This window comes from Mytilus californianus, unplaced genomic scaffold (assembly GCF_021869535.1).
Source record: "Mytilus californianus isolate M0D057914Y unplaced genomic scaffold, xbMytCali1.0.p SCAF_4, whole genome shotgun sequence".
NCBI lineage: Eukaryota > Metazoa > Mollusca > Bivalvia > Mytilida > Mytilidae > Mytilus > Mytilus californianus.
Genome location: NW_026262690.1, coordinates 6,087,862 through 6,159,950, shown reverse-complemented (window position 1 = coordinate 6,159,950; position 72,089 = coordinate 6,087,862). Strand labels below are relative to the sequence as shown.

The window sequence follows — 72,089 nt, the reverse complement described above, 5'->3', positions numbered from 1 at the left end:
AGTATGCGCTTTGATTGTCCCCTTGGTATCTTGTGTTTTGCTATGGCGTTGTCAGTGTCTCTGCCACTTATTAGTATGCGCTTTGATTGTCCCCTTGGTATCTTGTGTTTTGCTAAGGCGTTGTCAGTGTCTCTGCCACTTATTAGTATGCCCTTTGATTGTCCCCTTGGTATCTTGTGTTTTTTGTCAGTGTCTCTTCCACTTATTAGTATGCGCTTTGATTGTCCCCTTGGTATCTTGTGTTTTGCTATGGCGTTGTCAGTGTCTCTTCCACTTATTAGTATGCGCTTTGAATGTCCCCTTGGTATCTTGTGTTTTGCTATGGCGTTGTCAGTGTCTCTTCCACTTATTAGTATGCGCTTTGAATGTCCCCTTGGTATCTTGTGTTTTGCTATGGCGTTGTCAGTGTCTCTTCCACTATTAGTATGCGCTATGATTGTCCCCTTGGTATCTTGTGTTTTGCTATGGCGTTGTCAGTGTATCTTCCACTTATTAGTATGCGCTTTGATTGTCCCTAGGTATCTTGTGTTTTGCTATGGCGTTGTCAGTGTCTCTTCCACTTATTAGTATGCGCTTTGAATGTCCCCTTGGTATCTTGTGTTCTGCTATGGCGTTGTCAGTGTCTCTTCCACTTATTAGTATGCGCTTTGATTGTCCCCTTGGTGTCTTGTGTTTTGCTATGGCGTTGTCAGTGTCTCATCCACTTATTAGTATGCGCTTTGATTGTCCCCTTGGTATCTTGTGTTTTGCTATGGCGTTGTCAGTGTCTCATCCACTTATTAGTATGCGCTTTGATTGTCCCCTTGGTATCTTGTGTTTTGCTATGGCGTTGTCAGTGTCTCTTCCATTTATTAGTATGCACTTTGATTGTCTTCTTGGTATCTTGTGTTTTGCTATGGCGTTGTCAGTGTCTCTGCCACTTATTAGTATGCGCTTTGATTGTCCTCTTGGTATCTTGTGTTTTGCTATGGCGTTGTCAGTGTCTCTTCCACTTATTAGTATGCGCTTTGATTGTCCCCTTGGTGTCTTGTGTTCTGCTATGGCGTTGTCAGTGTCTCTGCCACTTATTAGTATGCGCTTTGAATGTCCCCTTGGTATCTTGTGTTTTGCTATGGCGTTGTCAGTGTCTCTTCCACTTATTAGTATGCGCTTTGATTGTCCCCTTGGTATCTTGTGTTTTGCTATGGCGTTGTCAGTGTCTCTGCCACTTATTAGTATGCGCTTTGATTGTCCCCTTGGTATCTTGTGTTTTGCTAAGGCGTTGTCAGTGTCTCTGCCACTTATTAGTATGCCCTTTGATTGTCCCCTTGGTATCTTGTGTTTTTTGTCAGTGTCTCTTCCACTTATTAGTATGCGCTTTGATTGTCCCCTTGGTATCTTGTGTTTTGCTATGGCGTTGTCAGTGTCTCTTCCACTTATTAGTATGCGCTTTGAATGTCCCCTTGGTATCTTGTGTTTTGCTATGGCGTTGTCAGTGTCTCTTCCACTTATTAGTATGCGCTTTGAATGTCCCCTTGGTATCTTGTGTTTTGCTATGGCGTTGTCAGTGTCTCTTCCACTATTAGTATGCGCTATGATTGTCCCCTTGGTATCTTGTGTTTTGCTATGGCGTTGTCAGTGTATCTTCCACTTATTAGTATGCGCTTTGATTGTCCCTAGGTATCTTGTGTTTTGCTATGGCGTTGTCAGTGTCTCTTCCACTTATTAGTATGCGCTTTGAATGTCCCCTTGGTATCTTGTGTTCTGCTATGGCGTTGTCAGTGTCTCTTCCACTTATTAGTATGCGCTTTGATTGTCCCCTTGGTATCTTGTGTTTTGCTATGGCGTTGTTAGTGTCTCTTCCACTTATTAGTATGCGCTTTGATTGTCCCCTTGGTATCTTGTGTTTTGCTATAGCGTTGTCAGTGTCTCTTCCACTTATTAGTATGCGCTTTGATTGTCCCTTTGGTGTCTTGTGTTTTGCTATGGCGTTGTCAGTGTCTCTTCCACTTATTAGTATGCGCTTTGATTGTCCCCTTGGTGTCTTGTGTTTTGCTATGGCGTTGTCAGTGTCTCTTCCACTTATTAGTATGCGCTTTGATTGTCCCCTTGGTATCTTGTGTTTTGCTATGGCGTTGTCAGTGTCTCTTCCACTTATTAGTATGCGCTTTGATTGTCCCCTTGGTGTCTTGTGTTTTGCTATGGCGTTGTCAGTGTCTCTTCCACTTATTAGTATGCGCTTTGATTGTCCCCTTGGTATCTTGTGTTTTGCTATGGCGTTGTTAGTGTCTCTTCCACTTATTAGTATGCGCTTTGATTGTCCCCTTGGTATCTTGTGTTTTGCTATGGCGTTGTCTCTTCCACTTATTAGTATGCGCTATGAATGTCCCCTTGGTATCTTGTGTTTTGCTATGGCGTTGTCTCTTCCACTTATTAGTATGCGCTTTGATTGTTTCCTTGGTATCTTGTGTTTTGCTATGGCATTGTCAGTGTCTCTTCCACTTATTAGTATGCTCTTTGATTGTCCCCTTGGTATCTTGTGTTTTGCTATGGCGTTGTCAGTGTCTCTTCCACTTATTAGTATGCGCTTTGATTGTCCCCTTGGTGTCTTGTGTTTTGCTATGGCGTTGTCAGTGTCTCTTCCACTTATTAGTATGTGCTTTGATTGTCCCCTTGGTGTCTTGTGTTTTGCTATGGCGTTGTCAGTGTCTCTTCCACTTATTAGTATGCGCTTTGATTGTCCCCTTGGTATCTTGTGTTTTGCTATGGCGTTGTCAGTGTCTCTTCCACTTATTAGTATGCTCTTTGATTGTCCCCTTGGTATCTTGTGTTTTGCTATGGCGTTGTCAGTGTCTCTTCCACTTATTAGTATGCGCTTTGATTGTCCCCTTGGTATCTTGTGTTTTGCTATAGCATTGTCAGTGTCTCTGCCACTTATTAGTATGCGCTTTGATTGTCCTCTTGGTATCTTGTGTTTTGCTATGGCGTTGTCAGTGTCTCTTCCACTTATTAGTATGCGCTTTGATTGTCCCCTTGGTGTCTTGTGTTCTGCTATGGCGTTGTCAGTGTCTCTGCCACTTATTAGTATGCGCTTTGAATGTCCCCTTGGTATCTTGTGTTTTGCTATGGCGTTGTCAGTGTCTCTTCCACTTATTAGTATGCGCTTTGATTGTCCCCTTGGTATCTTGTGTTTTGCTATGGCGTTGTCAGTGTCTCTGCCACTTATTAGTATGCGCTTTGATTGTCCCCTTGGTATCTTGTGTTTTGCTAAGGCGTTGTCAGTGTCTCTGCCACTTATTAGTATGCCCTTTGATTGTCCCCTTGGTATCTTGTGTTTTTTGTCAGTGTCTCTTCCACTTATTAGTATGCGCTTTGATTGTCCCCTTGGTATCTTGTGTTTTGCTATGGCGTTGTCAGTGTCTCTTCCACTTATTAGTATGCGCTTTGAATGTCCCCTTGGTATCTTGTGTTTTGCTATGGCGTTGTCAGTGTCTCTTCCACTTATTAGTATGCGCTTTGAATGTCCCCTTGGTATCTTGTGTTTTGCTATGGCGTTGTCAGTGTCTCTTCCACTATTAGTATGCGCTATGATTGTCCCCTTGGTATCTTGTGTTTTGCTATGGCGTTGTCAGTGTATCTTCCACTTATTAGTATGCGCTTTGATTGTCCCTAGGTATCTTGTGTTTTGCTATGGCGTTGTCAGTGTCTCTTCCACTTATTAGTATGCGCTTTGAATGTCCCCTTGGTATCTTGTGTTCTGCTATGGCGTTGTCAGTGTCTCTTCCACTTATTAGTATGCGCTTTGATTGTCCCCTTGGTGTCTTGTGTTTTGCTATGGCGTTGTCAGTGTCTCATCCACTTATTAGTATGCGCTTTGATTGTCCCCTTGGTATCTTGTGTTTTGCTATGGCGTTGTCAGTGTCTCATCCACTTATTAGTATGCGCTTTGATTGTCCCCTTGGTATCTTGTGTTTTGCTATGGCGTTGTCAGTGTCTCTTCCATTTATTAGTATGCACTTTGATTGTCTTCTTGGTATCTTGTGTTTTGCTATGGCGTTGTCAGTGTCTCTGCCACTTATTAGTATGCGCTTTGATTGTCCTCTTGGTATCTTGTGTTTTGCTATGGCGTTGTCAGTGTCTCTTCCACTTATTAGTATGCGCTTTGATTGTCCCCTTGGTGTCTTGTGTTCTGCTATGGCGTTGTCAGTGTCTCTGCCACTTATTAGTATGCGCTTTGAATGTCCCCTTGGTATCTTGTGTTTTGCTATGGCGTTGTCAGTGTCTCTTCCACTTATTAGTATGCGCTTTGATTGTCCCCTTGGTATCTTGTGTTTTGCTATGGCGTTGTCAGTGTCTCTGCCACTTATTAGTATGCGCTTTGATTGTCCCCTTGGTATCTTGTGTTTTGCTAAGGCGTTGTCAGTGTCTCTGCCACTTATTAGTATGCCCTTTGATTGTCCCCTTGGTATCTTGTGTTTTTTGTCAGTGTCTCTTCCACTTATTAGTATGCGCTTTGATTGTCCCCTTGGTATCTTGTGTTTTGCTATGGCGTTGTCAGTGTCTCTTCCACTTATTAGTATGCGCTTTGAATGTCCCCTTGGTATCTTGTGTTTTGCTATGGCGTTGTCAGTGTCTCTTCCACTTATTAGTATGCGCTTTGAATGTCCCCTTGGTATCTTGTGTTTTGCTATGGCGTTGTCAGTGTCTCTTCCACTATTAGTATGCGCTATGATTGTCCCCTTGGTATCTAGTGTTTTGCTATGGCGTTGTCAGTGTATCTTCCACTTATTAGTATGCGCTTTGATTGTCCCTAGGTATCTTGTTTTTTGCTATGGCGTTGTCAGTGTCTCTTCCACTTATTAGTATGCGCTTTGAATGTCCCCTTGGTATCTTGTGTTCTGCTATGGCGTTGTCAGTGTCTCTTCCACTTATTAGTATGCGCTTTGATTGTCCCCTTGGTATCTTGTGTTTTGCTATGGCGTTGTTAGTGTCTCTTCCACTTATTAGTATGCGCTTTGATTGTCCCCTTGGTATCTTGTGTTTTGCTATAGCGTTGTCAGTGTCTCTTCCACTTATTAGTATGCGCTTTGATTGTCCCTTTGGTGTCTTGTGTTTTGCTATGGCGTTGTCAGTGTCTCTTCCACTTATTAGTATGCGCTTTGATTGTCCCCTTGGTGTCTTGTGTTTTGCTATGGCGTTGTCAGTGTCTCTTCCACTTATTAGTATGCGCTTTGATTGTCCCCTTGGTATCTTGTGTTTTGCTATGGCGTTGTCAGTGTCTCTTCCACTTATTAGTATGCGCTTTGATTGTCCCCTTGGTGTCTTGTGTTTTGCTATGGCGTTGTCAGTGTCTCTTCCACTTATTAGTATGCGCTTTGATTGTCCCCTTGGTATCTTGTGTTTTGCTATGGCGTTGTTAGTGTCTCTTCCACTTATTAGTATGCGCTTTGATTGTCCCCTTGGTATCTTGTGTTTTGCTATGGCGTTGTCTCTTCCACTTATTAGTATGCGCTATGAATGTCCCCTTGGTATCTTGTGTTTTGCTATGGCGTTGTCTCTTCCACTTATTAGTATGCGCTTTGATTGTTTCCTTGGTATCTTGTGTTTTGCTATGGCATTGTCAGTGTCTCTTCCACTTATTAGTATGCTCTTTGATTGTCCCCTTGGTATCTTGTGTTTTGCTATGGCGTTGTCAGTGTCTCTTCCACTTATTAGTATGCGCTTTGATTGTCCCCTTGGTGTCTTGTGTTTTGCTATGGCGTTGTCAGTGTCTCTTCCACTTATTAGTATGTGCTTTGATTGTCCCCTTGGTGTCTTGTGTTTTGCTATGGCGTTGTCAGTGTCTCTTCCACTTATTAGTATGCGCTTTGATTGTCCCCTTGGTATCTTGTGTTTTGCTATGGCGTTGTCAGTGTCTCTTCCACTTATTAGTATGCTCTTTGATTGTCCCCTTGGTATCTTGTGTTTTGCTATGGCGTTGTCAGTGTCTCTTCCACTTATTAGTATGCGCTTTGATTGTCCCCTTGGTATCTTGTGTTTTGCTATAGCATTGTCAGTGTCTCTTCCACTTATTAGTATGCGCTTTGATTGTCCCTTTGGTGTCTTGTGTTTTGCTATGGCGTTGTCAGTGTCTCTTCCACTTATTAGTATGCGCTTTGATTGTCCCCTTGGTGTCTTGTGTTTTGCTATGGCGTTGTCAGTGTCTCTTCCACTTATTAGTATGCGCTTTGATTGTCCCCTTGGTATCTTGTGTTTTGCTATGGCGTTGTCAGTGTCTCTTCCAAATATTAGTATGCGCTTTGATTGTCCCCTTGGTGTCTTGTGTTTTGCACTGGCGTTGTCAGTGTCTCTTCCACTTATTAGTATGCGCTTTGATTGTCCCCTTGGTATCTTGTGTTTTGCTATGGCGTTGTCAGTGTCTCTTCCACTTATTAGTATGCGCTTTGATTGTCCCCTTGGTGTCTTGTGTTATGCTCTGGCGTTGTCAGTGTCTCTTCCACTTATTAGTATGCGCTATGAATGTCCCCTTGGTATCTTCTGCCTCTCCTTCATCTTTTTGTTGCAGTCATGTTCCTTTATTCATATTAAACAGACTTCAGATTTGGTAAAAGGCCAAAAATGAATTCCCCAGCCCATTAACTGGTTAGTGATGGATGCAGCTGAAGACTTTTCTAGAAAATTGGTTAACCGCGAGCTATATAAACTTAATCTGGACTTTTAAACTGAACGGATCAAGGCTGTTCGGTATTGAAAACAGTTTCTTACCCTGCCAGGAAACTCGAGATTGTTAATGAATTATGCTGATGTTCCTGCAGACAAAGTCTCTTTAACAATATCAATATATGGTGTTTATATACAAAAATCCTTATTTAGATTGTATAGTATACATGTAAGAACTTGAAATTAGTTTACCCCCAATCTGGGAATCCTGGGTAAAAATGCAAATTTCTCTCTCTCTCTATATATATATATATAAACATATTCCAATGTCTTACCATCATTCTTTCTACAGTAAAAGATGGCCTCCGAAAATATTGTGATACGCTATCTCATCTAGCGGTGTCAATCAGATGTGAATTCTTAAAAAAAACTTTAATCAAAGTCATTACATTTGTGCAAAAATAAATAAAGTTTAAATTTATCTTCAGTCTACAGCTTCTCATTTGACAGTGCATTTTTTCTGCAAAACGGGAATTGTTGATACAAATTTCTTGTTTAGAAAAATGTTACTTTGTGAAGAACTGAACACTGATCGCAACAAAAATACATGTACATCAAGGACGATATCGTCAAAATGCTAGACTTTTTGATCGAATAACTGTTTGTTGATTTGGTTGATTTACATGTATATTTCAACAAACATGCGGTATTTCAATGGGTATTTGTTGTGCATCCTACTGACCGTCTTGGTTTTTTTTAACTTAAATAAAGCAGATTTCATACAATAATTTCCCAAAGACAAAAGGAAAGAAAACAAATTCCATTTTCTATAGTTTCACTTTCAGATCTTTCAACTCGTATATCACAGTGACATTAAAATTAATGATGCTACGGAAACTAGAAAGTATGCTTCGGATCTGGATTATTTTCTTGATTTTGACACCGGATGGACGACTTCACACTAGGATATATGACAAACGTGGATTTCAGCTTTCCCACTGTAAACTTCCTATTTCTCAGCAGTAACATGCATGATATCTGCTCTATCGTTTGTCGTTAACATACCATCTCGCTCGCGTGCATGAACACATATACGGGCTTTACTAAAAACGACACTACATTATCTTTACGGTTATCATTACGAATAGGTTGACCGATACGACTTGCCTGAGTCTCTACTCAACACTTCGTGGTCTTTGATTCTTAAATACCATGACAGTCGTCTGATCGGTAAATTTACCGATTTCGTACATGTACTAATCCTAGTTGTTATATGTTGACTTAGTTTGGATTCACGTTGCATGCCCTTACACTGCTTTTAAATTGTCCAATAACCAGGAAACCCTTGTTTTTTTTCTTTTTTGCCCCTAATTCCTAAACGGTTTTAGCCATAACCCCCCAAAGCCAATCCTAACCATCCCTTTGTGGTATGGAAACTTCTGGTATAATTTCAGAGAGATCCATACACTTAAACACAAGTTATTGTCTGGAAACTAGAAAAATGCCTTTTTGGGCCTCTTTTTGGTCCCTAATTCCTAAATTGTTAGGACCATAACACCCCTGTCTTCGACGACGACGACGTGATACCAATATACGACCACAAATTTTTTTGCGGTCGTATAAAAACTTAACATTGAGCAACGAACCGAGAAAAAGAGGTCAAGGTCAAATAAAACCTGCCAGACAGACATATACACCTTACAATCATTCCATACACGAAATATAGATGACCTATTGCTTAAAACTTAAGAAGAACAGACCAAAACACAAAAACTTAACTTTTAACACTGTACCATGAAAATCAGGTCAAAGTCAAATAAAACCTGCTAGACTGACATGTACATCGTAAAATATTTCCATACACCGAATATAGTTGACCTATTGCTTAAAGTTTAAATAAAACAGACCAAAACACAAAAACTTAACTTTTACCACTGAACCATGAAAATCAGGTCAAGGTCAAATAAAACCTGCTAGACAGACATATACACCTTACAATCATTCCATACACGAAATTAAGATGACCTATTGCTTAAAGTTTAAGAAGAACAGACTAAAACACAAAAATTTAACTTTTACCACTGAACCATGAAAATCAGGTCAAGGTCAAATAAAACCTGCCAGACTGACATGTACATCGTAAAATATTTCCATATTACACCGAATATAGTTGACCAATTGCATACAGTATTAGAAAAACAGACCAAAACACAATAAAATGCTCCGCAGGGCGCAGCTTGATACGACCGCAGAGGTCGAACCCTGAACAGTTGGGGCAAGTATGGACACAACATTCAAGCTTGATACAGCTCTGAATTTGGATTGTGATTAAATATTTGACACAGCATAGGTTTCTGACACAGAATGAATGTGGTCTAAGAACTTTAAAATTTTAAATTGGACATTCACCTATTATGGTCCAATATCCAAAATCTAAATACATGGTTAGATTCAGCATATCAAAGAACCCCAAGAATTCAATTTTTGATGAAATCAAACAAAGTTTTATTTTAGACCCTTTTGACCTCAATGTGGACAAAGTTGATAACGGGGCCCAAAAATCAAAAATCTAAATACATGGTTAGATTCAGCATATCAAAGAACCCCATATATTCAATTTTTGTTGAAATCAAACAAAGTTTAATTTTGGACCCCGATTTGGACCAACTTGAAAACTGGGCCCATAATCAAAAAACTTAATACATGTTTAGATTCAACATATCAAAGAACCCTAAAAATTCAATTTTTGTTAAAATCAAACTAAGTTTAATTTTGGACCCTTTGGACCTTAATGTAGACCAATTTGAAAACGGAACCAAAAATTAAGAATCTAAATACACGGTTAGATTCGGCATATCAAAGAACCCCAATAATTCAATTTTTGATGAAATCAAACAAAGTTAAATTTTGGACCCTTTGGACCTTTAAAAACGGGGCCCAAAATCCAAAAACTTAATACACGGTTAGATTCAGCATATTAAAGAACCCCAAGAATTCAAGAATAAAACCCCATTGAAATTGATCAAGAAATAAGCAATTTATACGAAGTATCTTCTTTTGCACAATACTGTGCAATTGAATATTTCTTGCTATTGCGCAATACTGTACAATTGACAATTTCTTGCTATTGCGCAATATTGTGCTATTGGATATTTCTTGCTATTGCGCAATACTGTGCAATTGAAGATTTCTTGCTATTGCGCAATTGAAGATTTCTTGCTATTGTGCAATACTGTGCAATTGAAAATTTCTTGCTATTGCACAATACTTATTATATAATAATTTACACATCTTGTTTGGTGTGTATCTCCTACCATATCATTATTATTTGCTTTTAAATATAAATCAGAAATAACCAACTTAAAATGGAAAATTTTAAAAGAAAAAAAAAAAGAAAAAAAGAAAAAAAAAAATCCCCCCCCCCAAATTTTGTGAACCCCTTTATGATTCATCACCCCCAAACTCAATCCCAGCCTTCCCTTTGTGGTATGGTACCTTGCAGTACAATTTCAGAGATCCATACACTTGAACACAAGTTATTGTCTGGAAACTAGAAAAATGCTTATTTTTGGCCCCTTTTTGGCCCCCAATTCCTAAACGTTTAGGGCAATTACCCCCAAACTCAATTCCAGCTTTCCCTTTGTGATATGGAACCTTGTAGTACAATTTCAGAAATATCCAAACACTAACACACAAGTTATTGTCATGAAACTAGAAAAATGCTTGTTTTTGCCCCTTTTTTGGCCCCTAATTCCTAAAATTTTGAGGCAATTACCCCCAAAATCAATTACAGCCTTCCCTTTGTGATATGGAACCTTGTGGTACAATGTCAGAGAGATCCATACACTTACACACAAGTTATTGTCTGGAAGTTACAAAAATGCTTATTTTTGGCCCCTTTTTGGCCCCTAATTCCTTAACTGTTGGTACCATAACCCCCAAAATCAATCCCAACCTTCCTTTCGTGGTATTGAACCTTATGGTAAAATTTCATGGAGATCCATTGTGAATTGACTTAAACTAAAGTTAGAGTGCGAAAACCAATGTGTCTTCGGACGACGCAGGACGACGCCTGACGACGACGACGACGACGCCAACGTCATACCAATATACGACCAAAAAATTTTTAATTTTTGCGGTCGTATAAAAACTTGACTTTTACCACTGAACCATGAAAATCAGGTCAAGGTCAAATAAAACCTGCTAGACTGACATGTACATCGTAAAATATTTCCATACACTGAATATAGTTGACCTATTGCTTAAAGTTTTAGAAGAACAGACCTAAAACACAATAAATGTGGACACAGATGACGCCCCCGCTTTCATATCATATAGTTATAAAGGGACATAACTGAAGAACGGTAAAAGTGACGCTACCCAAATTTGAACTTGATCTGGGTTTTGTGGTAATAAGCATTGTGTGTAAGTCTCATAACATTTGGTTGAGGCTAACTTAAGTAGAGAACAGAAACGAAAAATTCAGCAATTTTTCTATTTGTAAACACGCATAACTCTAGAACGGTTGTGTGTAAGTTTTATAACATTTGGTTGAGACAAACTAAAGTTAGAGAACGGAAACGAAAAATTCAGCAATTTTTATGTTTATAAAGGGACATAACTCAAGAATGGTAAAAGTGTCGCCACCAAATTTCGTACTTAATCTGTATTATGTAGTAATAAGCATTGTGTATAAGTTTCATAACATTTGGTTTAGGCAAACTAAAGTTAGAAAACGGAAACAAAAAATTTGTACTTTATCTTAGTTTTGTGGTAATGAATATTGTGTATAGGTTTCATAATGTTTGGTTGGGGCAAACTTAAGTTACAGAATGGAAACTAAAAATTTTCCAATCTTTCGATTTATAAAGGGGCATAACTCAATAATGGTTAAAGTGACACTACCCAAATTCAACTTGATCTGTGTTTTATCAGTGGAAGTCAAAATTAAACATTGCATTGTATAAAGCATTGATTGTAGTTGATTCAACTATAATCATGGACAAAGGAAGATAACTCCAATTTTAATAAAATGCTCCGCTGGGGCGCAGCTTGATACGACCGCAGAGGTCGAACCCTGAACAGTTGGGGCAAGTATGGACACAACATTCAAGCTTGATACAGCACTGAATTTGGATTGTAATTAAATATTTGACACAGCATAGGTTTCTGACACAGAATGAAAGTGGTCTAAGAACTTAAAAATTTTTAATTTACCTATTCAAACCATATCATTATTATTTGCTTTTATATATACATCAGAAATAACCAATTTAAAATGGAAAATTTTAAAGAAAAAAAAGGAAAAAAAAAAAACCCTTATGATTCATCACCCCCAAACTCAATCCCAGCCTTCCCTTTGTGGTATGGTACCTTGCAGTACAATTTCAGAGAGATCCATACACTTGAACACAAGTTATTGTCTGGAAACTAGAAAAATGCTTGTTTTTTTGCCCCTTTTTGGCCCCTTATTCCTAAAATTTAGAGGCAATTACCCCCAAAATCAATCCCAGCATTCCCTTTGTGTTATGGAACCTTGTGGTACAATGTCAGAGAGATCCATACACTTACACACAAGTTATTGTCATGGAACTAGAAAAATGCTTGTTTTTTGCCCCTTTTTGGCCCCTAATTCCTAAAATTTGGAGGCAATTACCCCCAAAATCAATCCCAGCATTCCCTTTGTGATATGGAACCTTGTGGTACAATGTCAGAGAGATCCATACACTTACACACAAGTTATGTCTGGAAGTTACAAAAATGCTTATTTTTGGCCCCTTTTTGGCCCCTAATTCCTTAACTGTTGGTACCATAACCCCCAAAATCAATCCCCACCTTCCTTTTGTGGTATTGAACCTTATGGTAAAATTTCATTGAGATCCATTCACTTAAACTAAAGTTAGAGTGCGAAAACTAATGTGTCTTCGGACGAAGACGACGACGACGACGACGCCGGACGACGACGACGACGACGACGACGCCGCCAACGTCATACCAATATACGACCACAAAAATTTTTTTGCGGTCGTATAAAAATTACTTGATATTTAGAAGAAAATAAAAATTTTGCAATTTTTCCATATATAAAGGGGCATAACTCTAGAACAGTTAAAGTGACGCCACCAAAATTCAATCTTGATCTGTGTTTTGTGGTAATAAGCATTGTGTATAAGTTTCATAACATTTGGTTGAGGCAAACTTAAGTTAGAGAACGGAAACTAAAAATTTTGCAATTTTTCCATTTATAAAGGGGCATAACTCTAGAACGGTTAAAGTGACGCCACCAAAATTCAAACTTGATCTGTATTTTGTGGTAATAAGCATTGTGTATAAGGTTCATAATATTTAGTTGAGGCAAACTCAAGTTAGAGAACGGAAACCAATTTTGGGACGTACGGACGGACGGACGTACGTACAGACGGACAAGGGTAAAACTTAATGCCCCCACCGCTACGGCGGGGCATAAAAACTTTACATTGAGCAATGAACCGTGAAAATGAGGTCAAGGTCAAATTAAACCTGCCAGACTGATATGTACGTCGTAAAATATTTCCATTCATCAAATATAGTTGACCTATTGCATACAGTACTAGTATGAGAAAAAAAGACCAAAACACAAAAACTTAACTTTTACCACTGAACCATGAAAATGAGGTCAAGGTCAGATAACACCTGCTAGTTGGACATGTACACCTTACAATCATTACATACACCAAATATAGTATACCTATTGCTTATAGTATCTGAGATATGGACTTGACCACGAAAACTTAACCTTGTTCACTGATCCATGAAATGAGGTCGAGGTCAAGTGAAAACTGTCTGACAGGCATGAGGGCCTTGCAAGGTACGCACATACCAAATATAGTTACCGGTATTCTATTACTGATAATAAGAGAGAAATTAACATTACAAAAATCTTAACTTTTTTTTTCAAGTAGTCACTGAACCATGAAAATGAGGACAAGGACAATGGACATATAACAGACGGAAACTTCATATCATAAGGCATCTATATACAAACCATGAAGCATCGAGGTCTTCTACCTTATGAAATATTAAGCTTTTAAGAAGTTAGTTAACGCCGCCGCCGCCGGATCACTATCCCTATGTCGAGCTTTCTGCGACAAAAGTCGCAGGCTCGACAACTACATGTAGTATTATCCATTAACGTCACTTTCAGGGGTTCTCCTTTCGTTTTGCTCTATCTTAAAAAAAATTTCTCTTTCACTGAATAATTCAACGTTCAGTAAATATAATGTTTTTTTCTGCATTATAAACCCCAGTTTATAACTTTATACAATAGCAAAGACCTTATGAATCCTTTCAGGATTTTCCAGAAAGAAGGTTGCTGTGTACAAGGCATCGTGGACGTTTCATCATTTGGTTGATAGTTAGGACATTTATGTGTAATAGACGACCTTAAAATATGTATTAAATTCGTAGCCGAAATCTTATTAATCTTTGCTGACCCGCGCCACCATGGGTTGATTTGTCACGAGAAACACACATGACTGTTAGAGAAGCATGAACTCTTTACCTTACACACACGACTGTTAGAGAAGCATGAACTCTTTACCTTACACACACGACTGTTAGAGAAGCATGAACTCTTTACCTTACACACACGACTGTTAGAGAAGCTTGATCTCTTTACCTTACAGAAACACACATGACTGTTAGAGAAGCATGAACTCTTTACCTTACAGAAACACACACGACTGTCAGAGAAGCATGAACTCTTTATATTACCTTACAGAAACACACACGACTATTAGAGAAGCATGAACTCTTTACCTAACAAAGCATCTGAGTTCACAGTTTTCAATATTTTCGGGAATCGTCAATGAGCTTTTGAGGAATAGCTCACTTTTGCAATCTTGTAGGGAATCATCACTGAGCGTTTGAGGAATAGCTCACTTTCGCAATGTTGTGGGGAATCATCACTGAGCGTTTGAGGAATAGCTCACTTTCGTAATCTTGTAGGGAATCATCACTGAGTGTTTGAGGAATAGCTCACTTTCGCAATGTTGTAGGGAATCATCGCTGTGGATGGATAACCCACTTTCGCAATGTTAAAGGAAATCGTCACTTTTGATAGATACTACACTTTCGCAATGTTTCAATCCGAACTTGCAATAATATATGGTAATTGTTGTGTACGAAAGTCATGACTGTTGTCATTTACATGTACATTTTTTATATTATAAACAATTAGACTACTATAACAGTAAACAATTATGATAAGTTGTAAACTATAAATTACTAGTAAGATTGAATATCTTGAACTTCAAAGCAACATTAGTTTATATCGTATTGTATGCATTAAACATCTTAAGAAATGGCATAAACACATTAACTTACAATGTATCTCAAACTAAACAGACCGGAACGTCAATTTTCGTGTTTACAACGATATATATGAAAACATCTATTTTATGTCCCATACACATGTAATACATACATACTAAATACATAATACTGACCGTTGTGCGCTTCTGTATTCGTCCTTTACCCCTTTCATTCTTTCGAAACCGATCTTTTCTCCCTCGTTAATAATCGATTTACTTTCTTCTTGAGATAACACATTATATAAAAGAAACCCCTCATCACCGAAATCTGCGATGTCTTCTTTCCGAATTTTTGACTTTGATGTATTTGGTGTAAAAGAAATTGTCTTTACATCATCGATATCGCAGGCTAATTCTCCTCCTTTATTGGTATTTTCTTCCAAACCGGGTATATATTCCATTGTTATTACAGGAACATATATATTGACTATAGATATTAGATATACTGTTCCCAGGTTATTGTAAACAGAATGTTGAATGGGATTGCGCAATATTTGTTTACTTCCGAGTACATACTAATTTTAAACCATATACGGGGGGAAAAGACTCTATATTCCGGAATTTTCTGCTATGAGAAAACATCTTTCCTCATTTTCTTGCAACCTTTATTGATTTGCACACACTTCATTCATATTTGTTTGCATGCTCGCGCTTGGTTTCATTTTTACTTTTGTTGGTGTCACATTTGTCACATTTGCTCTAATATATGTGAAGTCAGGGACTTTCTATGAATGAAGTGTGTGCAAATCAAAATTGTATAAACTAAGGTTGTCTGACTTAGTCTCTCGAATAGTAAGTCGATGAATATTTGGATGTAGTGTCATATGAAGTTGATGTTTTGGTGGCCTATTTGGAATTGACCTTTCTTTGACACACATTGAGTCAGAAATCAGGCGGAATTTTGTGATGACTGGCCTTGAATGATAAGGGGAAGGTTGTAGATCTGCAAGTATTTTTCCTACCCCAGTACACTTCTACTTGATAAGTTATCATCTGGGTTATCAGTTAGATAACTAGTAACATTTTTCCCTGCCAAGATGAAGTATTGCGTTTTGCTTTTGTTAATTCCGTTTTGTTTTGGAGCTGACCCTTCATGCTGTATGCCAAGACAGGCAACATACAGTAAATTTACTGTGACAAGTCAGTTTGATCAAAATCACAATGGATTTCATTCTTTTGAGGTAAGCTATAATAGTCATGTTTTAAAAAAAGTTGTCTTCGATTTGACAGAAACTCGGACTTTACTTCTAGAGTAATCGGTGCTTTCAGCTTTATTTCATGGTGGTCTAACATGAAACAAAGATTTTTAATCAAGAATTTTCTGTGCGAGATGCAAAGTAATTATTGGACGTTTCTCTTATGCATGAATGAGAGCAACACGAGATAAATCCCATACAGATAACTTATAAAAATAAGGAGATGGAGTACGAGTGCCAATGAGAAAACTAGAACGTGTAGACCCATTGCAATTTGGTGGTCTTGGGCTGTTTGCTGCTCTTTGGTCGGGTTGTTGTCTCTTTGACACATTCATCGTTTCCATTCTCAATTCTATCCCCCAAATGATGAACATAAAAGCAATGATAGGTCCCCGTATGGCCTTGAACAATAAGGAAAATTCATACCGTATAGTCAACTATAAAAGGTTCCGTCATGAAAAATGTGAAACAATTCAAACGAGAAAACTAATTGCCTTGGCCCTAATTTATGACAATACAATTTACGAAAAACAAATATGACAGTATTTCGATCAATACACATTCAAAGGATTTAGTGTAAAGACGTCACAAAAAGACTGGAAAAACGCATGACCTTGTGCTTTACCAAAATATAAGAAAACAGTATAGAAATGATGTAGGATTATAAGTGCTGATAACTGTACATATATAGCACTACATATTTAGTTATGTTTTAACTTATCACAAAAATTAAAATCAATGTAAGTACCGATAAAAACAATATTTAAAGATTTTACTACTGTGTTCAATTGATAACCTTGAAGAATAAAGGACCAATGAGTAAACATGGATCGTACCAAAATTTATGGGCTCTATAAACAACATCCCCGTAAAAATTAAGATGTGAAATCCCGTTTTTTATAAGCATTCCAAATTTCCTAACCATATCTTTGTATCTATGAAAGAATTACGTAAGAGTTGTAATAAATTTGTGGTAACGAAATCCCTGACTAAATAATTTACCCAGTTATACATAAATTACGTTCACTGAAACCTAAACGTGACTATATAGACGTGAGCATAGCGGAAAAGTTGTGTTGTATATACAACGTTAGCCGAACCTAATGAATATCACCGTCCGAAACTATAAAAGAAAAATGGGAAAATTAACTACAGGGAACCGTAAATCGTCTCTTTTGTGGTATATTCGTGTGTCTAATTCCCGGTGTAAACTGAATATTATCAAAAATAGAAAAAAGGACAATGATTGCTGTCTGTATAAGATTTATATAAAGTGAGTTTCCTTCGGTAGATTTTCGCAGTCAAATAAATAATAACTTGATTTTTTAAAGCAAAAATATCATCAAGGCAACGTTTAGTGTTTTGAATTTTTCAATCGAATATAGTTTCGACAGATCTTCACTCAAGTGATATATTGGCTCTCAATAATGACGACTTCAGTATGTACACTAAAGAGATTTATCCTGCTGAACTGACTTTGAATAAAGCTACTTCTAACAATGAACACCACCCTTTCCTGGATCTTGATATCTATATCTTTAACTGGAAGCTTAATACCAGAATTTACGATAAAAGAGATGATTTTTCATTTCCTATTGTTAATTATCCCGACACCATCTTATATGGTGTTCATATATCTCAACTTGTTCGATTCGCTCGTGTATGTAACAACGTATTTGATTTTAACGAAAGAAATCTCTGTATTACTGAAAAATTATTACACCAGGGTTTTCGATATCACAAACTTGTCAAAACATTTAATAAATTTTATCATCATTATATCATCTGTACAAAGACATCATTCGTAAATATAAATCAGCGTGCAGACATCTTATACGTTCAGGTATTTCTATACAAAGCACAAAAATGTCGTCATTAACCTCAAAAGCTAACCAAACCTTTCAACAGACTTATTCAGAAGGGATATAGTTACGATACTGTTGTCAGGTCATTGAAGATGGCATTTTTTGGAATAAATATTGATTCACTCGTAGGGTCTTTGCATCGGAAATAAACACATCTATTTTAAAACCAGTTGTTGGCATGATACGGGTTATGTTGTTTTCGTATATTTTATATGATGGTATGATACTAAACCCCTATTGGGAGGGATTGTGCTTGATTTTCATATGATGAAGACATAATCTTTCAATCAGTTTAATTGAGGTCTGGAGCTGGCATGTCAGTAACTGCTAGTAGTCCTTTGTTAATTTATGTTGATCATTGTCATTTTGTTTAGTTTCTTCTGTTACCTATTCTAACATCGGACTCGGACTTCTTTTAAACTGAGTTTTACTGTGCGTGTTGTTGTGTGTTTGTTTATTCTACATTGGCTATAGGTATAGGGGGAGGGTTGAGATCTCACAAAACATGTTCAACCCTGCCGCATTTTACGCCTGTCCCAAGTCAGGAACCTCTGGCCTTTGTTAGTCTTGTATGTTTTTTTAAATCTTGGTTCATTTATATGTTTCGGAGTTTAGTGTAACGTCCATTTTCTCTGAACCAGTATACATTTTTGTTTAGGGGCAAGCTAAAGCCCGCCTCCGGGTGCGAGATTTTCTCGCTGTGTTGAAGACCCATTGGTGGCCTTGGGCTGTTTTCTGCTCTTTGGTCGAGTTGTTGTCTCTTTGACACATTCCCAGTTTCCATTCTCAATTTTATCATACGGAATCTTTTACTATTATTTAAGTATAACATATGTATTCTTTCTTTTTATCAGCAATATTACTGATATACAGTTACCAATCTTAGTCCATTCATCATTCTATCCATCATCACTTTTTTAATTATTTAGAATTATTTCTGGAATTATGTCACTGTTTAAGCTTTGCACGTTTTTGATGGTTGTGTCATTAGCCTAATTCATTTGATATAGTTACATATTGAGGTTGTATAATTACTTTTAAAGTTCTTTGTATATTGACGAGGAGACTCAATCATTACAATATTACACAGTGACTACATAAAGCTGTCATACTGTGAATTTAAGTAATGATTTGAAGACTTTTAGAAAATGGCCCTGGTGTGAAATAAATTCAGGGGAATTGGCCATACCTCTTTCGTATAGCTTTTTAATCCTGTAATAAAAAAATAAGGAAAAGCAGGTGTCCAGTGCGTCTAATGTATTTAATTTTGCTTTTATTTTACATTCAGAAAAAAGGCAAGGTCTACATGGATTTCGACAACAAAAGACGAATTGATATTGTCACAAAAACAGAAAATGGACAGAGCCATAGCATAGTAGCATACACAGACTATAACATTGTGAGTGAGTTTCGGCACATACATAGTGATATCTTAAATATGATTTTGCGTTTATACTGTCCACTTATGATTAATATTTTCTCCATGATAAACAAAACCCCAAGGGTGACTGGAATATACAAATATGGTCACCATGTTCTTCTTCAGGCATGCAGAAAAAACCTTGGTAAAGTCCGTTTGACTGTGCGGGATGTAAACATTCGACTGATTAGGTTAAATCCGACACCTCGTGTAGAGATAGTGCCATTCTCCCTGCACGTTGAAGACCCATTACACCAACTCTTTGATATGTTCGTATGTAGCTTGTTGTAAAGCATAGTTCAGTATGTCCCTATCCTACATACCGGTAACCGGTCTTCATCTATGTCGTCCCACCTTGAAAAAATTACCTTGCATAAATTGTTTATAGTTTCTCGTCCTGAAAATGCACAAAATAATTACTATTGGACGTTAACCCAATTATGCAATATAAATTGTACCTTTATTTTAAAAAAATACGAAATATATTTAAATCCTGCATCGTAATATTCAACCTTTAAATTTTAGTTATAAAAACGCTCTTGTTGTCATTCATTGAATTATGGTTCACGAAAATCAATATTACATGAACAAGGACTACAAAGAGGATACCAAATTGAATTTGACGCAAACGACAAGTTTATCCTTACCGTTAGCTCACAATACAAGCATGATACATAGAACGTCACTTTTTGTTTTGGCCCCTTGAATTTAAAAATCCAAAATACCGATGTGCCAGTCGAATGACATCCTTCATATGTTCACAGAACATTAGATTGTTAGATATCAGTATTTATATTTTTGGATCATTTTGCCTTAAATATTTTCATTCGGGCTTCAAACTTGTGCTTATAAAGGAAAAGTGCAAAAACTTCCAAACTAGTCCCTTCATTTTTATAGCGTGTCATCAAAATTCTAATATGAACCCAGGCCTTACTCAAAAAGATAGTTTGCTATAAGTGAAATCTCATACGATAATTTTATATGTAAACAAATATGTCAATTTCAATATGTTTATGGCTTCACAGTGACATCAAAACTAATATTTCTATTCTAAAAGATCCAGATTATATCTAATTTATCATTAAAACTTACATAAATTTTAAAGGATCGAAGAATTTTATAATAAGTGCAATTTCAGGGGTCAAATAATGGCTCTTACTTTGTATAGTATACGAATAAACCATGATTTAACTTTCATAGAAAATTGGCCGACTGAAGGATAAACGCCAATATCCAACGCTTACTTGTAATAGATAGGATGTGGTGAAGTTAAATATCCAAGGGATACAGGTATACCTCGCTTTAAACTTAAGATGTGAGACTTACGCTTATCAGACAACAAACCAGCAACACGGGTTAACAAAACTACAAATCTTGAGTTATAATACTGTTACGCCGGATTAGTGCACATATCGTACGTACATAGCAAGCTTCAAATCGCCAATGGTAGGCATAAGTTGTGAAAGTAATGTAACATCTTATGTTACGGTCCAAAACATGTGATGTTTATTTCTAAATATTTATATCACCTTTTATTTTGTTCCCTTGATGTCCACAGGGTAAGACGTACGAGGTTGTGGATGGACATTGCACTATAAAAGATGCCTTATTGGTAAATGGATCAATGCCAGCTAACTGCTTCCCAGGTAATGACGGTAATACATAAAAGGAGATGTGAAGTATACGCCAATGAGAGAACAACAATGACACAAATTATTAAAAAAAACATCTAGAGGTCAACTTTATATGTGCCAAAAATTTATACACAACATCTTTTCTTTTCCTTGATGAAGATTTAAACAATAGACCGGTGATAAACATTGCCAATATATCAAAGCGACCTGAGGGTAAAAAAAGCTGTGAATGTTTTTTTTTTCAAATGCTATAAAAGACCTGGCACTCACACAAAATTCTCCATTGAAATAACAAAAACATTCAGACATGAGACAGCCACATTGACAATCATTTTGATCAAGCCGTTTCCTCATTAAATGGTTCAACTCAATTAATTACTGGTAAAATCTTAAAATAAAGCATTCATTTTAAGTTCTTTTGTACACAACACTCAATTTTCGTATTGGGCACTTAAGAAAGATAACTTTACTCTTATAAAAACAAAATCAAAGATCAGCAAGAGTATTATCTGAGTCCCTCTCTTCCTGCGATAGTTTAAAAACACATAGTTTCCCATCTGTACACAAGTATCGAAAAGTCGATTGGTAGAAGAAGAAACTTTAATTCACACAAAAGGAAGGCCAACGTAGATACAAACCTTTTCTTACGAAAGGTCAAATCATACCTATATATTATAAATATAGACTTTGTGTGGTTGGATTCGTGTTGCTCTGTCTTTAGTTTTTTTATAGTGTTTTGTAGACTGTTGTTTGTCTTTTCGTCGGTTTTCGGTGTGTTTATTTTTTTTGCCATGATTTTGTTTGCTTCTCTTCGATTTATGAATTGTAATTGTCCCTTTTGTATCTCCCGCCTGTCTGTGTGAAACACCACTCTGATTCATACAAAAAAAGTATCTGAAACTGACATCAAGATGCTTGATTTTTTATTTAACAACATATTCGTAATGTTTGGTGGACAATTTTAATCAGCAGACAATCTGTGTTCCTATGGGAACCACCTTGTGTCCATCTTCTTGTCGACATGCTCCTTTATTCGTATGATACATATGCATGTTTTATTTGTATGTTATCAACTACAAAAACCTTTTTGTTAGCGTCTTTGTTAGACTTATCTGCATGTTCGTTTGAATTTGTTAGTCAGTTGTATTGTATATTTGTGATGTATGTTTACACAGTTTTGGCTTCCGGATCCCAATTAGTATTATTACTGTCACAATAACCTATTATATATGTTAGGGTTGCTTATCCAGTTTTGTCAATATAACAGAACTATAAGCAACTGTTATATAAGTGGAAGGTTTAGCTAGCTATGAAACCAGGTTTAACCCGCCATTTTCTTTGGTAAATGACTGTACGTACCAAGTCAGAAATATGACGGTTGTTTTTCATTCGTTTCGTTGGTTGATCTCATGTTTGATTTTGTCAGTGTTTATTGACTACCTCCTGTTACCTTGGAGTTCGGTATTTTTGTTATACTTTTATACTTAATACATCTTCATCTGGGGTTTTAAAGAAAAAATGAAAAGATGCTAAAATTTATCCTTTGAATTCACGCTACCCACTATATACAGATGATGTTCTCTCATTGATTTATTCAAAGTTTGGTGTATTTATTGATCTCATCTACCCAATTAAGCTTAAGATAAACGATGTAAGAAATATATAAGGTTGCTTCATAATTCCATTTACATCTAGAAAATGACACCTAGCAAACAGTTCCGCTTAAACTGGTGCTTGAACCTTCTATAACGTTTGTGACTTTCGTCATTGTGACAATAACAACGACCTTCCTTTTATTTCTGTTTTCTCAAGTACGTGTAGGGATTTTGTATAATGATTTACTACACCATATAAAATTAGGAGATATGGTATTGGTATGATTGCCAATGAGACAACTATCCAACGAAGTTTAAATGAAGTGGATGTAAGCAACCATATGCAACCGTACGGCCTTCAACAATGTGGAAAACCCATACCGTATAGTCGGCTATAAAAGGCCACGACATGAAAAATATGAAACAATTCAATTGAGAAAACTAACGGCCTAATTTATAACAAATCTATTTACGAAAAACAAATATGACAGACATGAACCAACGACAACCACTGAACTACAGGCTCCTGACTTGAGACAGGCACATTGGCGGGGTTAAACATGTTTGTGAGTACAACATAAGAACAAACATGTTTGTGAGCGCTCAACCCTCCCATAACCTGGGACAGTGGTGTAACAGTACAACATAAGAACAAACTATAACAGTTGAAAAAGGTTTAACTCATCAGATGGATACAAATAGAAATACATCTAACACAAACACAGAGTGGAAGTCGACGGGTACTTATACATCCCAAAAACAAAAAGACACTAAGTACATAACTGAAAGTACTCGCAGTTACGGACAGCTTGTTCAAAGCCAATAACAACTAATAAAAAAACATGTATCTAAGACTAAAATACCAATCAGTACACATCCAACATCCAATGGATTTAGTGTAAAAACGTCATTAACAGTCAGAAAAAAACATGACCTGGTGCAATGCCAAAATATAGGTATCGACAGATTGTAGTACCGTGAAAGTATACATACGTGTAATATTTAGTATGTTTTTAATTTACTTATAACAAAATCAATATTTATACCAATAAAAACAATATCAAGTATATAGGGTTGCTGCTTATAAAATGTATAAAAAAGTTAATGAAGGTAAAGTTGACGAAATATCAATCTCTCCGAAATTTTCACGGACGACATCATGATTTGATTGACATTTTAAAATATTTGTAACACAGATGACGACGAATATGTTTCAGTTGTCGGAGCAACAATCCATATCCTTTTCTGTTTCATAACTATAAGGATCATTTAAGAAATGAACTTTACGACAAGTTCCCTAGTGTGAACTTTGAATCAGCAACATGCATGTGGAGTATAAATCTCCTGTTTTTCTGATACTATTTTCCAGACTTACGTGATCTACAGTATATAGGGTTGCTGCTTATAACATTTATAAAAAAGTTAATAAAGGTAAAGTTGTCGAAATATCAATATCTCCGAAAGTTTCACGGACGACATCATGATTTGATTGACAATTTGAAATATCTGTATCACAGATGACGACGAATATGTTTCAGTTGTCGGAGCCACAAACCAATCACAAGTTTCTCGTTTATGACATCAAAGACTGCAAATTATCACTGGATTTGTACTTATCATAAGCAGCACCACGGGTGTCCTAAATAGAGCACGTACTGTTTACACGTCTGGGGCTTTTGAAACCACGAAGTTTTTGTTTTGGTTCGCGTTGTTCAAACTAAAAAATTGAGTTAAGTGTTATGTGGACTATTGTTTGTCTTCGCGGAATTTTTTCCTGTGGCCAAGAGGGGTATCTGTCTTTTTTATCTTAAGTTTTTTATTATCCCCCTGGTATCTTCTTACTTTATTCTAGGTCCAAATGCTGGGAATTATTACATTGGACGTGAAACCCTAGGCGATACTCTGACGGATGTTTGGAGAACGGATCTTACACAGTCTCATGGCTTTATGGCTGTGATGCATGTGTCTGTCAAAGACTGTTTGCTTATGACAGAAATCGATTATGGAACCATTCAAGGAGGTAATTTTACATTTATCAAAAACTATTTAAATCCGTATCATGTAGATGCGGATCAGAAAATTGTTAAAGTGTTAAAAGCATGGCGGGTTCCTTCCTAGTTTCGTCGATTTTTTAAGTGATTTAACAAAATATCTTCTGGATCTGACAATGATACGCACGTCTGTAGAAAAAGAAGACACATTCTTCACATTAATAAATAAGCCTTTGCTATAAAACCGAAAGAAACTATTGTTTTAATATACTGAAGGGGTTTTTGTACTATAAGTCTTCAAACTAATCGCCCATATTTATAATACCAACAGGCAACTTAAACCATACTAATTAGTAGAGGGCTTAGAGAACTTACCAAGGTGGTTTCATATTGTAGAAATGGATGAATATTTCAATAGCACGTATTTGTCAAAAAATATTTCTACAGTTAAATGCAGTTTAATGCACACACTTAATTTGTTACTTTTATGAAGAAAGGATTATGGTGAATAGACGATCGAAAGAACAGTATATATATATATATATCACACTAATACACTTTTTATAAGTAACTATTCTGTTAAAAATAAGATCAATCTAATGAAAACATAGATGGATGATGGATGCTTGTTACACCATATCCATAAATATTTGGCTTGAATCTATTGGGGTTTCGGGGTGTTTTTTTACATCACCGAAATGTTTTGTATTGTTTACTTTTTCAGTTAAGATACAGAGTACCACCATCTTATCTGATGCAGTACCACGTATTGAAGACCAGAATGTCTTCCAAGTTCCCCAGCAATGTCACCATCAGCCCTAAAAGAGGAAACAATGACAATAGTTATATTTTGGTTGCATTATCGACAATTTTCATTTTATTAGATATAGAATCAGCAGCAAAATGTGTTGTTTTCTTTAAACTAAAGAGTTTGTGAGATTGAGAGATTTAGAAGAAGTATTTTCTCTTGGTGAAACAATGTTCCATATGTGAATGTTAATACGATGTTGTATGTCTGTACGATAACATTTTTGTGGGTATTTAAGTTGCCAAAGAAACGTCGTTACTGAAAAATGAAATGACAAGACATCCACAGAAATTTAAAGAAAATGCAATACTTTGACTCATAATAAACAGAAGTAGATGTGGCGTGTTTTCTAATGAAACAACCAGTACCAGCTGCTACCAATGACCAAAGGACGAGGATGTAAACAACTCTTCTCTTGTGGAGAGTTGTCTCATTGGCAATCATACCACATCTTCTTATTTTCATATAGGACACTATACGGCCTTCTACAATGCCGGCGCAAATCCTTTTGGTCTTTCTCCTTTTTTGCCATGGCGTTGTCAATTTATTTTCGACTTATGAGTTTGAGTGTCCCTTTGGTATCTTTCGCCTCTCTTTTTTATTGTATAGTAGGCTATAAAAGGACACGAAAAAAATGTAAAACAATTCATAAGAGTAAATTAAAAGCCTGATTTATGCTATAAAACAATACACAAAAAACAACTAAATGATAACAGTTGGACTCTCATTCCACTAATATGAAAACCTGATTGCATGCACTGATATATTATCGAAGTTGGACACTAATATAAAAACCGGATTGCATGCACTGATACATTAACGTAGTTGAAGTAATAATGACTTGAGCTAAACAAAACGTACAATCAATCATTCAGTTATAATTGGTCGCCGGTCTGCTTTGGTGTTCATGCGATTCAGTCATCTTTTGTTTGTTACCTTAATCTTAATTGTCTTCTTATAAAAATAAGGAGATGTGGTATGATTGCCAATGAGACAACTATCCACCTACAACAATAAGGAGATGTGGTATGATTGCCGATGAAACAACTATCCACCTACAACAATAAGGAGATGTGGTATGATTGCCGATGAGACAACTATCCACCTACAACAATAAGGAGATGTGGTATGATTGTCAATAAGATAACTATCCACCTACAACAATAAGGAGATGTGGTATGATTGCCAATGAGACAACTATCCACCTACAACAATAAGGAGATGTGGTATGATTGCCGATGAAACAACTATCCACCTACAACAATAAGGTGATGTGGTATGATTGCCGATGAGACAACTATCCACCTACAACAATAAGGAGATGTGGTATGATTGTCGATAAGATAACTATCCACCTACAACAATAAGGAGATGTGGTAGGATTGCCAATGAGACAACTATCCATCAGAGTTCAAATGAACTGGATGTAAGCGGACGATTAATCGATTTATGAGATTTGAACATTGGTAAACTCATGATTTTTGTCTAAAATTATACAACATATGATGCAGATTTAGCTTTTGTCCGGAAAGGGGGCACATAGAGACGTACCGCCAGTCGTACCACAGGTGCGAGATGAGAAATTTGTAAATATATATAATAGAAAAGGGAGGATATGGGGTATCCATCCTTGACACAAAATCAGTATGTGCACAGTAAAAAACAAAACAATAAGCAAATGAACATCACTTTTATTGCTGTTCTCCATCTCAAAATCACAGTGAGTCCTTCTACACGGAGCAAACAAACTTTCACCTCACTGCAATTTTAAGACGGCCCCTAGCACCGGTTTGAGCGGAATTATTTATCAAACTGACGATCACGCCACAACTTTGAATTGAAGAACAAAGCCATGGAGTAATATCAATAAAATAAATCTGGCAAAGAAATCAAACATGTACTGTCATGGTTTAACTGAAACGTGCAAAATAAAATATGAATATTTAGACAACCACGGGGCACATTAAGATACATGTAAGATAACTTGGCAGGAAATAATGTATGTATATGGCAAATAATTCGGGTAGACTATGTAAGATGTAACACCACCAACTATATATATATTTACATGGAAGTGTTACCATTTACCAGCACAAAGTTCAGGTTTTGGTAATTAAACCAGAAAAAAGACAAGATATATATAGTACAGTGATTTATATTGTCGTACAAAAGCAGTGATAAGGTATCAATTTGATAGATGATAAGGTATCAATTTGATAGAAAAGACACAATTAAGATTTCATTCCAAATTCATAGCTATAAAATATCTTCTGAAAATGTTACTTCATCTGGAAAATTTGAGGTAATGACAATATTCTTGTTTCTTCAAAACCAATTGCTCTTTGTAGAACAAGAGAAAAGTTACAATATTAAATTATTACTTCTGTAGTCGTCTCATATGCACATCTTCGTGTATGACGCCACTCGGATATGAGAAGATTACATCTAATGCATATACTCAAACACAACTTGAGTATACTTATATTAAAAATCTCGTCTCGCACCTGTTAGTCGTACATTTTAATGCATGTACACAAAACTGTGACACGTTCAAATTCTACAAATTAAAGTATGTTACGCAGGGTGTCCCATACTGAACTTCTGTACTCTAATATGTGGTCTAACCAGTGCAATATAAGCATGTTGTTTGATAGTCTTTGATGTCTTGAGGGCATAGTATTCTATAGTATTGACTGTGACTAATACATGAATTTATCTATTGGCCCCAGGTGTTGGCATCGGTACTTGTAAATGGCCTAAAACTAAAAAACTTAGTTGCTGTGACGCTTTATCTATCTTTGAGATAATGTTGTGGTTGAAATTAAGATTGATTTCCACTACACAATGACATGCCAAGATCTTATTTATTGGTACAGTGTAGAAATGAAATAAATAACTTTAAGTCATTTATAGAATAATAGAAAGGTTACCTGGTAATGTACTGAGAGCTATTATTAATATTAACTCTGAAATTGGATAATTGATGGAGAGACATGTAAATAAGCATGATGATGTTAACCAGTTTATCAAATGTTCTGGTAATGGGGCAAGAGTAGGCAGAATTTCAATTTTGTAATGTTCTCATTCGCAATGCCCATATTGCGAATATTGTATCTTTTTAAGAACAGCAAACGTTTACTTTGTTGAATGCCAAGAAAATCCTGAAAGTTTGAAAAAATGCTCTGTATACCTGTACTATTCCATCAAATAATCAACATATTGTTAAGGGAGAAATGACTTGTAGCTAGCTAGAAAGGATAGGAATGTAAAATATTTTGTTGGTTCAGATATTTAATTATTCAATTATTTTTAGGATAAGATTCCTCTTCGGGTGAATATGTCTGTCCTTGGTGTAAGGTTGGCAAAAATGAAGATCCAATTTGTCATTTCATTGGAACTTACCATGGGCCTAGCTGGCAATGCTAGAACAGTTGAATACATTGCCCAGGTAGCAAAGCAGAATAAAAAGGAATTCGGCTGTAAACTGCCCCATTTTTTTGTGTGTCGATCAGTACATCCCTGCTAAGCTACATTTAATGCTCGGAGTAACAGATGTCTTGCTAAGAAATATAATCTATGACGCAAAAGATCTGGATGCTGATCTAACAGTTAAACGTTTACAACAAACGAATGTAAACAAGAGGCTCTCAAGAGCCTGAACGCTTACCTGTATTTCAGAAGAGAAGATTTTTAAATGTTAGCAAACTTGATGAACAAATTGTGTAAAATTGTCTTTAAAGGGCAATAACTCCTTAAGGGGTCAATTGACAATTTTGGTCATATTAACTTTTTTGTAGATCTTACTTTGCTGAACATTATTGCTGCTTACAGTTTATATATATATATCTATAATAATATTCAAAATAATAACAAAAAACTGCAAAATTTTGTTAAAACTACCAATTCGGTGGCAGCAACCCAACAATGGGTTGTTCGATTCGTCTGATAATTTCAGGGCCGATAGGTCTTGACCAATTTAACAATTTTACCCTATGTCACATCTGCTCTAAAAGATTAAGTTTTTGAGATATAAGCCAAAAACTGCATTTGACCCTTATGTTCTATTTTTAGCCATGGCGGCCATGTTTGTCGATGGATATAAACTTCGGATACAATTTATAAACAAGATACCCTAAGGAACATTCAGTTAAAGTTTGAAGGTAATTGTCCCAGTAGTTTCAGAGGAGAAGATTTTTAAATGTTAGCAAACTTGATGAACAAATTGTGTAAAATTGTCTTTAAAGGGCAATAACTCCTTAAGGGGTCAATTGACAATTATGGTCACTTAACTTTTTTGTAGATCTTACTTTGCTGAACATTATTGCTGCTTACAGTTTATATATATCTATAATAATATTCAAAATAATAACAAAAAACTGCAAAATTTTGTTAAAACTACCAATTTGGTGGCAGCAACCCAACAATGGGTTGTTCGATTCGTCTGAAAATTTCAGAGCTGATAGATCTTGACCAATTGAACAATTTTACCCATGTCAGATTTGCTCTAAAAGCTTTAGTTTTTGAGATATAAGCCAAAAACTGCATTTGACCCCTATGTTCTATTTTTAGCCATGGCGGCCATGTTTGTCGATGGATCAAAACTTCGGATACAATTTATAAACTAGAAACCCTAAGGAACATTTAGTTAAAGTTTGAAGGTATTTGGCCCAGTAGTTTCAGAGGAGAAGATTTTTGAAATAGTTTACGACGACAGACGACGACAGACGACGGACGACGACGGACGCCAAGTAATGGCATAAGCTCACATGGGGCCCTTCGGGCCCCGGTGAGCTAAAAAGGGCAAAATTGACACTGACAGGAATGTTGGGTTTGATTAAGATTAGACAAATTTGTCTGTCTCAGAGTTTTAAACTTTTTTTGTCTGGTCAGAGAAAGTTTAAAACTTTTTTGTCTGGCTCAAAGAAAGTTTAAAACTTTTTTGACTGGCTCAGAGAAAGTTTAAAAAGTAAAATAACCCTGGTTTTATGGCTAGCTTAACCTCTCACTTATATGACAGTCGCATAGAATTCCATTATAAAACAACCGAATGTGCGAGCAAAAAAAACTTTTTTTTTACTTTTTTTCTGGCTCAGAGAAAGTTATTTTTTAATTCAGCTTCGAGGTCAGTTATTGTTGCCTGTTGTTATTCATACGAAACAAATGTATTGAGTTTATGGTAGGATTTTCTTTCTTTGTATAAATATAATAACGAGAGAACAGACCTTTGATCTGTTCTTAAAAAAAACAAGATTTGGATTGAAATTTATTATTATGTTTAAAGAATGGTACAAAGTGTAGGAGAGGCTATAATTCACACAATACTGAGCATGCCTTATATCGGCATTGGTATGTTTATCATTTACCATAACGTTTGTTGAAATCATATTCTGGTGAGGTTCTACTCGGAAAAAAAACAACGATATTTGGAAGCAGATCCACCAAAAGAAAAGTAACAAGTTGGATTCTGCTGTTATTGCTTTATCAACTCGTAACTGATGAGTGGAATTTGGATACATGAATAATATGGAAAGGGAAAAAAGGTCTGAATTGTTAAACATTCGGAATGGTAGGATTTGTCATTGAAAATTTTAGGCATGGGAAGCGAAAAGAAAGGTTGACACCAGTAAGTGAAGAAAAATTCACTGCAAAACCCCTCAGTTGAACTTGACTGGAGAAATGAATGAACTTGAATAATGAGCCTACTTAAAAGATCTTGGAATATTCACAAAAATAAGAAATAGAGAGGGATTGATTTAGTCTGATTTCTTACAATTGTCTAAATATATAACTAAAAAAAACATTACCATTGGTACGCCGAACCGGAGACATGTATACCCTGACAAATGTAAAGGCTAAAATTGTACAGCCACTGGTAAAAACACGGAAAATATACGTTGTCGCACGTCGTTTCAGTTAGTTTTAAACGAGGGGAACTAACTCTTTACATAAAACAAACGTTCGCAAAACAACCCTACAAAATCGTAAAATCTTGTCTGTGGGTTTGTCTAAATATCTGCCTTTAATCTCTAAAGAATCCTTTTGCACAAAATGGCTTCATTGGACATAAATAAGTTAGATTTATATGCTATTCTTGACGTATCTGAAGAAGCTTCAGAAAAGGAGGTAAATTATGCAATTGTAATTTCCAATCATAGACTATAGTCTTGTTGAAGGGAAAAATGTTGCCATCTATTTATATGAATATTTGCGCCAAGACAACTATTATGATGAAATACAAAATTTGATTTTTAACTAGTATACATTATGGTTTAGGGGCCAGCTGAAGCCCACCTCTGTGTGCCTTATATGCGGGATGTTCTCCCTGCTTTGAATACCCATTTGGGGCTGTTTTCTGCTCTTTGGTCGGGTTGTTGTCTCTAGATATATAAAAGTTTAATGTATTTTGCGTTTCACAAAGATAAAATCTTTTTTGGATTTTGATTGGCATTTTTTTCGTTCCAGCAGAAGGTGTAAAAATAAACTAAGTTGTGATACAACTTTGAGATGCTCCCTATCAGGTAAGAACTGTTTTGTATTGTATTGATTGTCCTTGATTGGCATGGAAAATAGACAGACAATATCTATAGGTGAGTTAAAGGGTGTATGTAACTGATTGGACAGTATCAAAAGCAATTCAGGTGTTTGTTTATTTTTACACCTTCTGCAGGAACGAGAAAAAATGCCCATCAAAATCCCAAAAAGATTTTATCTTTTTTAAACGCAAAATACATTCAACTTTTATATATCTAGTGGATGCCAGGCCTTAAAACTTTCCAACTGCACAGGTAAGTCTGTACACAGAGTAGTTTTTGAGGTGAAAATACGGCCATATTTGTCCATTTGTTATGATGAACCTTAACAAGCAGTCATTCAAAACAAGAAATAGGACAGAAAGTCATTGGACAAAAAGTCACAAAACAGATACAATATACATATGAAATTATTTCTTTTTATAAGAATAATTCATTTAACAGTTAAAGAAATTATTCATCTACATTATTAAATTTTTTTTTTTTAAATTTTAATCATACAAATGAAAGATTTTTGTCTGACATCATGAAATCCAGTTGATTAAAAGAAAGCTTTGACAGCTTGTTTTTCAACAGTGAACTTGATAAAAATTTGACAGAAAATATTCCTTGCAAAGTAGTTTGATATATAATTATTATATTCATGATATTAGTAGTCAATAAAAAAAAAACCAAAAAAACATTTAAAAAAAAAAATTCTTTAAAGTAAATTCTTTAATATCATTACTTTAATCATTTTTTCAACATTTATATGCCCTGAACTTCTAAGAATTTAGACTTAAACTAAAACTTGTATTACCCTCCCTTCACTTTGGGTCTTCATCAGAATTCAATTTGGCCGCTATCCATGGGCGTGTTTTTATTGGTCTCTTTTGTACATCTCCAGAATGTCTTCTGGTGAAGAGTCCAAAAAAATGAATCTGGACCTCTTCTGGAGATATTCTGTAGAAGAAGCAATAAAACAAAAATTCAATTTGCCGTCGAATATAATAGAATTTTTTTATGTTGGATAACATAAACGAAGTTTATGATGATTTATTAGAAAATTTAGTTATGTCAGTTCATTCGGTAGACATGACTTTAATTGCGTTCTCCGCTTTGGCATTGATGTAATTATATGATAAGGGAAAAGACAAAGAAAATTGTTGGAAAAAATCGCTGTGTATGTGAAATTGTTTCTTTATCATGTTTATGCTTTTCTAGCTTAATTTTAACAAACAAATCCAGCTTAAAGCTCAGACCATTAAATTTTTTGGAAAAATCTTAAACTATACAAGAATTTGTCAATTTTTGTCTGGTATATGATCGAAAAGGACATCTTGTCTATAAGCATTGTATATAAAAGATATCGCAGAGTTCTCAAAATCTTTAATCCCTGTTGGTCCTTGAAGAAAAATATACTGGTCCTAACTATTACTTCTATTTCAAAATACCAAAATTGTGCCGGTCCTTGCAATATTTCGATGGCTAAAACCTTCGGACCACCACTTTTTGAGAACCTTAATTGTATATGTTTTTAAGATACTAGTATACAAGGATGACTAAATCCGTTGGTTGTGTACTGATTGATACTTTAATCTGGGAGAGCATGATTTCAAGCCGTTCAGTTACCGAAAAACTCTTTATTTCGGTGCTTTACGTTTATCCTTTTAATGTTAGTTGTTTTTGTGTCTCGTACCGATTTTTTGAGTAAATCCAATTGCAACTGATTTTTACAGTTTGTTCTTATGTTGTACTGTTACATCACTACCCCAGTTTAAGGGAGTGTTGAGCGCCCACAAACATGTTTTACCCTGTCACATTCTCCAAAGTCAGGAGCCTATAGTTCAGTGGTTGTTGTTGGTTCATATCTGTCAACTCATATTTGTTATTTTTTTAAAAAAGGTTTTGATATATATAGTTAGGCCGTTATTTTTTTATTTTTTCATTGTTTCATATTTTTCATGTCGGGGCCTTTTATAGCTGACTATACGGTATGGGTTTTTGTCATTGTTGAAGGTCGTACGGTTGGTTATAATTGCTGACACTACTTCATTTGAACTCCGGTTGATAGTTGCCTAATTGGCAATCATGCCACATCTCCTTACTAGTTTTATATTCTATACCTGACTTTTAAATTCGTGTTTTTTTCTGAACATGTATGGACATTAAAAATAAGAAACCAAAAATCAATCAATTTAAACTCGTGTTAAATAAGGGGAAAACCATTTGATTTTTTGGGAAGGGGGACAGAAGGATTTTGAATATGAATATGGTGGCCTGGTAAGAGCTGGAAAAAATAGGCATGCTTAGCGACAGATTAAAAATTTAAAATGAATAAAAAAATCTGCAAAAAATCTTCTGCCTCTGCCGTCTAAACTACCTATTTAAAAAGAAGAGATAGAAGAGAGCCAGAAGATTTTCCCAATGCAAAAAAACAGAAATGAACCTCTTCTGGCTCACTACTGAAGAACAAAAAAAAACGCCCCATGTGTATATTTACTAGTAACATTCCTGAGTTATGTCTCTATGAGTTGAAACATGGATCATATCTGGGAACCAGTACGTAAACAAAACAAAATATCTATGAATGTTATATATCTCCCTAAAAGAGGCGTTGTTTGTGAAACAGCTGTATTTACAATGTGCAACCTCTACCTACAAATGTACTTGACAATGGATGAATTGCAGGAATATGTACATGTATATGAAATACTCGAATATTTGATACTTTTGGATCAGGTAACGGATTTAATTAAAAGAACCTTTGAAAAAGAAGCTATGAAGTGACACTTTATATTTGTCCAAATAGATTTTGACTGCCTTTTTGCTGGCAAGCATAAGTAGATCAGCAATTTATAATTGTAAAGGAGTAAATCGATAAGGGCCCTTTTTGGCCCAATAAATTAAGTCCATTATTTGAAGATAAAAAGAGCTTCAAGTTGACGCAAATATGTGTGAGAAAATGAAATGAATAATGGTGAAGTTTTCATACAAAGCTTTGCCAGTTACAACCAAGACACGGTTATTTCTACCACAATTTATTAATTAGGTCTAGGAAACACAGCGCAGGGTTTGACAAACTTAATATTCAAGTTAGATAGTTATTTTTTTAAAACAACAATAATATTAAAATATCTTTTTGCTGTATCTTTCTGGTACCAAAAACCTACCATTATTGAAATTTGCAAGATTTCATTCAATTTGGTAAAAATTCAAATTTATGCTAATTATGATGTCATGAAAAGAACACAGATATATATGTAAAATTTTCACACAAAAATATATTCCTTATAGTCATTCTTAAAGCTATGATACATTGTGACAATGGCTTTAAATCCTAATTTGAAATGAAGTTTGGAATAGGGGCCATTTTGTTGATAGGGGTCGCCTTTGCTTACCCCATTTCATGGTTTATTTTCATATTGAGGTTAGTAAATAGGCCAGTTCTTAATTAATGAATTTGTTAAACCTATAGTAGCAATTGTAGATTGTTTTTATGTGATACAAATTACCCATGTGAGTTTGACACATGTAGTTTGACCCTTGATATCAACTTTTGATATATTATTTAGATATTATCTGACAGTTAACCAGGCAGAACATTTTTACATATCCACTATTGATACATGTCATGCATGTACATGTTTGTGATGTGAAAGTGTTTTGGCTTTGTTATTTTGTATAATACTGCATACATATGGCCTGTAATTTAATGTTTAAAACATGAGGCACTAATTACATTTGTCCTCAAAAACAATACTTGTATGTTGAAAACTAAGATATATTTGCATCATGTCTTATTTTATGTCATTTTTCTTTCAGCTTGTGAAAGCATACAGAAAACGTGCACTAAAATGTCATCCTGACAAAAATCCTGATGACCCAAATGCAGGTATGGGCAATATTGTCAGTAAATAAGTAAAAATTGTGCTTATTAAATTATTTATATTATCTTATGTTAACAGAAAGAGTTATTTAACATGTGTCATGTGTGTAATGCAAATATTATTATTAATATAAAAGCAAAATTCAACTAAAGAAAAAGAAATAAACTTGTGGACACTAGTAATGATTAGTTTACTTAGAAACATTGTCATGATTGTGCCATGCTTAAAAAATAATTTGTCTTCCCATTTTGCATAATTAGTTAGATAATTGCAGTCTTCACGATAAACTTTTAAATCTACAGGCCAGGAGCTCAAATTTTGGAAAATTTTAGTTAGACTCTGTTGGCCTGTGCAGATGATTTTTACAGGCCCAGAAGGAATTTTACAAGCCTGGACTGCTGGGCCTGTGGTTCAGCGTGAAGACTGTAATTGAATCACAACTTGAGTAATATGGTTTGAAATTGATTCATGTAAGTTCCAAAAATTAGAAATCAACAATCTTGCCATATGGTGTCTAACATAAAATATGCAATGGTTGAAAGTTTTGAAACACTCAGTAGTTTGTCAGATGGTAGGTAACACCCCCTCCCCCTATGTTTTAGTCAGAAAGTGAGAAGAATATATATATATAGAATATATACATGTATATAGATCTAGAAGTTTTATAAATAAATATGTATTGCTTTGCAAATGAGGCTAATCTTGTGTAACTTGTTCCCTGCTATAAAATTACTGGATAATATCATCTGATTTTTAGCTCTGACACCTGACATCAATGGTGCCTCATACTCTATCACTGTTGTGTGTCCCTTATTTTTTACAAAAATTCTTTTCCTCTGAAACTACTGGGCCAATTGGAAACAAAGTTGGCCACAACCATCATTGGAGTATCTAGTTTAAAAAAATGTGTCCAATAATTCTTTCTAGTTCCTACCTATACCAACATAACCATCATTGCTAAAGATTGAACAGGGGGTAACATGCAAGTTTTGTCTGTCTGGCAGGTTCCATCTGACCTTAACCTCATTTTTAAGTTTAATTGATCAATGCTCAGTTTTCATGTCTTTGTCTATCAGATACCATAAGTGAAAGGTCAATGTATTTGGTGTATGGAATAATTGTAAGATGTACATGTCTGTCTGGCAAGTTCATCTGACCTTGACCTCATTTTCATGGTTCATTGGTCAATGTTTAGGTATTGTAATTAGGTCTGTTTCTCAGATACTGTAAGCAAAAGGTCAACTGTATTTGGTGTATGGAATGTTTGTAAGATGTACATGTCTGCCTGGCAAGTTCATCTGACCTTGACCTCATTTTCATGGTTCATTGGTCAATGTTAAGGTTTTGTAATTAGGTCTGTTTCTCAGATACTGTAAACAAAAGGTCAACTGCATTTTGTGTATGGAATGATTGTAAGATTTATATATCTGTCTGGAAGGGTTCATCTGACCTTGACCTCATTTACATGGATCATTGATAATGTTAAATTTATCATGATAAGTAAACCAGGCAATACATTTCAGTGTGTGCACTCTTGTTGCTTATTATCTTGAAAACTATGATAGATTAGTCATAAAAAGAAACCTTAGATAGCAAAAACTCATCAGCAGGTTAAGATCTAAATTTTTGTCAACTTGGCTGAAATGGTGGCTAAACTTCTTATTGAAGTTATTGCCCCTAAATGACATTTTTTACCATTTTTTGCATTTTTGGCCAAACTTAAGGTAGATACAGAAAATCTGTAATCAGTAAAAATGATAGACTGGACAGAATTTACAAATTTGTCCAGATAGCAGTTATTGTCTATTTGTCTTCTTATAGGAGTTATTGCCTTTTAATGATGGATGAACCGTACCATTTTTTGCATATTTTGCCAAAACTGAAGGAGACAAAAGAAAAATTGAAAACAGTAAATATTATCAGGAAGACAAGATCTTCAAATAAATAAACCATGGTTGAATTTGTCAGTTGAATTCATATAATAGGAGTTATTGTCCTTTAATGATGATTTTTACCCAATTTTGCATATTATGCAAAACTATAAATAGTTGGAGAGAAACTGAAAAAGAGAAAAAAAATTTATCAGCAATTCAAGTTCTACAAAAAAGATATCTTAGTCATGAAAATTTACATAGCACAGATCCAGGTGAGTTATATATGCCCTTTAAAGCTTTTAGTTTAGGTTGTTAGTTATAGGTTAAATTATTTTATGTTGCATAGTGTATTTTGTGTTGCTTGTGTGTTTTTCTCTGTAAGAACTGGATCATTGTGTTAAATATAGCTTTGTTACTTCCATTTTAAATATACTTTCTTTTTATTAGCTGAATTATTCCATAAGTTATCAAAGGCCTTAGAACTGCTAACAGATCCTGCTGCACGTGTAAGTTTTTATTTAATCTAGAAAACAAAATAAAGGAGATCTTTGTAAACAAGACATTATGATACAAGAAAAGTTATTCTCTCCTTATTTATTGAAACTGCACTTTTTACAATTACGTTACCCACACTGAAGATTTAAACTTACGGTTTTGAATAATTCCAAAAAAATAATTTGGAATGAGTTGAATAGTTTCAAAGAACTATCAGTATGTGGGGAGAATCTGGGCAGATAAATTTATTGAAATGAGAATTATAACCATTGTGGAAATTGCATTTGATATTCAGCCAAATTGTTTTGAATGAGAAAGATATTTTATGTATTTACATAGGCGGCTTATGACAAAGCTCAAAAAGCAAAGAAGGCAGCAGAGAAGAGACACAAGGAACTTGATAAGAAAAGGCAAAAACTAAAAGAAGGTTTGAGTCATTATTAAGCTTCTCTTTTGTTTGCATCTTTTTTTTTCTTGGTAATTGCTTTAAGATGAATATAAATAAGAAGATGTGGTATGAGTCCCAATGAGATAACTCTCCATCCAAGTCACAATGTATAAAAAGTTAACAATTATAGGTTAAAGAACCTTGTTCTGTTCTGCAAAAAGTAAAAGGCATTATTAAACAAAAGGGTTAAGTGATATTCAAATAACAGAGAGTGAAATTGTCGATATACTTCTTACACTTGATCCTAAAAAAGCATCTGGGCCAGACAAAATCAGTCACAGGATGCTTAAAATATCCCCCCAAAAAATTGCAAAACCCCTTAAAATTATATTTAATAAATCCCTGTCCCAAGGTAAATACCCTTCTTCATGGAAAATAGCAAATGTAATTGCCATATTTAAGAAAGCAGATGCATCCCTACCATCTAATTATCGACCGATATCCCTAATTAGCTGTGTAGGAAAAGTAATGGAGAGGGTAGTCTACAAACATATTTATAACCATCTACATAGGAACAAACTTATTTATATGTATCAGTCAGGATTTTTACCTAAACATTCAGCTGTACATCAACTTATTGAACTTTATAACACAATATTAAATTCTCTTGAAAAAAAAAGAATTCAGTTGCTTCGTTTTCTGTGATTTTTCCAAAGCATTTGATAAAGTATGACATAATGGACTTATATATAAAATGAATTCTTATGGAATAAAGGGAAATTTACTTGCTTGGACTAAAAATTATCTTTTTCAAAGAAAACAAAAAGTAGTTATTAGAGATTCGTCTTCGTCATTGTCCATTGTTTCTGCGGGGGTCCCCCAAGGCTCTGTTCTCGGTCCCCTTTTATTTTTGCTGTATATAAATGATATTGGCGAAAATTTAATTTCACTGACTAGACTTTTTGCTGATGATACGTCGCTGGGATATTCCACCGCAAGCATTACAGACTTAGAGGTAGTAGTTAATCATGATTTAAACAAACTCAATGATTGGTCAAAAAATTGGTTAATGTCCTTTAACCCAGATAAAACGGAAATAATGATTTGCTCAAATACTAAGATTCCAAGTAATTTAAGTTTTTCTTTCAATGGAAGATCAATATCTAACACATCAAGTCATAAACACTTAGGTGTAACTCTCTCCCAGGACGCAAAGTGGAATGAGCACGTAGAAAATATTTCCAAAAATATTACAAAGCATTTAGGAGTCTTAAGAAAATTAAAATTTAAGATGAAAAGACAGAACTTAGAAAAAATGTATCTGGTATATATTCGTCCTATATTTGAGTATGCTTGCGAAGTGTGGGACAATTGTGGTATTTGCTATTCAAACAAATTAGAAAAACTTCAACTGCAAGCTGCGAGGATTGTAACAGGACTGCCAATCTTTACTAAAACCGAATATTTATATTTAGAGACTGGCTGGGAACCCCTTCACAGTAGGAGGCACAGAAGAAAACTCCAATTATTTTATAATATGTACAATGGTCTCGCTACACAATATTTATGTGATTTAATTCCCCCAACTATACAAAGTACAACTGTTTATCCACTGCGTAATGGCAATGACTTAATAGTCCCCTTTTGTCGACTCTCCTTAACAAATTCTGAATTTATTCCCTCGTCCATCCGAGAATGGAACAAACTTGATAATTCTATCCGTACACTTGATACCCTATCTAAGTTCAAACGCTATTTGTTGAATAATACATACGAAGCAAAGACTGTACCTAAGCATTTTATGTATGGTCCGCGGAAATTGAGTGTAATTTTAACACAGCTGCGATGTTCAGCCTCATTTCTAAATAACGACCTATTTGAATCAAATATAATACAAAGTCCATATTGTGCTTGTGGCGCTCCGCGTGAGGATTCATTTCATTTCTTCTTTAATTGCAATAAATACGCCGATATAAGGAACGATCTATTAACCAACATTCATCGTCTACAAGTGACAATAAATCTACAGTTGCTCACTGAGGGTAGCCAAACTTTAACATACGAGGAAAACTGTGAAATCTTTAAAGAAGTCTTTAGATATATAAAAAAATCAAAAAGATTCCTTGTAGTATAATCAAATAAGATATGACTGAACAAAAAACATCGTGTCCACAGAATTTCATTTATTTTTTTTCTTTATATTTGTATTATTTAATATTTTTTCTTTTTTTTTTTTTTTTCTTTTATTTATATTTTTTCTTTTCTTTTCTTTTTCTCAATTCTCTATCCTTTTCCTTGTTAATTGCGTTAGGCTTTTTTTTTTTTTTCTTTCTTTCTTTTTCTTCTCTGACTGTGCAAATGCCTCATTTTACTATTACCTTTAATATATATCTACTGAACTGTGCATGCTCTGTATAATTGTTATTGTAATATTATGTAAAGGAGAAGACTTCATAAGTTGGTTAAACTTGTGTCCGATCCTTTTTGTATCTATGAGCAAATAAAATCGTTATAAACTCAAACAAAAGGGTTAATATAAAAATTAATCAGACAAATGATAATCTAGGATGCTTGATAGCTGAAAGTGGCTTAAAAAGCTTAACCATATACAAGTCCAAGAAAAATATGAATTGTTGTGAAATACTATTTAATTATGAATTAAAAGTTTCAACCAATATTATCTGATAGATTATTATGATTAGGTTGTGAAAATGTCGTGTGACCAGTGGCTAAGCTGACTCACTGTAGACTTCATGAAGTATACTCATATCTGTTTTCAGTAAAGCTGTAAATATTATCTTAATAATAGGAATTGCTGTGAAATTTCCATCATTTCTTTAATTTTGTCAGTTTTATTCATAGAATGTCATTTAATTTTAATTGTAGATTTAGAATTACGTGAAGGGGAGGTTTATAAACAAAAGGAAACAGAATTTACAGCAACAAGGAATTTAGCTGCAGAAGTAAGATATTAAAACTGTGAATAAAGTTTTAAATCTGTTTTGTTTACCTCAGGAAAGTAAATCAAGGATTATTAACTTGCTAAGCCCCCTCCTACATTTTCTCCCAATCACACCACAATTGTCTTACAACCTGAATCACACCACAATTGTCTTACAACCTGAATCACACCACAATTGTTTTACAACCTGAATCACACCACGATCTACAATACAAGGATGTGTTACAGTTACCTTGTTATAATGAGAAAGGTTGGGAAATGTTTTGAAACATTCCTATTAAACAATTGATTTGACAAATATGAACCACTTGTTTAACCCTACCACAGGATAATGTGCCTGTCCCAAATCAGCAATTTTGCCACTGCATATCTTGGTTGATCATCTATAATATTTTGTCCATAAAAGAATTTAGTGTTGATATCAGATTCTTTAATATTCTCTTTTAAATTTATTAACTTTGTATACACTCATGATGATTAAGAGCTTGAGGTATAATAAGATATTGTTGACTTTTGTTGTTAACGGTATGGTGACCTCTAGATTAACTTTTTGGTGAAATTTTGTTATGTGGAATCTGTTATATTGATGCATACCCAAATCTCCTTTTTTTCTAAAAAATACTTTACATAAAGGATAAGATGATCTGTCTTCAAAGGTTTCACATGATGACTTGATATCCAATATGTCTTCAAAGGTTTCACATGATGACTTGATATCCAATATGTCTTCAAAGGTTTCACATGATGACTTGATATCCAATATGTCTTCAAAGGTTTCACATGAAGACTTGAAATCCAATATGTCTTCAAAGGTTTCACATGATAACTTGATATCCAATATGTCTTCAAAGGTTTCACATGATGACTTGATATCCAATATGTCTTCCAAGGTGTCACATGATGACTTGATATCCAATATGTCTTCCAAGGTTTCACATGATGACTTGATATCCAATATGTCTTCCACAGTGGACCATTTGTTTTACTTCTCATGTTTTGGGAATACATATAAAAAAATCTCTGCAGATGCTTGATTCATTTGGACCAAACATGTTTTTTTCCAGTTTAAATCTGACACATTTCTCATTTGTTGTTCAAGAGTTATGGCTGTCAGTAATGCTGATTTAGAATTTGATACATTTCACATATGTCATTACAGAACTGTTAATAATGTTGAAAATAGTCAAGTTTGAGGTTTCCAATCAATGACTTATATTTGCTTCAATAAAATCATTTTTTATTTTGTTACAATGCAAGGAACTATTTAACACAGAATAATTTTGAATTTTACACTTTATTTATTACTTGGAAGGTAGATATTTGTGATTTCCACTCAATAGCATGAGTATATTTTTTTTATAATTGATCGATATTTTAACAAAATAGAATCACTAAACTCAGGTCAAAATTTAATGTTTTACCACTTTTGTCATTCCAGAATTGAGCCTTTTATATTGGGAAAATAACCAATTTAACTGTGTGCTCAATAAAAAAGCTTCAAGCAAATTCATTGGAATTTGAACGGAACACTAGGAACTTCTGGTACTATTCATAGGCTGAGTTTAAATATGACAAATTGCACACTATAGTTATTCCAGATATATGACCTGAATAATGGAGGAAATAGTGTATTCATATACTATGTTTTTAATTTTTATAGGTTGAGAGATTGAGGAAAGAAGGTTCACGATTACTAGAGGAAGAACAAAATTTACTAAAGGAACAGATAAAGAAAGGAAATGAGAGAATAATTATAGATGACGTAGCAGAAGAAATAAAGACACCAAAATTAAAGGTATTATTTCTTTTGTCTGTAGACCATTGTTCAAACAACAGTTTTGTCAGAATAAAGCATATATATTGTAAATTTCCTCACATGTTATTTTCCAGTAGGTAAGCAGAATGTTAATCTTCATTTTCTATCATTAAAATCATAAATAATACCAGCAACTGTCCATTTAAGTTTGAAAATCATAAATAATACCAGTAACTGTCCATTTAAGTTTGAAAATCATAAATAATACCAGCAACTGTCCATTTAAGTTTGAAAATCATAAATAATACCAGCAAATGTTCATTTAAGGTAGCACAATACAATGATTTATTCACCCCCAATCAGTCAATTTTAAACTGATGTAATTTCTTTCATCCAGCTCTAAAAAAATTATAAATGAGGAACCAAAAGAAAGAAGAAAGATTAATCTTTCAAATGGCGATAATTTCATTATTGCACAATTGTTACATAATTGATTATTATGAAATTAGTTGCTTGATTGTCCACATTTGAATGAAATTAGCTTCATTGTTATTTATAGCAGCCCAAAATTTTTGATAGACTCTTGAGCAGCACAGTTTGACCTCCAAAACTGTGTCTCAGATTTTTCCTATTGTATTTTATTCTCTCATAAACCTTCAATTAAGTTTGCAACCTTAATTCATAAGAAATCACTAAATTTAATTGGATATAAAATTTGTTCTATTGATGTTTTTGGAAATCTGAGACCCAGTTTTAAAGATAACTAGTCAAGGAACAACATGTGCTAAAATCATGCATTTAGGGGCACCAATCTTGCTGCTAATTTCATTTAAAACTACTTTTTCATGGCAAAAATGTATGTGTCACAATTGAATTAATAAGGATTTTCCTACTTGAATCTCATTAACTTCAATATAATTCACACATATGGATACTTCAGGGTTGGCCTTTAGTCATAAATCAATTAGGTTTTGACTAGTAAGAAAACATTCCATTTCAGCAATTTTAAAAATATAAAGAAAATGCACATACTGTGCATTAAAATTCAGATCTGGCAGGAGAAGAAATATCATTATTGACCTTGATGTAACTTGTAAGTCAGTTGCTACTGATATGGTCAAAACTCCGCCCACCTGGATAAACATCAACTATTAATGATCTGAGAAGTTTATTTACACATTGCATATGCTTTTTTAATATGGATTTTATTCATTTGGTACATAAAACAATATATTTTGTTTTTAACATTTTCCTAAAAAAGTATGTTATGCATGTGTACATAAAATGATCAGTTGGTCAGTCTAGGGGATTCTTACGGGGGATTTCTAGAATTATAATTAAAATATGGTGTTTTACACAAAGTAGAATTTTCTTATTTTTGTAGTTTGAAAATAAAATATTTAATTTGTGTTTTCTTGTAAAAATAATTCATATTTAAACATTCACCTCAAGAAAATCTGATATAACCATCAGCAACATTAATTGTTGCACAATTATATTTGTTTAATGTTTGTACATTTATATTTTGATTCCCTCTATAGCTCCAAATAGTTTTTTGTTTTTTCTCCAGGCAGCTCCAATATATAAATGTATTTTTCATAACTGTTATTTTTATAGCTGGTCAGTAGTTACATAGATATAATAGCCATAGAAAAAGTACACAGAATTTGTCACACTGAGCCCCATGTAGTTTCCTTTGAAATATCAAAAGCAGGGCACTGTGCATAGTGGCCTATGATGTAGATGATATTTACCGACATCCTCCCAATAGACTAATTACTTATCATAATTATATTTAAATTATCGGGCACTCGTCTTATCAACCGATAATTAATATGCGTTACCTGTCTCAAGTAATAATATGCCGTGACGCGGAAGCAATATCAGGCGTCTGGTTGTAAAAGTTGTTCGGATTGTAATTTATTTGGAGAAAATCGGTCAACAAATGAAAAGGTTATGCTGTTTTTGAAATAATAAAATAGAGAAATCATGGAAAATGGACTTAACAGGCATGTAAAATTAAATTGTCCTATCACTTGCATCGGTTGCACTCGGAAAATAAGACCTGTATGATTGACAAAAGGAGACATATCGTTTACTGATGGTATACGTGGTTAAGAGGTCGAACCTGGTCGAATTTTTCTGTGGCGAGTTAAAGAAATTTCTTTTTTATCGAGATTCAAAATAGTGTAATCATATTTTATGCCAGAAAGAAGAAATTTTTATTATTTAGAAAAGAAAAAAGATTTTTACAAGTGTTGAAACTTTCTGTCGTAACACGAAGTTTTAGAAAATAAAGAGAAAAAAAGGAATACATTATAAACTTATTAAACGCCGTTTGGTGAGGAAACGTATGTAGTGGACACACTGAATACATTAAATAATTGGGAAATAGCACAATCATGTCTCTGAATTTGTTTCTTCTATATACCTTTCCGCTTACCATTTTTGTGCTTGTTTTGCTATTAAATAGATGGTGGTATAATCTGATTGTCGATTTCATTTTTGAAGTAAACAATATATAGATTAAGCTTTATAATGGCTATGATAAAATGAAAATATAGGAGTTTTGTCCTGTGTCATTCATGGTTTTTTCCTCTTCCTTCTTACAATTGTGTTAGAGTTGTGATTCGTACTATAAATACAGCTATATATCCCTTCCGGCGCGGGAGGTTTGCGCTTTTACATAGGACGTTTGTGCTTTTTTAAATAGACATTTGCGCTTTTTATATAGGACATTTGGGCTTTTACAATATTTACTTCTCATGACTTCCCTCCTATTTTATCCGAGCTTTGGACCTGGCAGAGTTAAAAAAAAATCGTTTTTTATTATGGTTAAAAGTCATTACAAAGCACATTCGTGTGTTTAAAAGTCTCCCGATTCACAATTTATTAGATATCGATCGACGGCAATTGCCAATGAAGGCTAATTAACACCAAGCGTGACATGTATATAATAAGAGGGTGATAAAATTTCGGCAAATATCATCTGCTTTTGATGTGGGTCCAGTACTTTATCTATGGCTATTATATCTATGGTAGTTATAAAGCTATCAAATGATTTTATTGATTAACCACAAAGTACTGCCCACATGTTCTTATCTTGTATCAGTCAGACACATGCATTTGTTTATAAAACTAATTATCATCAAAACTCATTAACAGTGCAAGATATGGAAACTTATTTTTCTTCTGTGGTTTGGAATATTAAGAAGAAACAAAAACAGCTGAAAATGAAATTTTGATAAGATTTAGTTGCTTTTGTATATTTCTACCTTAAGTGTAATTGTAAGAATAATCAATCAACCAATCAATCAAAATTTTTAAAATTTCCATTGATGGAACACAAATTTACTATACAAAATCTGACAATAAGAGAGATACATTTTATTAAAATACAGATATTCAAAAATGTTAACATCTCTGAACTGGAAATATTGAACATGACAGATTGTATAGATTTATGCGATAATCTGTCCTCTGATTTATAGAGGAATAAATGATAAAATGATGCATTAGTAATGTCATAATGCTCATGAATGAATCAATGATTGCATATTTTATCAAAACTAAATGTAGAATTTGTGATTACTGAATTGGGTATTGTGTGCTTAAGTTTATTGTTTGAATTTTTTTCATGCATAGCTAACTGAGAGGATATAATCGATTTTAGATTAAATGGAAGGCCAAGAAGGGTGATGAAAGTAATGGAGGTTACTCATATGATGTTCTTCACAATCTTTTACACAAGGTTTGTATAATATCATATTCTGTGTTTTGATTGAGAATTAAACAAAACTTCACTTGCTGGTGTAGGCGTTTATAGTGATCTTTGAGATCTTCAGTTCATTAATCCATTCTGTAATCTGTCTGTCTATCTCCAGTTTGTATCCATTTGTATATATTTATGTATATAACAAAAACTTTGTTTTGCATTGTAAAATCCTCAAAAATCATTTGGATTGGGTTACTTTATATTAAGGAATATATCTCCCTCAAGCTCTGATTCCTTGCCCGGCTTTTCGCTATACTTTTTTGTACTTTTTGGTTTATAGCTCTTCATCCTTTTAACATGTTAAATAAGCTTTAGATTTTCAAATATTTTGGTCTCTAGCATCACTGAAGAGATATTGATTGTCGAAATGCTCATCTGGTGCAGCAAAATTGGTACCGTTTATGTTATTAAATGTAAAAGAGGTTCTTTAAAAAGTTCCATAAAATACAGCAAGTGGTTAAGAAAGGGTTGTGGATAACAGATGTGTACCCCTTTTGCACAGGCACTTGTGTCTGTGTAATTTTATATTACCTATATACCTTTATATTACACAATGTACTTAACTTGCACTTTCATTAAATGACAATTGAAAGGAATTTTCATTATTTTGCTATTCCACAGTCATCTTTCCCTATAATACTTAATATGCTGTAAATCTTCAGGTTGCACTTTGTAAATACAGCTGTTTCACAAACCATCCCTCTTGTGGGGAAATATTTAACATTCATAGATATTTTGTTTTGTTTACCTACTGGTTCCCAGATATGATCTCCATGTTTCATCTCCTAGAGACACAACTTTGGAATTTTACCAGTATAAATACACATGGATAGCAGTCAAATTGAATTCTAAGGAAGACTCAAAGTAAACGAAGGGGTAGTACAGAATTTTAGTTTTTAAACTCTTATAAGTTCAAGGCATATAAATGTTGAAAATATGTCATACCAACCTATATTTGGAGTTCCTATGGAAAATTGCATTGTCTATATTTACAAAAGTGCAACCAGTAAATTATATACAAAATGACGATTGAAAGGAATTTTCATTATTTTGCTATTCCAGAGTCATCGTTCCCCATAAAACTTAATATGCTGTAAATCTACAGTAATTTATATACAAAATGATGTATACCACACCTACCTTTGCTGCCTTGTGTTATATAAAGGTACATAGGTACAAATCCACAAACAATTTAGATATCTTCATTACAAATAAGTTAATTTTCTCTGTAGCATAGATATTTTGATAACAAAAAAGTATTTTTTCAGTATGGTGATGTTCTGACCTTAATTATCTCCAGTAAGAGAAATGGTAGTGGCATTGTAGAGTTCAAGGACAGAAATGCTGCTGTAAGTCTGTATTTAATTCCTCTTATTTCATGTACCAATTTAAAATATATATGACAACTGTCTATTTTAGCAGGTCAGTATTTGTTTAGTCCTCTTTCTGTCCGACTGGCAGTAAAACCCTTGCCAAAGTGGGGCGTCCGTTTGGCTGTGTGGGATGTACAAGTACCAGCCATGTCTGGTAAGAAAATGAGGACATTAAATCCAATGCCACACTCTCTGTATGTTAAAAACCTTTGCATGAAATATTTGCCACTTGACTTGAAGCAACATCCATTCAATCATTCAATCATAGACCTTGGTTGAGTTTTTTTTCCACTTTTTATATTTTTGATGAGCCAATACAATTTATTTTTAAGGTCAGTTCATGTTCTTGATTTGAAGATCCCCTTTACCAGAAACTTCCCAAAACTCAATCAATGACTTATAAGATAAAACTTAAATGAGCAGTGAATAAGTTAATCTAATATCATTTTATAAAGTCATTGCAAAGACAAGATAATGAATAACCTTTTTTTCAGAGCATGGCATCTCAGTTTGAAAAGGGGCTAGCAGAAAACCCCTTGACATTTATCTGGCTTGATGGACAAGTAGAAACTACTACTGCTAGTCAGGTATGAACAGATTAATGTTTACTTACATTGTGTATATTTTATTTATTTTTTTTGGGAGGGGGAGAGAAAATATTACAACAATTACCTTTAGGAAATTCTATTAAAAAATATATAAGAGTAATAGACTGTTGGTAATATATTATAATTGTTAAGTATTAAAATAAATGCTTTCTTGTCCTGTGTTAAAGTTTTCACTGAAGATAATATGTTGTGTTAATGTAAACGTTATGAATAATATCTAAACTTGCAATAAGTGCTATATATTTTAAATCAACATCTAATCAAATGAAAATTGTTATGCTTCATAATTAAGATGTATATTGTCTTCTTCAGAGTTAATTTTAATGCTCAGAATGATTTACATGAAGATGCAGTTGTGTCAGTTGCAATCTTAATATTTTATTTTGTTTATCTCTCTTAGTATAAGCATACTAACATACTTTTAGCTCATGTGAGCTTATGCCATCACTTTGCGTCCGTCGTCGTCTGTCGTCGTCGTAAACTATTTAAAAAATCTTCTTCTCTGAAACTACTGGGCCAAATACCTTTAAACTTTAAATGAATGTTCCTTAGGGTATTTAGTTTATAAATTGTATCCTAAATTTTGATCCATCAACAAACATGGCCGCCATGACTAAAAATAGAACATAGGGGTCAAATGCAGTTTTTATACAACCGCAAAAAAATTTTGTGGTCGTATATTGGTATGACGTTGGCGTCGTCGTCCGAAGACACATTGGTTTTCGCACTCTAACTTTAGTTTAAGTGAATGGATCTTTTTGAAATTTTACCATAAGGTTAAATACCACAAAAGGAAGGTTGGGATTGATTTTGGGGTTATGGTACCAACAGTTAAGGAATTAGGGGCCAAAAAGGGGCCAAAAATAAGCATTTTCTAGTTTCCAGACAATAACTGTGGAACGTTGTATGGATCTCTCTGAAATTATACTACAAGTTTCCATACCACAAAGGGATGGTTAGGATTTGCTTTGGGGGGTTATGGCTCAATCCGTTTAGGAATTAGGGGCAAAAAAGGGGGAAAAACAAGGTTGTCCTGGTTAATGGACAAATACTTAAGTACAAAACATAATTTAAAGCAGTGTAAGGGAGATAAATCAAATACATCATTGAAATTATCTCCCTTACACTGCTTTTAAATTATGTATAAAGTAATGGTTAATAAACAATAAAGATAATTTAAAACAGTGTAAGGGAGGTAATCCAAATACAACGTTTTGGTTACTTCCCTTACACTGCTTTTAAATTATGTTTAAAGAAATGCATATTTATAAAGGAAGACCAGTAAAAATATCTGCAAATGTTGCATCATTTTTTTTTACAAAAAAATCCATATGAAAGATTTGACACTATATTTTTAATTCTATTATAAAATAGATTAAGTTAGCACTATGGTAAATTTAAATGGGTAATTATGGATGCCAACTCCATTGGAAATTTGAATTGAGATTATCACCATATCTTGAGGGAAAGAATTTTTTTGGGGAAAAAAAGGGGGGGGGGGATAAAAAGAAATTGTGGGGGGTCAATTTTTTCTCATTTCAGATTTCAGAAATTAAAAAGAATTATTCCTCAAATATTATTTTTTTTTCAAATTTCAAATATTGAAAAATTTCAAGAAGTAATCTTTAATTGCACAGTATGGCGCATTAGATTTGTTAAATCTTTGATCACATTTATTTATTTGTTATGCCGAATCTAACAGTGTATTTAGATTTTTAATTTTGGGTCCAGTTTTCAAAATAGTCTACGCATTTTTGCGCCTGTCCCAAGTCAGGAGCCTCTAGCCTTTGTCAGTCTTGTATTATTTTTAATTTTAGTTTCTTGTGTACAATTTGGAGTTTAGTATGGCGTTCATTATCACTGAACTAGTATATATATTTGTTTAGGGGCCAGCTGAAGGACGCCTCCGGGTGCGGGAATTTCTCGCTGCATTGAAGACCTGTTGGTGACCTTCTGCTGTTGTCTGTTCTATGGTCGGGTTGTTGTCTCTTTGACACATTCCCCATTTCCATTCTCAATTTTACATTAAGGTCCAAAGGGTCCAAAATTAAACTTTGTTTGATTTTAGCAAAAATTGAATATTTGAGGTTCTTTGATATGCTGAATTTAAACATGTATTTAGATTTTTGATTTTTGGCCCAGTTTTCAAGTTGGTCCAAATTGGGGTCCAAAATTAAACTTTGTTTGATTTCAACAAAAATTGAATATATGGGGTTCTTTGATATGCTGAATCTAACCATGTATTTAGATTTTTTATTTGTGGACCCCGTTATCAAATTGGTTCATATTGAGGTCAAAAGGGTCCAAAATTAAACTTTGTTTGATTTCATCTAAAATTGAATTATTGGGGCTCTTTGATATTCCAAATCTAACCGTGTATTTAGATTTTTAATTTTGGGTCCTGTTTTTTAAATTGGTCTACATTAAGGTCCAAAGGGTCCAAAATTAAAATTAGTTTGATTTTAACAAAAATTGAATTCTTGGGGTTCTTTGATATGCTGAATCTAAACATGTGTTTAGATTTTTGATTATGGGCCCAGTTTTCAAGTTGGTCCAAGATAGGGTCCAGTATTTAAACTTTGTTTGATTTCAACAAAAATTGAATATATGGGGTTCTTTGATATGCTGAATCTAAACATGTATTTAGATTTTTGATTATGGGCCCATTTTTCAAATTGGTCCAAATTGGGGTCCAAAATTAAACTTTGTTTGATTTCAACAAAAATTGAATATATGAGGTTCTTTGATATGCTGAATCTAACCATGTATTTAGATTTTTTATTTGTAGGCCCCGCTATCAAATTGATTCATATTGAGGTCAAAAGGGTCCAAAATTAAACTTTGTTTGATTTCATCAAAAATTGAATTATTGGGGTTCTTTGATATTCCAAATCTAACCGTGTTTTTAGATGTTTAATTTGGGTCCCGTTTTTTAAATTGGTCTTCATTGAGGTCCAAAGGGTCCAAAATTAAACTTAGTTTGATTTTAACAAAAATTGAATTCTTGGGGTTCTTTGATATGCTGAATCTAAACATGTGTTTAGATTTTTGATTATGGGCCCAGTTTTCAAGTTGGTCCAAGTTGGGGTCCAAAATTAAACTTTTTTTGATTTCAACAAAAATTGAATATATGGGGTTCTTTGATATGCTGAATCTAACCATGAATTTAGATTTTTTATTTGTGGGCCCCGCCATCAAATTGGTTCATATTGAGGTCAAAAGGGTCCAAAATTAAACTTTGTTTGATTTCATCAAAAATTGAATTATTGGGGTTCTTTGATATTCCAAATCTAACCGTGTATTTAGATTTTTAATTTTAAGTCCCGTTTTTTTCAATTGGTCTACATTAAGGTCCAAAGGGTCCAAAATTAAATTTAGTTTGATTTTAACAAAAATTGAATTCTTGGGGTTCTTTGATATGCTGAATCTAAACATGTGTTTAGATTTTTGATTATGGGCCCAGTTTTCAAGTGTGTCTAAGTTGGGGTCCAAAATTAAACTTTGTTTGATTTTAACAAAAATTGAATATATGGGGTTCTTTGATATGCTGAATCTAACCATGTATTTTGATTTTAGACATTGGACCATAATAGGTAAATTAAAAAAATTCAAGTTCTTAGACCACATTCTTTCTGTGTCAGAAACCTATGCTGTTTCAAATATTTAATAACAATCCAAATTCAGAGCTGTATCAAGCTTGAATGTTGTGTCCATACTTGCCCCAACTGTTCAGGGTTCGACCTCTGCGGTCGTATCAAGCTGCGCCCCAGCGAAGCATTTTATTGGCTTATATCTCAAAAAGTAAAGCATTTAGAGCAAATCTGACATGGGGTAAATTGTTCAATTGGTTAAGATCTATCAGCCCTGAAATTTTCAGACGAATCGAGCAACCCATTGTTGGGTTGCTGCAACTAAATTGGTAGTTTTAAGGAAATTTTGCAGTTTTTTGTTATTATCTTGAATATTATTATAGATAGATATAAACTGTAAACAGCAATAATGTTCAGCAAAGTAAGATCTACAAAAAAGTTAATGAGACCATAATTGTCAATTGACTCCTTAAGGAGTTATTGCCCTTTAAAGACAATTTTACACAATTTGTTCATCAAGTTTGCTAACATTTAAAAATCTTCTCCTCTGAATCTACTGGGCCAATTACCTTCAAACTTTAACTTAATGTTCCTTAGGGTATCTTGTTTATAAATTGTATCCGAAGTTTTGATCCATCGACAAACATGGCAGCCATGGCTAAAAATAGAACATAAGGGTCAAATGCAGTTTTTGGCTTATATCTCAATAAAATGCTCCGCTGGGCGCAGCTTGATACGACCGCAGAGGTCGAACCCTGAACAGTTGGGGCAAGTATGGACACAACATTCAAGCTTGATACAGCACTGAATTTGGATTGTGATTAAATATTTGACACAGCATAGGTTTCTGACACAGAATGAATGTGGTCTAAGAACTTAAAATTTTTTAATTTACCTATTCAAACCATATTATTATTATTTGCTTTTATATATAAATCAGAAATAACCAATTTAAAATGGAAAATTTTAAAGAAAAAAAAAATCCCTCCCCTAAATTTTTTGAACCCCCTTATGATTCATCACCCTCAAACTCAATCCCAGCCTTCCCTTTGTGGTATGGTACCTTGCAGTACAATTTCAGAGAGATCCATACACTTGAACAAGTTATTGTCTGGAAACTAGAAAAATGCTTGTTTTTAGGCCCCTTTTTGGCCCCTAATTCCTAAAATTTTGAGGCAATTACCCCAAAATTAATCCCAGCCTTCCCTTTGTTGTATGCGGTACCTTGCAGTACAATTTCAGAGAGATCCATACACTTGAACACAAGTTATTGTCTGGAAACTAGAAAAATGCTATTTTTGGCCCCTTTTTGGCCCCTTATTCCTAAACGTTTTGGCAATTACCCCCAAACTCAATTCCAGCTTTCCCTTTGTGATATGGAACCTTGTAGTTCAATTTCAGAAAGATCTATACACTTACACACAAGTTATTATCATGAAACTAGAAAAATGCTTGTTTTTTGCCTCTTTTTTGGCCCCTAATTCCTAAAATTTTGAGGCAATTACCCCCAAAATCAATCCCAGCATTCCCTTTGCGATACGGAACCTTGTGGTACAATGTCAGAGAGATTTATACACTAACACACAAGTTATGTCTGGAAGTTACAAAAATGCTTATTTTTGGCCCCTTTTTGGCCCCTAATTCCTTAACTGTTGGTACCATAACCCCCAAAATCAATCCCCACCTTCCTTTTGTGGTATTGAACCTTATGGTAAAATTTCATGGAGATCCATTCACTTAAACTAAAGTTAGAGTGCGAAAACCAATGTGTCTTCGGACGACAACGACACCAACGTCATACCAATATACGACCAAAAATTTTTTTTATTTTTGCGGTCGTATAAAAACTAGCTTTTAGAGCAAATCTGACATGGGGTAAAATTGTTCAATTGGTCAAGATCTATCGGCTCTGAAATTATCAGACGAATCGAACAACCCATTGTTGGGTTGCTGCCACCGAAATTGGTAGTTTTTAACAAAATTTTGCAGTTTTTTGTTATTATCTTGAATATTATTATAGATATATATAAACTGTAAGCAGCAATAATGTTCAGCAAAGTAAGATCTACAAAAAAGTTAATATGACCAAAATTGTCAATTGACCCCTTAGAGTGTTACGTTATTGCCCTTTAAAGACAATTTTACACAATTTGTTCATCAAGTTTGCTAACATTTAAAAATCTTCTCTGAAATACAGGTGAGCGATTCAGGCTCTTGAGAGCCTCTTGTTTCTTTAGTGGAAAATCAGTTTATGTATTTGTTACAGAATAAATAATGTTGGTTTTTATATTTACATTTTTATATTTACACAAAAGGCACATAAACAAATTAAAGGACTTTTTATTAATAGTATTTCTTAATTTTTTTTCACAGCCCACTACTGTTCTTTCAAGTGATGACACTGACTTTGAAAGCATAGTACTTCATAAAATGAGACAAGCTGAGGAGAGAAAAAGATTGATAGAACAAATGAAAAAAGAAGACGAAAATAGCTGAATAAGATTCAATATGAGATTCTTGGACTGATAAGGCTGCAGTGCTACTGGATGATAAACAGTTTATGGAACATGATGATGAAGATTAAAACCAAGTCTTGAGAAGTCAGAAAGTCAGCTGAAAATTTTACATATGACAATTAAAAATTGGAAAAATTATATAAGTAAATGATTTCCTTAAAGAATTATGAGTGATGACCCAAACTGCCATCAAACATGATTGACAGCAGTACTAAGAAAAGAAAATTGGATAAAATATCTAATGAAAAAGTTTGCTACAGAAGTGTGGATTATTGATACCACCGTGATGTTTCCAGTGATTTTATATTTCCTTTTGTCATTGTTACATTGTACAAAGTCATTTCTGAATTGAATTTGAATAAATCTTTCTCATGACGCCTACTTGTGTGGTTTATTTTTTATTGAATTGGTTTCTTTTTTTATTCTCATAAACAATGGAAATTATGAGATAATGTTTAATTCAACATTAGAAAACATCGAATTGTATACACGATTTTTGTGCCATAAATAGTGTGAAACATATTTCTGTATTAAACTAGTTAATTTTAGTTCTACTATCACTTGGGTGCATGGCCCATAAAGAACTACTCAGTTTGATATTTAAATACTTCAGTAACAGAGGTTGCTAATAACAAAAGTATTTCTAAACTGATACTTTCTGTTAAAAATCAAAGATTCAATAATTAATAGTTTATTTGATGTTTTCTTTTCCATTATCTGTTTGAGGTAGTTTCCTTCTGAGTATTTTTCCACTTGGTAATTTAGGAATTTCCTCCACAATTTCCAAGCCACCACGAAGTTTCTTAAATGGAGACACTCGTTCTACAAAAAAACAAAACATTTAATAAAAATGCTTGATATCAACAAAACAATTTGACCAAGAACTAGATGATAAGTCATTAAATTAGTTTCTAAGTACAATATGTGCATACCTGAAAACAATTTAATTGCACATTTGGAACATTCCTTTCATCAACTGTTTTCTCATCATTGTTGTGATGACATTTAAATTGTTTTGCCAAAATTTCTATTTCGCATAAGAAATAGGAAAAGCATTGTATTTTTGTTAAAGGTAAAAAAAAATGTGCATTTCAATTATTGATAATTATATATCTGTAGGCAAGCTCAAAACAATAGTTCCTTAGATTTTTGATATATAACATTACCATTTATATATTTCTGTATTTCTGTTGCTTCAGCATGTGATTTAAGTACAACATAAGCCTTTGGAACTTCACCAAAAACATCAGCTGGTACCCCAACAACTGCTGCCTCTAATACAGCATCATGGGATAACAGTATAGATTCCAGATAGGTTGGAGATATCTGAAATATTGATAAAAATTAATATTCTTCACAGCTCTATAGTATAATTTGTCCTCTGTCCAGAATCTATAATAGTACATCCAGAAATTGGTTTCCGTTCTCTAACTTTAATTTGCTTCAACCAAATGTTATGAAACTTATACACAATGCTTATTACCACAAAACACAGATCAAGGGTGAATTTGGGTGGCGTTACTTTTGCCTTTCTAGAGTTATGCCCCTTTACAAATGGAAAAATTGCTGAATTTTTTCATTTCTGATCTCTAACTTAAGTTTTCCTCAACCAAATGTTATGAAACTTATACACAATGCTTATTGCCACAAAACTCAGATCAAGTACGAATTTGGGTAGCTGCTCTTTTACCGTTCTTAAGTTATGTCCCTTTATAACGTTATATGCAAGCGGGGTTGGACACATTCCCCATTTATTGTTTATTTCCTTTGGTTATGAAATAGCAATTTCTGCATCACAATATTTTGTACTTGGTTAATCTATAAATAATTATTTCATTAGAATCATTTATATTTGAAATTTGATGTAATTACAATTTGTTATAAATGTATGGATTCAAAAACAATCAGTCCAAAATATTACATGCATATTCAAGACAAACACATGATAATGTCATATAAATAAATTGCACTAGATATACATGCTGGGTTTGATTTAACGTGTAAGCTTGCACCATAACAGTAAGCAAAGAAGGCATGTCACCATACTCAGATTCACCAGACATGGCTTCAACTCTAAATATATTGGTCCTTAGCAGTGAAGTAACTTTCTCTGATATCCCAAACATCAGGTTAGTGTGCTACAAGGAGGTAACTGAAGCAGTTTTGAAAATTTAAATGTGAATTTTTTCCTATATGAGAAATTGTATATTTATAGCATTAGTATATGTACTGTAAATTCAGAAATTATTGCTACATTAATTATTGCGATTTTGTCATTTTAGACTAAAATGCGATTCTAATTTTTGCGATATTGAGAAAAATCCTGTTTAATTCATATAAAATATTTCAAAATACGAGTTTAAATTATTGCGATTTTTTAAAAACATCGCAACATTTTCTGAATTTACAGTAATTAATGCAGTTTACCTGATACCCTTTGTATTTGATAATGTCCTTTAATCTGTCAACAACAAAGTAATGGCCATCGTCATCATAGTAAGCTATATCACCTGAAAGAAGGATTTCTAATTATGTGAGATATGTCAATGAGACAGCAAACCAACAACATTTAAAAACTATAACTATAAAAGATATCAAGAGGTAAACCATACACCATACCATAAAAAAAATTTGTACATAGCTTAATATAAGTTAAGTCAAGTTGAAAATAGATTTTAGAAACACGCCGAAGATCTGTCATCAACACCAAGTTCTCTTTTTTCAATTATTTATGGAAAGGAAAACCAGATAAAATAAAGAGATCAGTGGTAATGTGGGAACACAGTGATGATGGTCTTAAGATGTCTAATACTTACTATTTTTGCTATAGTGTAAAAATGTCAAGACAAAAATTTGAGGAAGACAAAATTTTACAAGTCAATATGGATTACTTTATTTAGCTAAGAAAGTCAATCCCTTTTGGCATGAAATGCTGGTACATTTTTCCAAGTTGCAAAAGAAATTGAAAGTTGAAAACAATCCTGATATTCTGGCCCAGTCCATATGGCTGAATCCAAACATCAAAATAGATGACAAGGTGGTTTTGAAGTTCAAATGTATTGAAAATTGTGTATTCTTTATTAATGATCAGGTGTCAGATAATAACACATTATTCTCATATGGAGAATTTAAAAAAAAAGTATAATATCAATACTAATTTTGTAGAGTTTTATGGCATTATAAGTGCAATTCAAAAGGTATGGAAAAGTATGATTGAAGGTAGTTCTAAATTGGACAATATTGAAAATAGATTGGTAGATAAAGTTAAAAAGGAACAAAAATCCTGTAAATTTTTCTATGAATTATTTTTGGAAGAAAAGTAAGTACAGTATTAGCTTTATCTTCCTGTAATAAATGGGAAATAGATTTGAATATGCAGATTGATGATTGGAATACTATTTACTCCATGCCTTTTATTATAACCAGAAATTCATTTTCACAAAATTTACATTTTAAGATTGTTCATAGGATTCTACCATATAATTCTTTTTTATTGAAATGTAAATTAAAAGAAACAGAACTATGTGCATTTTGTTTCAGAAATCAGAGAAAAAATTATTCACATTTTTATACGACCGCAAAAATTAAAAATTTTTTGGTTGTATATTGGTATCACGTCATCGTTGTCGTCAGCGTCGTCCGAAGACAGATGGTTTCCGGATAATAACTTTAGTATAAGTAAATAGAAATCAATAAAATTTTAACACAAGGTTTATAACCACTAAAGGAAAGGAAGGTTGGGATTGATTTTGGGGGTTATGGTCCCAACTGTTTAGGAATTAGGGGCCAAAAAAGGGGCCCAAATAAGCATTTTTGTAGTTTCCAGACAATAACTTGTGTTAAAGTGTATGAATCTCTCTGAAATTATACCACAAGTTTCCATACTACAAAGGCTCAAACCATTTAGGAATTAGGGGCAAAAAAAGGGGAAAAACAAGGGTTTTTCTGGTTAAAGGACAATTGAGACAATTTAAAAGCAGTGTAAGGGAGGTAATCCAAATCAAAATCAATTTAAATAACAATGATTGATTACCTCCCTTACACTGCTTGTAAATTATGTATTAAGAAATGATGATTGTCTGAGATACTGACCATAACTTGAGGGAAAGAATTATTTTTTTGAATAAGGGAAAGGGGGGAGGTGAAAAAAATTGGAGGGGGACAATTTTTCTCATTTCAGATTTCAGAAATTAAAAGAAAATTTCTTCAAATATTTTTTTTTGGGGGGTTGATATTCAACAGCATAGTGTATTGCACAAACACAAAAAAACAGAGTAAAATTTTTTTTTTTTATTTTGGGGGGGGGGGGGGGGGGGGGGGGGGTCAATTCGCATAGTGTATTGCACAAAAGCAAAAAATTGAATATAAATTCAAATCATATAACCAATTTGAAGTTCTTTGACTACAGTTATTCTGTGTCAGAAACCTATTATGTGTCATCAATTTAATTACAATCCAAATTCAAACCTGTATCAAGCATGAATATTGTGTCCATTTTGGCCCCAACTTTTCAGGGTTGGACATCTGTGGTCGTATACAGCTGCACTCAGCGAAGCAATTTATTTGGGAATGTAATGTTATACAAAATATCTGGATAGCCATAATAGACTGCCTCTGGGTGCGGGATTTTCCCACTGTGTTGAAGACCTATTGGTGGCCTTGGGCTGTTTTCTGCTCTTTGGTCGGGTTGTTGTCTCTTTGACACATTCCCCGTTTCCATTCTCAATTTTATGGATTAGAAATTATGACATTTTCTTGCCTTTGAGCTAAATTTAGTGCAAAAGAAGTACTTTTAGGTGTGTCTGAGGATTTTGTCAACAGTAAAACAGTAAATAATATTATGTTGCTATTTAAATACTAAATATACAAATGAAGATGTAACAACATACGCCACAAAATTTGGTGGGATAGAATATTTAAAATATTGGATTAATATAGAAAAATACTCTGTATGTTTCTTAACCCCTGAACAAAAAGTAAAAGTGGATTAGAAGTGGCAATTTTTAGAAGCAGCCTTTAATTAACTAAACCAATATCTTATTATATCATTATGACTTGATTTTGTTACTTAATTTTTATACGACCGCAAAAGATTTTGCGGCCGTATATTGGTATCACGTCGTCGTCCGAAGACATTTGGTTTCTGGACAATAACTTTAGTATAAGTAAATAGAAATCTATGAAATTTAAACACAAGGTTTATAACCACAAAAGGGAGGTTGGGATTGATTTTGGGGGTTATGGTCTTAACAGTTTAGGAATTTGGGGCCAAAAAAGGGCCCAAATAAGCATTTTTCTAGTTTCCAGACAATAACTTGTGGATCGGTGTATGAATCTCTCTGAAATTATACCACAAGTTTCCATACCACAAAGGGATGGTTAGGATTGACTTTGGGGGGTTATGGCTCAAACCGTTTAGGAATTAGGGGCAAAAAAGGGGGAAAAACAAGGGTTTCCTGGTTAATGGACAATTTAAAAGCAGTGTAAGGGAGGTAATCCAAACACATTTAAAGTACAATGTTGTGTGTGTTTGGATTTACCTCCTTTACACTTCTTTTAAATTATGTATAAAGAAATGTTGTATTGTCTTGAGGTGATTAGCTGTCAATTTATTTTTAGAAGTTACTAATAAAGGAATATTAATTTTAGCCATGATTATGTATGTCATTTTCTATTTTAAGACTTTTATGATGTATTTAAATTGGTAGTTATGGTTGCAAACTCCATTGGAAATTTGAATTGAGATTATGACCATATCTTGAGGGAAAGAATTGTTTTTTTGGAAAAAGGGGGGGGGGGGGGGGGAGGTGAAAAAAAAATTTCAGATTTCAGAAATTAAAAAGAAAATTTCTTCAAATATTTTTTTTTTTGCAAAAAAAAGGGGGGGGGGGAGGCAAATTTTTTTTTTTTTGGGGGGGGGGGGGGGTCAATATGCAACAGCATAGTGTATTGCACTAAAGCAAAAAATTGAATATAAATTCTAATCATATAACCAATTCTAAGTTCTTTGACTACAGTTATTCTGTGTCAGAAACCTATTATGTGTCACATTTTTAATTACAATCCAAATTCAGACCTGTATCAAGTGCGAATATTGTGTCCATTTTTGCCCCAACTGTTCATGGTTGGACCTCTGCGGTCGTATCCAGCTGCGCTCAGCGAAGCATTTTATTATAATTTGTGTCTAAAACTGTAGTATGTAATTTTACATGTTTCATCATCATGATCTTGAAAAAAAAAAAGTACAAAAAAAAAACCACCAAGTTCTCTTTAGAACAAAACACTAACTTAAGGATATAAAAAATGACAAGTACTGACCAAATAAATATATTGCAGGGTTAAACTAGGTTTCTCAGTACTTGGGCCTCTCCATTTTAATCTTTAGGTTAAATAGAATTAGGTACGATTAAAATCAGCAAGAAAAAGCACTAAATTCTAATATCTGTTATAGATATATAAGTAGTATAATAATAAATGATAGTCCTGCTAAAGTTCATTGGTTCTCTCTAGTGTGGCTTCCTTTGCCAATAAAAACTGGCCACTAGGATATTGTAAGGGGTGCTGAAAGAGTTTTTAAACACCAACCGACACTCAAACTAATTACTACCACATTAAAGAATGCTCAAAATTTCAGAAAGCAAATATAAAGTATTTTCTGCTAATAAATCTGAAGTAGATTTCATAAAACAACGTCATACAGAGTGCAGGAAGACAATTTTGTGCAATGATTTATTATATTTACATATAATTCTATTGAATGCAGAAAAAGGAATAAAAATAATTGTGTGGTGTTTCAATCTGAGAATAAGAAAACCAATAATAATCTAAAAAAAAAAGCAAGACTTAATGATTCAGTAAAATGATGATTGATTGATTGATTGTTGGTGTTTAATGCCACTTTCAGCACTCTTTGCTTTTCATGGTGGCCAGTTTTTATTGGTAGAGGAAGCTGCAGATAGAACCGTCTACCTGAGACAGGAAAACTGGTCAGCTGTCGGAGTCAAACACATGGAACAAGTGAAAAACAGCTGTCAGAGTCAAACACATGGAACAAGTGAAAAACAACTGTCATATACCTGACTTGGTACAGGCATTTCCAAAGAAAATGGTGGGTTAAACCTGGTGTTATAGCTAGCTAAACCTCCCACTTGTATAATTATGTTGCTTTAGTGATATATTGTATGTTATTTGTACCATCCATGTGAACAATTCACAGCCAGTCAAGGTGTTAAACATCCCTACAGTAAAACCTTATTTTTGTTTCAGAACTATATCAAAAATATTCATAGCATGTTTATGTAAAATTTTCTAAAATCAAGAATTCTGAGTACTGTATATAGAGTTACCTGTTTTTATCCAGCCATCTTCTGTGATAGACTTCCTGGTCGCTTCTTCGTTGTTTAAATATCCTCTTGTAATTTGAGGCCCACATGCCCATATTTCACCAGACTCAAATGCCTTTGTAATAGTTTCTCCATTTTCAATATCAATCAGCTAAAAAATGTTTTTATAGATAATATATCAGTAGACCTATCAATTAATATTGTGATTTATTTGGGATATTTGAAAATTATGGAATGATTATCAAATTGTATATAACTAGTTCTTGATTTATCAATTGCACGTGGTCAAATATTGAATATCCCATAATCAAGTCTCAAACATGCACCAAAGGAAATATCAATTCCCTGTAATGAGCAAATATTTATAGGATCAACTTGAATTGGTCTTTTCATATCCATACATCAAACTAACATGTTTGCAGAAGACTTGTGAAAAGATCTACATAATGTGTACTTGAAGATATTTACCTTTGATATGGTATTGGGTACTGGCTTGCCGATTGAACCATATTTATAACAACCAATAGGATCTGTGAATATAGCGCCACTTGTTTCTGACATCCCATAACCTGCTCAATAAGTTGTTAATCACATTGTATGACATTTTACATTATTTAAACATAGATAACTGCTTTTCATACTTATGGTTGAATTTTACTTTTCCGGCAATGTGTCTAATAATTTCGGGATTATTCTGTTTGCCTTCGATGTCTTCCGACGTTTTTTTGCTAAATACTATTATATGACAAACACTATCGAGCCCTTTTGGGTGATGTGTCGTTTTTAACACCCAGTATACATTATATTATAGACTAAGAACATAAAACTGAGTAAAAACAAAGAAACCAAACCGAAAGAACAATGGGTTTATTCGGGTTTGCTTAAAGTCTGTTTTATATCATATTTTTATTTTACCCCATAAAGTTGTTCTCATAATGTTCAGGTATTTTTACGATTAAATTTACTCTACCTGGTGCAGGTGCAGTTCGCTGAAGTCTACACACCATATTATGCCAATTTTGTTACATGTCCAAACTAATATGTTCTCATGTATTACTTCACAGATTAAAGTATGATATAGACAAGCTTTTACATTGTCTAAAATAAAAACTAACCATACCATTAGACGTGTTCTCATGTATTACTTCACAGATTAAAGTATGATTTAGACAAGCTATGCCATTGCCTAAAATTAAAACTCACCATACCATTAGACGTGTTCTCATGTATTACTTCACAGATTAAAGTATGATTTAGCCAAGCTATTGCATTGTGTAAAATAAAAACTCACCATACCATTAGACGTGTTCTCATGTATTACTTCATAGATTAAAGTATGATTTAGCCAAGCTATTGCATTGTCTAAAATAAAAACTCACCATACCATTAGACGTGTTCTCATGTATTACTTCACAGATTAAGTATGATTTAGCCAAGCTATTGCATTGTCTAAAATAAAAACTCACCATACCATTAGACGTGTTCTCATGTATTACTTCATAGATTAAAGTATGATTTAGCCAAGCTATTACATTGCCTAAAATAAAAACTCACCATACCATTAGACGTGTTCTCATGTATTACTTCACAGATTAAGTATGATTTAGCCAAGCTATTACATTGTCTAAAATAAAAACTCACCATACCATTAGACGTGTTCTCATGTATTACTTCACAGATTAAGTATGATTTAGCCAAGCTATTACATTGTCTAAAATAAAAACTCACCATACCATTAGACGTGTTCTCATGTATTACTTCACAGATTAAGTATGATTTAGCCAAGCTATTGCATTGTCTAAAATAAAAACTCACCATACCATTAGACGTGTTCTCATGTATTACTTCACAGATTAAGTATGATTTAGCCAAGCTATTACATTGTCTAAAATAAAAACTCACCATACCATTAGACGTGTTCTCATGTATTACTTCACAGATTAAGTATGATTTAGGCAAGCTATTACATTGTCTAAAATAAAAACTCACCATACCATTAGACGTGTTCTCATGTATTACTTCACAGATTAAGTATGATTTAGCCAAGCTATTGCATTGTCTAAAATAAAAACTCACCATACCATTAGACGTGTTCTCATGTATTACTTCACAGATTAAGTATGATTTAGCCAAGCTATTACATTGTCTAAAATAAAAACTCACCATACCATTAGACGTGTTCTCATGTATAACTTCACAGATTAAGTATGATTTAGACAAGCTTTTACATTGTCTAATATAAAAACTCACCATACCATTAGACGTGTTCTCATGTATTACTTCACAGATTAAAGTATGATTTAGACAAGTTTTACATTGTCTAAAATAAAAACTAACCATACCATTAGACGTGTTCTCATGTATTACTTCACAGATTAAAGTATGATTTAGACAAGCTATGCCATTGCCTAAAATAAAAACTCACCATACCATTAGACGTGTTCTCATGTATTACTTCACAGATTAAAGTATGATTTAGCCAAGCTATTGCATTGTGTAAAATAAAAACTCACCATACCATTAGACGTGTTCTCATGTATTACTTCATAGATTAAAGTATGATTTAGCCAAGCTATTGCATTGTCTAAAATAAAAACTCACCATATCATTAGACGTGTTCTCATGTATTACTTCACAGATTAAGTATGATTTAGCCAAGCTATTGCATTGTCTAAAATAAAAACTCACCATACCATTAGACGTGTTCTCATGTATTACTTCATAGATTAAAGTATGATTTAGCCAAGCTATTACATTGCCTAAAATAAAAACTCACCATACCATTAGACGTGTTCTCATGTATTACTTCACAGATTAAGTATGATTTAGCCAAGCTATTACATTGTCTAAAATAAAAACTCACCATACCATTAGACGTGTTCTCATGTATAACTTCACAGATTAAGTATGATTTAGCCAAGCTATTGCATTGTCTAAAATAAAAACTCACCATACCATTAGACGTGTTCTCATGTATTACTTCACAGATTAAGTATGATTTAGCCAAGCTATTACATTGTCTAAAATAAAAACTCACCATACCATTAGACGTGTTCTCATGTATAACTTCACAGATTAAGTATGATTTAGACAAGCTTTTACATTGTCTAATATAAAAACTCACCATACCATTAGACGTGTTCTCATGTATTACTTCAAAGATTAAAGTATGATTTAGACAAGCTATGCCATTGTCTAAAATAAAAACTCACCATACCATAAGACGTGTTCTCATGTATTACTTCACAGATTAAGTATGATTTAGCCAAGCTATTACATTGTCTAAAATAAAAACTCACCATACCATTAGACGTGTTCTCATGTATAACTTCACAGATTAAGTATGATTTAGACAAGCTTTTACATTGTCTCATATAAAAACTCACCATACCATTAGACGTGTTCTCATGTATTACTTCAAAGATTAAAGTATGATTTAGACAAGCTATGCCATTGTCTAAAATAAAAACTCACCATACCATTAGACGTGTTCTCATGTATTACTTCACAGATTAAGTATGATTTAGCCAAGCTATTACATTGTCTAAAATAAAAACTCACCATACCATTAAAAGTGTTCTCATGTATTACTTCACAGATTAAGTATGATTTAGACAAGCTTTTACATTGTCCTAAATAAAAACTCACCATACCATTAGACGTGTTCTCATGTATAACTTCACAGATTAAGTATGATTTAGACAAGCTATTACATTGTCTAAAATAAAAACTCGCCATACCATTAGACGTGTTCTTATGTATTACTTCACAGATGAAGCATGATTTAGCCAAGCTATTGCATTGTCTAAAATAAAAACTCACCATACCATTAGACGTATTCTCATGTATTACTTCATAGATTAAGTATGATTTAGACAAGCTATTACATTGTATAATATAAAAACTCACCATACCATTAGACGTGTTCTCATGTATTACTTCACAGATTAAAGTATGATTTAGACAAGCTATTACATTGTCTAAAATAAAAACTCACCATACCATTAGACGTGTTCTCATGTATTACTTCACAGATTAAAGTATGATTTAGCCAAGCTTTTACATTGTCTAAAATAAAAACTCACCATACCATTAGACGTGTTCTTATGTATTGTCATACCTGATGAATGTGGTTACGAAGTATTAACCTGAACTTTTTAACGCATACCAAAATAATAACTAGGAGTTGAAATTGGATATTCTATTGAACTGTAACTGGAATTTTATCTTAACTAGAAGTCCAATTTTTACTGGGACAAGATTCAGACTTTAACCTTAACTCCAACATAATCCTGAACTCTTATCTCGATTGCTAACCTCGCCCGTGCTAAGCACAGAAATAACCTGATGTCTTACACTGGCAGACTTTGTATACAATTCGTTACCTTGCCTTATTCCCTGTAATTTGAGTTGGCAGACATTGTTTATCATTCTTTACCTTGCCTTATTCCCTGTAATTTGAGTAGGCAGACTTTGTTTAACATTCGTTATCTTGCCTTATTTCCTGTCATTTGAGTAGGCAGACTTTGTTTAACATTCTTTACCTTGCCTTATTCCCTGTAATTTGAGTTGGCAAACTTTGTTTAACATTCTTTACCTTGCCTTATTTCCTGTCATTTGAGTTGGCAGACTTTGTGTAACATTCTTTACCTTGCCTTATTCCCTGTCATTTGAGTAGGCAGACTTTGTTTACCATTCTTTACCTTGCCTTATTTCCTGTCATTTGAGTAGGCAGACTTAGTTTAACATTCTTTACCTTGCCTTACTCCCTGTAATTTGAGTAGGCAGACTTTGTTTAACATTCTTTACCTTGCCTTACTCCCTGTAATTTGAGTAGGCAGACTTTGTTTAACATTCTTTACCTTGCCTTATTTCCTGTCATTTGAGTAGGCAGACTTTGTTTAACATTCTTTACCTTGCCTTATTCCCTGTAATTTGAGTTGGCAAACTTTGTTTAACATTCTTTACCTTGCCTTATTTCCTGTCATTTGAGTTGGCAGACTTTGTGTAACATTCTTTACCTTGCCTTATTCCCTGTCATTTGAGTAGGCAGACTTTGTTTACCATTCTTTACCTTGCCTTATTTCCTGTCATTTGAGTAGGCAGACTTAGTTTAACATTCTTTACCTTGCCTTACTCCCTGTAATTTGAGTAGGCAGACTTTGTTTAACATTCTTTACCTTGCCTTACTCCCTGTAATTTGAGTAGGCAGACTTTGTTTAACATTCTTTACCTTGCCTTATTTCCTGTCATTTGAGTAGGCAGACTTTGTTTAACATTCTTTACCTTGCCTTATTCCCTGTCATTTGAGTTGGCAAACTTTGTTTAACATTCTTTACCTTGCCTTATTTCCTGTCATTTGAGTTGGCAGACTTTGTTTAACATTCTTTACCTTGCCTTATTCCCTGTAATTTGAGTTGGCAGACTTTGTTTAACATTCTTTACCTTGCCTTATTCCCTGTAATTTGAGTCTATGTACCATTTGTTCAGTTAAAGTTTTACTTAATGGGGCAGCCCCAGAGTATGGTGTATGTAGACTAGACACGTCGTATTTGGATACCATTGGGTCTTTGGCAAAAAAGTTCACAAGTGGTGGTGCTATTAAACTGAACGTTCCCTAAATAGAAAAACGATTATTTCTGTGATTGTTAGCATTTACTTGTCCTGTTTACAATATGTAGAAAAATGATTTTTTGCAGAGCAGATAAAAATTTATTTATATTTCATTGTGAAAGATGTTCAAAATGTAAATTTGTTTTTAAATACAAATATTAAGGGTCAGATCTTTCATTTATTTATTTCATAATAAGAAAAGCATGATATTGAATTCAAACATACCCTAAAATTTTGAATAGCTTTGAGGTAAGATTCTGCTTCAAACCGGGGTAGAACAACAGTAGCCGCTCCCTGTGACATGGGATTCAACATCCCTATCATAAGTCCAGCGATGTGAACCATAGGTAGACATGAGATTGATTTTTCTTCTCCAGACACAAATGGAATTATTGTTGGATTTCTATATTATATAAATATAAATTTAAAACAGTTATAACAGTAAAAAGACCAAAATTATTGCTAAATTCTTTATAAAACAGTTACTCTTTTATCCGTAGAGCATAATTGATGTTTATAATTATCAATTACAGATCTCACGAGTTTCTTTGAACGAGGTGGATTTTTGGACTTTGACAAATTCATAAAAATATGTTTTCTGCTCTATTTTCAATCTATCTAGCATATATACGGCTAGCTATGCTTACATAATGGTATAAACAGGGATTTAGATAAGTTTTTAAACAAGTTGACCTACATTTAAACCTAATTGCAGTTAGGGGTGGATAGGGTAACCCCTGTCCAATAATTTTAAGAGGTTGTTTCACTGGTCCTCTGTTTGTTTGTTCTTTTGATGAATTTTAAGGCTGTTCTCGTTGGAAATGCCATCCTATGTGCCCTTTAAGTTTATGTAGTATACGACACCATGCCTTGTTTGCAATCTGGTATGCATACTGGTCATTAATATTTATAGATGCCTTATAATCGATGGATGCTCCATTTTCGTCTGAAGTCATGGATTTTGAGGTTTACACAGAACTCAATAATTTACAGAAACCATGTTACACATTTTTACTTTTTCACGGGTTCACCACCTACGAGAAATGATTTTCAAGATGTGCCTATGGTTCATCAAACGTAACTGATCTACTGTATTTTTTTTTCTTTTTAACCCTACGAGTTGCATACTCCTTGGAACCTTTGAATTAAGTTACAACATATATTGAACCTAAATAAAGAAAGAATATCACCGTAATTGACAAAGTTCAGCAACTAAGTTTTTATGAGTCAGCAATACGCCTTTTGGTAACCCTGTGGTTCCACTCGAGTATGGTACCAGTGCAGTATCGGTATCGGGATTTATGTTTACATCTGGAAATTGGTTTGCCTTTGTTTCTATGAGGTCACTCAAATTTCGATGAAATTCTGAATAGCCTATAACTATGATTTCCTGCAATATAATAAAATGTTCAAGTAAAATTTAAGTAAAATTTTAAAGATTGTTCCCTATCTGATTTTTGTATTATCCTGTATTTTAAAACAAGTAATTATGTTTATCAAATAGTTATTATAAGAACATGTTTTTAATTCCTTTCAGAATAAAAGTCTGTTATGATATGAGTAAAAGGAGATGAGAAAGCAACCAAACAAAAGATACGCGGTCATCATGTTAAAAGAAAGTTAAAAAAAAAAAGGGGGAGATAATATTACTTTAATTAAATATTCTATTGGGTAATCTCTAATGGTTTTGTGCTGAAAATTATACCTTTACACTTGGAACTTTCACTTTTGCGTTATTCGCCTTAGTAACGCACTCAGGGGTTGTGACAATAAACTTAGTACTAGTATCATTTAGTTGCGTGGCCAGCTCATCTACAATAGTAAAATGGACATTTGAAATCAATAAGTAAAAGGGATCTTGAGGCAGATTTCAGATCTGCTTGCTAAGAATTGCACCCTGACGACAATACTTAATCAGAAATCATATTAAAGCATCAACAGGAATGATTTTAATCGGATTGGAAATGTGTTATTGAGATGTTCTAATCGATTTTTATAGCAAAGAAAACGATCGCTTTAGTGTTGATTCGTTTTATGTAAGAATTGCATGTCTATTCCCTGTAAATTAAGTAATCAGGGTATGAAGTCACGTTTATGTTCGGTATACTCATGAAAGTAACTTAGACAATATATATTAAGCTAATAGTATGACAGATTTTTTACAAACTCACCAACCTGCAGTAAGCTGCGAGTTAGCTATTGTTAAAATGGCACCGTTGGCCGTCACACCACAAAAGACATGTGCGAACTCGGGACGATTCGTTCCATATAAACACACTATATCGTTCTTTCGTAAACCAATATTTTTAAATCCTGTTGCTGTGGAAATGATTTCAGACTCGAGCTGATCAAAGGTTGTTTCTTGTCCAGTGATGCCATTTATCTGAAACGTTAATGAGAAGAATAAAGCGTGTTAATTTGAAAGTCTTACCATACTTTGTAATTGTAAGATGCCTCATCAAGACTTATCAATGTTTTATGCATGAGTAACACGACGGGTGTCACAGATGGAGCATATGACTTCTACAATGTTTATATGCATGAGTAACACGACGGGTGTCACATATGGAGCATATGACTTATCATTGTTTTTATGCATGAGTGACACGACGGGTGTCACATATGGAGCATATGACTTATCAGTGTTTTTATGCATGAGTAACACGACGGGTGTCACATATGGAGTATATGACTTCTACAATGTTTTCATGCATGAGTAACACGACGGGTGTCACATATGGAGCATATGACTTATCAGTGTTTTTATACATGAGTAACACGACGGGTGTCACATATGGAGCATATGACTTATCAGTGTTTTTATACATGAGTAACACGACGGGACTTATGAGTTTGTCTCCGGTTTTTTTTTTGTGGGACTGATGTTGCTCAATCTTTAATTTTGTATGTAATGTTTTGTTATTGTTGTTTTACTTTTGACCATGGTGTTGTGTGTGTTTTTATTGGACATCTAGTTCGTTTGGCCCCTAGGTATCCTCTCCCTTTTTGTAAGTAAAATAATACAAATGAGAAGGTATTACTTACAAGAGCTGTGAAATTTCTGTATTTATTTATGTCCTTTAAAATGAATTCCGCTATAGGTATGTTTGGTATGTCGACATTATACGGAGACTTATGGTACTTTTGACAACACTGACGATGTAAATTTTTCCTATAATTCGATTTCAAGAGACAACGTTTTACAATTCTTATAATCATTTTGGCAAAGATGTATCGTTACGACATCCTTATCTTATTAAGACCTACAGTATTAGGAGTCGTATGTAAGTTTGTAAGTAGGCACTAACTGATACTACATGATAAGAACTTTAAATGTCTTGAAACAGACTTGTGTGACCAGATGTCTTTCAGCGGGTATTACAAAATATTGACTGCCGACTTGAATTTAATTTGTTGATAAGGGAATAACCTTTTCTTTCTTACACGTAACACTAACAAAAAGCGTAACAGAAATACTATTTTAACTATACATCTCTTGCTTCCGACGTTGACATTAAAAACCAAACTATTAGTTCTTAAAACACAAAAAAAAATATTTTGAAAAGGGAGGTTCAGTCTCCAAGCGCCAGTGGGAGGAATGTCGTTAAGTCATCAGTGACTCCCTTTCCTCTTGCTGCAAATCTTGGTACAGAACATAGAAAGCTGATGAAATTAATTGGACTCTTTCTTTAAAAATGTATGAATCTAGTTGATAATCGTAATTATGAAAATTAGACTTTCGTTCGTCCGAAGGGCCTTTCTGGATTTACCTTCATCAGTAACGCACAAACCCAGAAATTTGAATAGCTAAATTCTTCTAAGGTCAACTTTGCCTGCGGAAAAGGAACCTTAGTTGCCTAATAATTTCTTAATTTATCAACAGGAAATTTTAGAAAAA

At 33.8% G+C, this 72,089-nt stretch overlaps 5 protein-coding genes across 11 annotated transcripts in view; 3 read left to right on the top strand and 2 right to left on the bottom strand.

Annotated features, from left to right (window-relative positions):
* The window catches only part of LOC127737336 (uncharacterized), a 5,410-nt gene extending 2,494 nt beyond the window's left edge, over positions 1-2,916 (top strand). The window contains exons 1-3 of one of the 5 annotated variants that reach the window (XM_052247938.1): positions 1-376; positions 519-1,517; positions 1,660-2,916. The exon at positions 1-376 is cut by the window's left edge and continues 1,392 nt beyond it. In XM_052247938.1, coding sequence (XP_052103898.1) covers positions 1-376; positions 519-1,517; positions 1,660-1,833 — 1,549 coding nt within the window. In that variant the 3' untranslated portion in view covers positions 1,834-2,916. The other 4 variants (XM_052247941.1, XM_052247939.1, XM_052247940.1 and 1 more) reach the window with 4 other exon arrangements.
* LOC127699070 (uncharacterized) overlaps positions 1-15,634 on the bottom strand; it is a 22,682-nt gene extending 7,048 nt beyond the window's left edge. Inside the window, exons 1-2 of the mRNA XM_052202810.1 lie at positions 15,614-15,634; positions 15,126-15,505 (exon numbers count right to left, since the gene is read on the bottom strand). Of these exons, the coding sequence (XP_052058770.1) occupies positions 15,126-15,505; positions 15,614-15,634 (401 nt within the window). The remainder of the gene's footprint in view (positions 1-15,125; positions 15,506-15,613) is intronic.
* A 338-nt stretch (positions 15,635-15,972) lies between these two features.
* On the top strand, positions 15,973-25,666 carry LOC127737351 (uncharacterized). Its single transcript, XM_052247971.1, has 5 exons — positions 15,973-16,171; positions 19,340-19,450; positions 21,030-21,117; positions 24,553-24,720; positions 25,416-25,666. Exons 1-5 carry the CDS (start codon positions 16,028-16,030, stop codon positions 25,511-25,513), a joined length of 609 nt encoding a protein of 202 aa, XP_052103931.1. The 5' UTR covers positions 15,973-16,027; the 3' UTR covers positions 25,514-25,666.
* Positions 25,667-31,432: 5,766 nt separating this feature from the next.
* Positions 31,433-55,616, top strand: LOC127737348 (dnaJ homolog subfamily C member 17-like). The gene is made up of 10 exons (XM_052247967.1): positions 31,433-31,622; positions 35,834-35,903; positions 38,220-38,278; positions 38,607-38,694; positions 41,542-41,618; positions 43,278-43,412; positions 47,047-47,124; positions 48,417-48,497; positions 49,016-49,108; positions 55,093-55,616. The coding sequence occupies exons 1-10, from the start codon at positions 31,548-31,550 to the stop codon at positions 55,213-55,215; spliced, it is 879 nt and encodes a 292-aa protein (XP_052103927.1). The 5' UTR covers positions 31,433-31,547; the 3' UTR covers positions 55,216-55,616.
* Positions 55,617-55,910: 294 nt separating this feature from the next.
* On the bottom strand, positions 55,911-69,205 carry LOC127737346 (luciferin 4-monooxygenase-like). Of its 3 annotated transcripts, XM_052247963.1 has the most exons (7): positions 68,417-69,205; positions 68,024-68,195; positions 63,047-63,147; positions 62,582-62,729; positions 57,663-57,745; positions 56,402-56,561; positions 55,911-56,057 (listed from the first exon to the last, which is right to left on the bottom strand). In XM_052247963.1, the coding sequence occupies exons 1-7, from the start codon at positions 68,534-68,536 to the stop codon at positions 55,927-55,929; spliced, it is 915 nt and encodes a 304-aa protein (XP_052103923.1). In that variant the 5' UTR covers positions 68,537-69,205; the 3' UTR covers positions 55,911-55,926. The 3 variants fall into 3 exon arrangements, with proteins under 3 accessions (XP_052103923.1, XP_052103925.1, XP_052103924.1); XM_052247965.1 differs by lacking the exons at positions 68,024-68,195; positions 68,417-69,205 and adding an exon at positions 67,494-67,554; XM_052247964.1 differs by lacking the exons at positions 68,024-68,195; positions 68,417-69,205 and adding an exon at positions 67,123-67,183.
* Positions 69,206-72,089: the final 2,884 nt, after the last annotated feature.

Coding starts and splice junctions, on each gene's coding strand:
- LOC127737351 (XM_052247971.1), top strand. CDS start 16,028: ATGAAGTATTGCGTTTTGCTTTTGTTAATTCCGTTTTGTTTTGGAGCT. Junction 21,118..24,552: donor GCCAGCTAACTGCTTCCCAG/GTAATGACGGTA, acceptor ACTTTATTCTAG/GTCCAAATGCTGGGAATTAT. Junction 24,721..25,415: donor TTATGGAACCATTCAAGGAG/GTAATTTTACAT, acceptor TTACTTTTTCAG/TTAAGATACAGAGTACCACC.
- LOC127737348 (XM_052247967.1), top strand. CDS start 31,548: ATGGCTTCATTGGACATAAATAAGTTAGATTTATATGCTATTCTTGAC. Junction 41,619..43,277: donor CAAGGAATTTAGCTGCAGAA/GTAAGATATTAA, acceptor TAATTTTTATAG/GTTGAGAGATTGAGGAAAGA. Junction 47,125..48,416: donor TTCACAATCTTTTACACAAG/GTTTGTATAATA, acceptor GTATTTTTTCAG/TATGGTGATGTTCTGACCTT.
- LOC127737346 (XM_052247963.1), bottom strand. CDS start 68,536: ATGGTTCACATCGCTGGACTTATGATAGGGATGTTGAATCCCATGTCA. Junction 68,196..68,416: donor AAGCTATTCAAAATTTTAGG/GTATGTTTGAAT, acceptor TTTTCTATTTAG/GGAACGTTCAGTTTAATAGC. Junction 57,746..62,581: donor AGATGGCTGGATAAAAACAG/GTAACTCTATAT, acceptor TCCTTCTTTCAG/GTGATATAGCTTACTATGAT.